This window comes from Castanea sativa, chromosome 3 (genome assembly GCF_040712315.1).
Source record: "Castanea sativa cultivar Marrone di Chiusa Pesio chromosome 3, ASM4071231v1".
Lineage (NCBI taxonomy): Eukaryota > Viridiplantae > Streptophyta > Magnoliopsida > Fagales > Fagaceae > Castanea > Castanea sativa.
The window spans coordinates 31,408,492-31,480,580 of record NC_134015.1 but is presented as its reverse complement, the minus strand read 5'-3'; the positions used below and the strand labels follow the sequence as shown (position 1 = coordinate 31,480,580).

Genomic DNA, 72,089 nt, shown 5'->3' with positions numbered 1-72,089 from the left:
CCAAGGAGAAGAGGATACCGATGGTGTTGGTAGATGATGGAAGTGCATTAAACATGTGTCTTTTAAAGATAGCAAGTTGCTTGGGTCTAAGTGTTGAGGACTTTGTGCCAACTAATCAGCATTTGAGGGCATATGACAATAGTAGAAGAGAGGTCTTCAGAACCTTAACATTAGAGCTCACTATAGGGCTGATGATCAAGATAGTGCAATTTCAAGTCCTTACCATAGCCTCATGCTTTAACATGCTCCTTGGGCGACCATGGATCCATGACACAGAGGCCATACCTTCCTTTCTATACCAAAAGGTTTGGTTTCCACATAAAGGAGCTATTCTGACCATATATGATGATACTTTGACGATGCCTAAGCCTATATTTGGTATCGATTTTGAGAAAGAGCCATTAACCTTGGATGGCTTTGAGATTGAGAGGCCTAGTTTTGAAAGGAAAGAAGAAGAAGTGGAGAAGATCCCAATGAACTTTGCTCCTTACAGTAATAACAATGTGGTAGCAATGATGAGATGAATGAACTACCTTTCGGGGATGAACTTAAGGAGAACTGTAAAGAAGCCTACTATTCAGGTCCCGATGATTCCTACTGCCACACCACCTTTTGGGCTAGGCTATAAGCCTACCGATGATGACTTATTAGAGATGGAAGTGAGAAATATGGCCCGAGAAAAGCTAAAGCAAAGGGACTTCCTTGTCCCGCGTAACCCCTAAGGCCCTATACTCCTACATTAAATGGGAAGTTTGTCAAAGCTGGGGAAAGTCAACTCTATTGGGGATTTCCTGAACCGAGAATTGATCCTGTGATGAAGGCATTGGTGCCTGGGTTCGAATTATTACTTGAGTGCAACAACAAGATTCCAGAACTGAAGAATAAAAACACAACTTGGGTTCCAACTGATTGGGCTAATTACATAGAGCCTGATGCTATGACTACACTCCTTGGAGATGCCATTTGCAATATCGAAGATGAAGAGTATTGGGAGGCTATTCAGCATGCATTGAAGAGCCCGTATGAACTAAGAGCCCATGATGAAGATGAAGATGAAGAAGAGGGAGCAACCCTTAGTGATGATGATGAAGGAAGTGATGATGAGAGTAATAGTAGTAGTGACAACATTAGCAGTGACGGTGGACATGATGATGATGATAGCAACAACAACAGTGAAGACTATGATAGCCAATACAATTGAAATGACTGGGGTGAACCCCCTAGTGATAAAGAAAATGAAGACATAGACCTTTTCTATGAAGAATTTGATGATAATGCGGACTATTATGATTAAGATATTGAAGATGATGCTAAAGCTAATAGGTATAGTGATACTGATAATGACCAATATAGGCTGGTGAATGTGTTGGAGAATGCAAGAGAGGAGAATCAACAAGCCAATAATATGTACTATCACTGATGTCAGTTCAAGATCTGGTCTTCGATATGACAAGCATGGTAGAGAGATTCCAGGGTTGGGGTCATATTACGACTCAGAACCTGACTCACTGACCCTACGAGCCAAAGAAGAGGATGATATAGATGCTAGGTTGGCCGCTCTAGATCAAAAATTGATGGTCCACAGTTTCAGAATCATGACACTTGAGAATGCTAAAGATGACAACGAGAAGATGGAGGAAGGCGAACAACACCATCTCCCTCAACACACTTACTTGGGCAACAAAGGAAAGCATGATTTGTTTGATGAATGGATGGACAACATAGGACGCCTGGATGCTTTTGTGACCGACCAGCCCATAGATGTGACCAAAAATCCCACAGACATGGAGATTGATGATGAAGCCACAGATTATATGGACGAAAACCCCACAGTACTGATGCTGAGGGAAAAAGGAACTAACTGGGAGCCACCTGCCATCGTTGAAGCCACTACTGAGTTGAAGAACTAGGCATGGGAGGGAGCCGGCCACCCTATGGAGGACTCCATGAAGAAGATCAAGACTATCAAGTCAGTCACTTTTGCCAAGAAGATTAAGACCGCCAAGCCAGTCACCCTTGCCAAGAACATTGTTTTTGTCCCTATTGAGTCTATTTCTGCTAGTATTTCTATTCCTGTTGAGACTGTTTGTGATAGTCTTCCAGTTGAGTCTGCTTTAGTTAAGTCTATTGAGCCTATTGAGTTTGTTAATAACTCTTTTCCTTTTAATATGATTTTTTATTCTGCTTATTTATTGGCTTTGAATGTTTTTATTTCTAAAATTGGTAAAGAAACTCTTGATAATAAGGAATTAAAACATGGACACCTAGAACCCATAAAAGAAGAAACCCAATCTATTAACCTAGGAAATGATGATGAACCTAAAATGATACAAGTGGGCAATACCCTAACCACTTCTGAGAGAGATGTATTAGTGGCACTACTAATAGAATTCTAAGAATTCTTTGCATGGTCATATGAAGACATGCTTGGGATTGATACAGATATACTACAACATTGCATTCCAACAGATCTAACCATAAAGCCAGTCAAGCAGAAATTAAGAAGAATGAAGCCAGAGTGGACTCTCAAGATCAAAGAAGAGATTGAGAAACAGTATAATGTAGGATTCTTGAGGGTGGTCAACTTTTTAAAGTAATTAGCTAATGTGGTTTCGGTACCAAAGAAGGATGGGAATATCAAAATGTGTGTAGACTTCCGAGATCTGAATAAGGCTAGCCTAAAAGATGATTTTCCTTTGCCTCACATTGATGTCCTAGTTGACAATACAACAGGTCATGCCTTGCTATCATTCATGGATGGATTTTTAAGGACCAATTAGATCAAAATGACTCTAGAAGATATGGAGAAAATCTCCTTTATTACTCCATGGGGGACATAGTGCTACAAGGTCATGCCATTTGGCCTTAAAAATGCTAGTTCTACTTACAAACATACAGCCACCACTTTGCTGCATGATTTGATCCACAAAGAAGTGGAAGTTTATGTGGATGATATAATAGTCAAGTCCAAAAATCGTGAAGGTCATATGCCAGCTTTGAGGAAGTTCTTCGAAAGAATCTGGTTCTACAAGTTACGATTGAATCCCAAGAAATGCACTTTTGGAGTCAGATCTAGAAAACTGTTAGGGTTTATGGTAAGCCAAAGAGGAATAGAAGTAGATCATAACAAAATCAAGGCAATTGTAGAGATGAAACCTCCAAGAACTGAGAAGGAAATCTGAGGACTTCTAGGAAGGATACAGTACATCAGCAGGTTCATAGCCCTGTTCACCATGACATGCAAACCAATCTTCCAACTACTTAAGAAGGAGGTTCCTATAATGTGGGATGAACAATGCCAAGAAGCTTTTGAAAATATCAAGAATTATCTAATGAAACCACCAATGCTTGTCCCACCAATACTTGAAAAGCCATTGTTGTTGTATCTCACCACTACAGATATGGTAATAGGGGCATTACTTGCTTAATACCTAGAGGAGACCAGAAAGGAAAATGCGATCTACTACATTACCAAGAAAGTGTTTTCCTATGAAAAAAAGTATTTACCCTTAGAGAAGACATGCGTAGCACTTGTATGGGTAACCCGCAAACTCAAACATGATATGCTTGCTTACAAGGTCTTACTCATTGCAAGAATGGATCCTTTGAAGTACTTAATGGAAAAGCCTGTACAAGATGGGAAGACAGCTAAATGGGTCTTGCTTTGCCAGAATTTGATATTAAGTATGTGACCCAAAAATCTATGAAGGGGAGGGCGATTGCTGATCACTTAGCCCATTCACCAAAAGAAGCTGAGGAGATCCAAGGAGATTTCCCAGATGAAGATATCATAGGGATTGAGGTAGAATCCTAGAAGATGTACTTTGATGGAGCAACAAATCAAAATGGGAGTGGTATTGGAGTTCTCTTAATTTCTCTAAAAGGAACACACATCTTATTTTCAGGCAGATTCAACTTTCCTGCCACTAACAATGCAACTGAATATGAAGCCTGCATCATGGGGCTACAAGTAGCCCTAAGCCTAGGAGTGAAAGAATTAGAAGTATATGGTGACTCAGCCTTGATAATCTCCCAGATTCAACATAAATGGAAGATCAAAGAAGAAAGGTTGGTGCCTTATCATGAATGTCTTCGGAAGTGGGCCTCAAAATTCAATAAGGTCCAATACCAATATGTGCCAAGGATGCAGAATCAGATTGCAGATACTTTTGCAACAATGGCATCCACCTAAAGAAGATGAAACAAGACCGATAGTGGTGGAACAAAAAGAGGAACCAGCTTATTACATGACAATAGAAGAAGATGAAGAAAAGAATGTGGGAGGCAAATGGTATTCAGACATCTTACAATACTTCAAGGATAGGACATACCCACCATCTGTAGACAAGAATGACCAATTGACCATTTGAAGGTTGTCCACTAATTACATTATTTGCGGTGAAAGGATTTACAGAAGATCATATGATGTAATTCATCTCCTTTGTGTAACCACTAAGGAGGCACAACAAATAATTGAAGAGGTTCATGAATCAAGCTATGGGCCACATATGAATGCACACATGCTATCAAGGAAGATAATAAGACAAGGCTATTACTAGACCACCATGGAAGTTGACTTTGTGGCTCATGTTCAAAAATGCCATCAATGCCAAGTTCACGGAGACCTGAAGCATATGCCACCCATGCCATTGCATACCCTGACATCACCTTAGCCATTCTCTACATGAGGGATAGATATTATTGGGAACATTCATCCAACTGCATCCAATGACCACGAATTCATACTTGTTGCTATAGACTATTTCATTAAATGGGTAGAAGCTGCCTCATAAAAGGTTCTCAATTCAAAGAAAGTTGCTCAATTCATCCAGACCAATATCACCTGCAGATATGGGGTACCACATGAAATTATCTCTGACAATGGGTTACATTTTAAAGGAGAAACAGAAAAGTGTTAGGATGTGTGCCTTAAATCCTATTGTATGATGCTATGTATAACATTATGTATGACTTAATGTTGTGTTTAATAAAGTTATTTTATTATTATCTAAAATAATGGTAACATGAATATTAGGACATTATCATATAATCCATGAGATGCATAGCATGTGATTTATGTGATTTAGTCACAGAAGATATAAGTCATAAGTTCTTTGTAAACTCAGAATTTATAGTTCATAGTCGGTGATGAAATTGGGCATTTCATCTGCGAAGACTATAATGTATCAACTAAGATGATTTGTCTTGATCATGGAAGTGGAGACTTCTAGTTGATATGTTTTAAGAGTTAAGACATATTAAACTGGGCCGCTGTGAGATTTATTATTCTCCTAACGACTGTCAAATGAATAATAAATCTCACGACTTCTATTTGCATGAACTCTTAATCCTAAGAGAATAATGGACCTGATCATGACATGTAGGTTGCTTTGATATATTAGTGAGATCTAAAGTAAAGGTCAAAACCTCAGTATGTTGGGCAACCACATTTAGTGTTGATGGAACATATATTCTCAAGATGGAATTCATAATATCTTAACGGAGATATAAAATATTCCCTTGAGATAAGTTTAATGGATTCAGTTATTTAGAGAGTTAGGTCTAACCACTTTGGTAAAAAATTACTAAAGTATATATATTTATGAAATTGGATTTCATAAATATATAATGAATAACTTTAAAGGATTAAACCGGGTACTCAATGTTAAGATGTAGTAATTTTCAAAGTGGCAGTCTATATTCATGACTTTGTATTACTACGAATATTTTATGAAGGGGTTGCGTGTATAATAAATTTTTGGGATATAATTTATTAATAAGGCCTAAAGTGCAATTATATTTATATAGTGGTATTAAATATAATTAATAGTAACTTTGGACTTGTCAAGAGTTGATAGAAAAGCCTAAAGCCCATTGGAGCTAGTGTCTTATTGGTCCCTTTTGGTCCCACTCCAAGCCACACACTAAAACCCAATTGGAAAGGCCCAATAGGCCAGTCCAATTAGATAATCAGTTAGTTATAAAGGGAGAAACATACAGAATTTTTTATTAAGAAAAAGAATTAGAGAGAAACATCGTTGTGAAATGGTGTGTATGTGTAAGTGAAGCCACTCGATTATTCTCCCTTGGAAACTGATTGAGAGACCACACATTTTGGGCATAAAGTGGAATTGGAGTGAAGATTAAAAGTGTTCCCAAGTGCTTCTAATCTTTGTTTTGAATTTCTCCACACCAAGGTATGCTATTTTGTTCTTAAATTCTAAAATTTACATAGTGCATGTTATCAATCATGAATGAAATAAATCCTTGTTTGTTGCTTCCGCTATGTGTTTTGTATGAGATACAAAACCAGTTTTTTTCCACAATTGGTATCAGAGCTAGGTTTTCCTATCATGTTTGTATAACATGTGATTGAGTTTTAGAATTTAAAAAAACCGTTATCTTTGTGTTTTCAAATTTATGCATAAAGTTATTGTTGCCAATGATATATAGTTATTCAATTAGTATTGAAATAACTGTTATGTTTTTTGTTTCTATTCGATTCCATATTTACATTGCAAGTCGGCATCATTATAGATGTTTAAAATATGTATATGGAGATTCCGTGTTCTTGATATGGTTATTGAATGAATAACAGTCATGTGCTAATGCTTATGCACCGCTTGGATGGTATTGTATCACTTGGGAACAATAATGCTTCATCCAATCCGTGTATAAGGAAGTGATATAAGGCTTATGCATCATTTGGAAATTATAAAGCTTCATCACTTGGCCTACGGTTGCATTCTTACCTTTAAGGAAGTGATATAAAGATTCTCTTGAATCCTTTTATATATATATATATATATATATATATATATATATATATATATATATATATATATATATATATTAATGCTAGGATTATGAAATTTATTCCTAATGAGATTAGGATTATGTTTTCAAGGTTTTCTAGCATTATTATGGTTCTTGATCTTAAAAACCTTTAATTTAAAATATCTAGTGGGAGATAGATACAAGGGTTGCATCTCACGGCCTCCATTATCGGTTCATAGTAGTGCGGGTAAACACCTCGTCTTGGCGTATATGCCTCACGATCCCAAAGGAGGGTGTTTACTTCATAGTACTACAAGATTGAACTTACCGGTTTAAAGTAGTGTGGACAAACACCTCGTCTTGGCGTATATGCCTCGCGATCCCAAATGAGGGTGTTTTGTTCCATGGTACTACAAGTTTAAACATTATAAGGGAGATGAAATGTGGCTACACAAGATTCTAGATAATGGTGTACACTAGACTAAGTGTAATGTTCACCTCCCAAAGGAGCTATGTCATTATTACATAGAGGCTAAATGTAATACGGCATATTGTTAGTATTTGATAAGAGTTATCATGCTAGCACTAATAATGATAATAGTTCTCAACCAATTAATGTGTTTATAATAAACTTGCTACCAAGGAATTATAGACTTGGATTGGGCTGTCGTTGCATATATTATTTTATGATTTTATTAAGGTTCCATATTATATGCTTATATGTAAAATTGATAATGTCCAGTTTACTTATTATATTCATGTTTATTATTTTCAAATTTAAATCATGGCATCATTTAGCCCACTTGTTGCTATTCTTAACCAAAACAAACTGACTGGATCCAACTATGTTGACTGGAAAAGAAATTTGGACATTGTTCTTACTGCTGAAGAGCACAAATATGTGCTTACTCAACCATGTGCTAGCTTTCCTTCATTAGATGCTCCTCTTGAGGAAAAACGATGATATAATTATTGGCAGAAATCTAATGAGATGGCCAAGTGCTATATCCTAGCATCTATTTCAAATGTTCTACAGCATCAAATGCAGGATGTAAAACTTGCTTCGGACATAATGTTTAGTCTAAAGGAGATCTTTGGAGAGCAAGGTCGTTCTGCAAGGCAAGAAACCATGAGGCAAATTTATAATATCAAAATGGCTGCAGGAAGTTCAGTGAGGGAGAATTGTCTTAGGATGATCGCTAATCTAAACACATTAGAAGTTTTAGGTGTCGACATTGATGGAGAATCCCAAGTGGATATGATACTCCAGTCACTACCGGAATCATTCAAGGAATCCAAACTCAATTATAATATGAACAAAAAGATTTATTCTTTGTCTGAATTAATGAATGAGTTAGTGGCGGCGGAAGGCATCCTTAGAATTTCTAGTGTTGAAGCCAATGTGGGTGAAGCTTCTACTTCTCAACCTAAGTCGAAAGGCAAAGGTAAGAAGAAGAAGAAGAAGAAGGACTTCACTAAGAAAAATGGTAAGCAAATTGCCTTAGGAGTTGCCAACAAAGGAAAGAAAACCAAAGGAAAGTGTTTCCATTGTGGTGAGAAAGGACATTGGAAGAGGAATTGTCCAACATTCAAGGCTGCCAAGAATAAGGGTATGAAAAGTTCATTTCTTCTTGAAATATGTTTGGTACAGAATCCAACAGATTCCTGGTGTGTGGATTCAGGTTGTACTAATCATATCTGCAATTCTTTGCAGGAGTTCCAAGAGACCAGAAAGTTGAATGAGGGAGAACTATTTCTTACTTTGGCTGATGGGAGCAAGATTCCAGTTGAAGCTGTTGGAGTGTTTAATTTATGTTTTAAGTCTAGAGTTTTAATATTGGAAGACTGTTTTTATGTACCTAATGTTCGTAGGAATTTCATTTCTGCAACTTACTTAGGTAAACATGGATATTGTGTTATCCTCAAAGACAATGTTGTAATAAAGAAGGATAAAATGTTTATCTGTTCTGGCAATATTGTGGATGGTCTTTATATTTTAACTCCTGACAAGCATGAATTATACAATTCTGAATTAAATAGTAGCTCTCATGTAAAATCATTAAAGAGAAAGATTCCTTCTACTAGTGATGCATATCTATGGCGCTTGTGTTTGGGTCATATTAATTCAAATAGGATTCAATGACTAATCAAAGATGGACTTTTACAGCCCATGGACTTTGATGGATTTTCAGTTTGCAAATCTTGTTTGGAAGGTAAAATGACCAAACGACCTTTTAATGCAAAATGTAGAAGAGCCCAAGAATTGCTTGAATTAGTTCATACAGATGTATGTGGTCCTATGTCAACCCAAGCAAAAGGAGGTTATGAGTATTTCATCACTTTTACGGATGATTACTCAAGATATGGTTATGTGTACCTAATGAGACGGACGTCCGAAACCTTTGAAAAGTTCAAAGAGTTTAGGGCTGAAGTTGAAAATCAATTGGGTAAACGTATAAAGGTCATTCGATCTGATTGAGGTGGCGAGTACCTTCTTGGGGATTTTAAGGATTACCAAATTCAAAATGGGATTATCTCCCAATTGACTGCACCTGGAACTCCCCAACAAAATGGTGTAGCGGAAAGAAAGAATAGAACTCTTTTGGAAATGGTTAGGTCCATGATGAGTTACTCAACTTTACCAGTTTCTTTTTAGGGATATGCACTAAAAACTGCTATGCATCTTTTGAATTTAGTTCCATCAAAATCTGTTTCCAACACACCCAAGGAATTGTGGAGTGGGCGCAAGCCTAGTATAAAATATCTCCACATTTGGGGATGTCCAGCATATGTGTTGAAAGGGAAGTCTGATAAGTTGGAAGCTAAAATGGAAGTATGCATGTTTTTAGGATATTCAAAAGAAACCAAGGGTTATTTATTCTATAATCATAAGGATAACAAAGTGTTTCTTAGCACCCATGCCAAAATTTTGGAAGATGATTATGTGAATAATTTTAATCCTAGAAGTAAAGTTGTGTTGGCTGAAATAGATGAACCTGTAGTTGAACAACCAATGGATGAAACTAGGAATGATGTGGCTGTATTGAATACACCACAAGATATTACTCATAAGATGACTAGTACACAGGTGCCTCGTCGTAATGGGAGAATTGTTCGGCCTCCTATAAGATTTATAGGTTTGGGAGAAACTTATGAAGCTATCCCAGAAGAGGCTGAATCAGATCCTTTCACTTATGATGAAGCAATGAATGATATAGATGCACATCTTTGGCTCCAAGCTATGAAATCTGAATTGGATTCTATGTATTCTAACCATGTATGGGATCTTGTAAAGGCGCTTAACAGCATTTAACCTGTTGGTTGCAAATGGGTTTACAAGAGGAAGAGAAGGATAGATGGAAAGGTTGAGACCTTTAAAGCAAGGTTAGTGGCGAAAGGGTATACACAAAAAGAAGGTATTGATTATGATTAAACTTTTTCGCCAGTAGCCATGCTTAAGTCTATCAGAATTCTCTTATCCATTGCTACTTATTATGATTATGAGATTTGGAAAATGGATGTCAAGACTGCATTTCTTAATGGCAATCTTGAAGAAGAAATATACATGTTGCAACCGGAAGGTCTCATAGCAAAGAACCAAGAGCATATGGTATACAAGTTGAAAAGGTCCATTTATGGACTTAAACAAGCATCTAGGTCATGGAACATCAGATTTGATCAAGCAATCAAGTCATTTGATTTTGAACAAAATCTTAATGAACCATGTGTGTACAAAAGACATCAAGATAAAGTAGTAATGTTCCTAGTGCTTTATGTTGATGATATTCTACTCATTGGGAATGATGTAGGGGTAATGTCATCAGTTAAAGTTTGGTTGTCAAACCAATTTGATATGAAGAACTTGGGTGAGGCTAACTTTATTCTAGGGATCAAGCTTTGGCGAGATTGCAAGAATAAGATGTTAGGCTTATCACAAGCTGGATATATAGATAAGGTTCTAGAACGGTTTAGCGTGCAAAACTCCAAGAAAGGATTACTTCCTTTCAGACATGGAGTTCCTCTGTCTGATGACCAAAGGCCTAAGACTCAAAAGGAAGAAAATATAATGAGACAAGTTCCTTATGCTTCTACAGTGGGAAGTCTCATGTATGCTATGTTTTATACTAAACCAGATATCTGTTATTCAGTTGGCATGGTCAGCCGATATCAATCAAATCCAGGACCAAAACATTGGCAAGCGGTAAAGCATATTCTCAAGTATCTACGGAGTACGAGAAATTATATGCTTGTTTACCATAGTGAGGATTTGATTCCCATTGGCTATACAGATTCAGATTTTAAATCGGGTCTAGATTTCAAAAAATCCACTTCAGGATGTGTTTTCACCTTGAGAGGTGAAGCCATAAGTTAGAGGAGTGTTAAGCAATCTTGTATTGCGGACTCCACCATGGAAGTTGAGTATGTTACTGCTTGTGAAGCAACAAAGGAAACTGTTTGGCTCAAGAAATTCCTTTCTGATCTTGGTGTTATGAGAATGGAGCAAGTTCCCATCACATTGTTTTGCGACAACAGTGGAGCGGTTGCACAATCCAAAGATCCAAGGAATCACAAGAAAGGAAAGCACATTGAGAGGAAGTACCACATCATTCGAGACATTGTTGCTCGAGGAGATGTTGTGGTAGCAAAAATTGAAAGTGCAAATAATCTAGCAAATCTTTTTACCAAAGTCTTGCCTCAAAGGACTTTCGAGTCACATTTGAAGGGAATGGGAGTTAGATTAATGCATAATAGTCTTTAGGACAAGTGGGAGATTGTTAGGATGTGTGCCCTTAAATCCTATTTTATAATGCTATGTATGACATTATGTATGACTTAATGGTGTGTTTAATAAAGTTATTTTATTATTATTGAAAATAATGGTAACATGAATATTGAGACATTATCATATTGTCCATGAGATGCATAGTATGTGATTTATGTGATTTAGTCACAAAAGATATAAGTCACAAGTTCTTTGTAAACTCAGAATTTATAGTTCATAGTCGGTGATGAAATTAGGCATTTCATCTGCGAAGACTATAACGTATCAACTAAGATGATTTGTCTTGATCATGGAAGTGGAGACTTCTAGTTGATATGTTGATATGTTTTAAGAGTTAAGACACATTGAACTGGGCCGCTATGAGATTTATTATTCTCTTAACGACTGTCAAATGAATAATAAATCTCACGACTTCTATTTGCATGAACTCTTAATCCTGAGAGAATAATGGACCTGATCATGACGTGTAGGTTGCTTTGATATATCAGTGAGATCTAAAGTAAAGGTCAAAACCTCAGTATGTTGGGCAGTCACATTTAGTGTTAATGGAACATATTCTTAAGATAGATTTTATAATCTCTTAACGGAGATATAAAATATTCCCTTGAGATAAGTTTAATGGGTTCAGTTATTCAGAGAGTTAGGCCTAACCACTTTGGTAAGAAATTACTAAAGTATATATATTTCTGAAATTGGATTTCATAAATATATAATGAATAACTTTAAAGGATTAAACTGGGTACTCAAGGTTAAGATGTAGTAATTTTCAAAGTAGCAGTCTATATTCATGACTTTGTATTACTACGAATATTTTATGAAGGGGTTGCATGTATAATAAAGTCTTGGGATATAATTTATTAATAAGGCCTAGAGTGCAATTATATTTATATAGTGGTATTAAATATAATTAATGGTAACTTTGGACTTGTCAAGAGTTGACGAAAAAGCCCAAGGCCCATTGGAGCTAGTGTCTTGGTCCCTTTTGGTCCCACTTCAAGCCACACACTAAAGTCCAATTGGAAAGGCCCAAGAGGCCAGCCCAATTAGATAATCAGTTAGTTATAAAGGGAGAAACATACATAATTTTTTATTAAGAAAAAGAATTAGAGATAAACATCATTGTGAAATGGTGTGTATGTGTGAGTGAAGCCACTCGATTATTCTCCCTTGAAAATTGATTGAGAGACCACACATTTTGGGCGTAAAGTGGAATTGGAGTGAAGATTAAAAGTGTTCCCAAGTGCTTCTAATCTTTGTTTTGAATTTCTCCACACCAAGGTACGCTATTTTGTTCTTAAATTTTGAAATTTACATAGTGCATGTTATCAATCATGAATGAAATAGATCTTTGTTTGTTGCTTCCGCTATGTGTTTTGTATGAAATATAAAACCAGTTTTTTTCTACAAAAAGCTGCTATGACAGTTTAGCATTCAGCACCAGAGATCTTTACCCTATCATCCTCAAGCTAATGGAGCAGTTGAGGCTGCTAACAAAAATGTAGGGCGAATTTTGAAGAAAAGCACAAAAAATTACAAGGACTGGCACCGACAATTACCTTATGCACTTTGGGGGTATAAAACATCAATTTGATCCTCCACAGTCCTTAGTTGCACTCTAGGCCTTATTTATAAATTATATCCCAAGACTTTATTATACATGCAACCCTTTCATAAAATATTCGTAGTAATACAAAGTCATAAATGTAGACTGCCACTCTATATATTACTACATCTTAATTATTGAGTACCCGATTTAATCCTTTAAGTTATTCATCATATATTTATGAAATCCAATTTCATAAATATATACTTTAGTAACTATTTACTAAAGTAGTTAGGCCTAACATTCTAAATAACAAACCCATTAAACTTATCTCAAGGGAATATTTTGTATCTCTGTTAAGAGACTATGAATTCCATTTTGAGAATATGTGTTCCATCAACACTAAATGTGGTTACCCAACATATTGAGGTTTTGACCATAACTTTAGATCTCACACCTGATATATCGAAGTAACCTACAGTTCATGATCAAGTCTATTATTCTCTCAGGATTAAGAGTTCATGTAAATATATAAGTCGTGAGATTTGTTATTCAATTGACAGTCGTTAGGAGAATAATAAATCTCACAGCGGTCCAGTTCAATATGTCTTAACTCTTAAAACATATCAACATACCAACTAGAAGTCTCCACTTCCATGATCAAGACAAATCATCTTAGTTGATATGTTATAGTCTTCGCAGATGAAATGCCCAATTTTATCACCGACTACGAACTACAATTCTAAGTTTACAAAGAACTTGTGATTTATATCTTTCGTGACTTTTCACATAAATCACATACTATGCATCTCATGGACTATATGATAATGTCCAATATTCATGTTACCATTATTTTATATTATAATAAAACAACTTTATTAATACAACATTAAGTCATACATCAAGTCATACATAATTTCATACATAGCATCATACAATAGGATTTCAGGACACTAATTCTAACAAGAAACTGCTAAGTTGAAAACCCAAAAAAGCGTCCTAGGCAAAAACTAAGGCAAATAAAAAAATCAATGAACTACATGATGACCTAATCCTTCTACCAAGAAGGTACATAGGCAACCATGCATTGGTCCGGTCACAATTTCCCAAAACCACAATTTGCCCACTAAACAAAATTTTCCAAAAATTCAACCATTCCATTAAACACAAAATCTAATCCTAAAAGAGTTTCTGCCAAGATCAAAGGAACAGGATTGTCACCATCCTTAGTTTGACTCACAACACTTATGGCTTGAGCATCCACAAATCCGTGTTTTCCAGAGCAAAGTAAAAATTCTCCCACGAAGCATAGGGCCAAGCTGAAATTTTTCTGCATATTATCAGTCACTCCATAAGTGCGTTTGTTAATCAGCCTTGAAACAATTTCACGAAGATTCACCATATGTCCTTCAACCATACTACTAGTGATGGAAGTAGGAAGACCTAGAGCATCAAACAAAGACTCCCTATGCTTGGGATCACAAGAAACTGCTACAAATTTTTTGCTTGGATCATAGCCCAGGATAGCAGAAATTTCTTCTATTGTGGGACAAAGTTCAGCAGCTTTAAACCGAAACATGTGATCTTCAGGATCCCAGAATTTCACAGCAACACAAAGGAAGTCCCACTTGATTTTGACATTCCTTAGAGCATTAATTCCCTCTAATTTGTAGGCTGTAAAATTGGTTTTGGCACTGAAATCAAAGCTACGAACCCATTTGTTGATATCAGGAATTGTTGAATGAGAAAAACTGTGATTGCTAGCCATGGATGACTTTTGTGTGCGAATATTGTGTTTTGCTAACCTTTATGCAGAGAGTTCTTCTAGGGAAGATTGCTAAAATAAGCTACATCAATTGTTTATCAAGTTTAAATAGGTTTCACAGAGTTTGTAGCTAAGTAGGAGAGTGTTTCATGATCATAAGCGAAGAAAATATTTTTCAAAAATCCCGAAAACGCAAAACACGCGTCTAAAAGGTGTGAGGAGTCAGTCCAACACAGCGCAAGCGTGAAGGCATAACCATGTGCCATTTGGCACTCCAAAAGTGCCGAATGGCACTCCTCAAATGGCAAATGGCACCTAGTTTCGTCATCACTTATTCACACAATTCCATGTAATTTTGCGTTCTCAAGCATTTTCTTTTAGACCGTTAAACACTCAAAAATATTTTTTTATTTAATTGGGGCATTCTGATATGCCTACCCATTTGGTTAAAAGAAATCATCACTTGCATCATTGTTTAAAAAAAAAAAAAGATTTAAAAAAAAATTCAAGACCATTGGTTCAAGTCCCAAACTAGGGGCATTGGACCATGCCTTATTCATTTAAAAATAAAATAAAATAAAATAAACATCACCATCTTTTCAAAAAAAAAAAATCATCACCTTCAAGATTTCAAAAAAAAAAAACCATGCATTCATTTTTTAAACTAGGGGCATTCGGCTCCGCCTCATTCAAGTAAGTGCAGATTCCATCAGAGTCAATCAAGATAAGTTTAAATTGGTACCACAAGACCTCATCAGGTGAATTCTAAACTTGTCTCAGTTTAAGTTTCTACATGGTCAAGGCCATTCCAAGGACAATGAGCTAAACATGGAAATTAATATAAGATTGTCTAAGGAACACTTCCTTTTGTTTTGCAGGAAAAATAAAAATACAACTCAAACATCATTGGGACTCCAGGTCTGCTTGCGAAAAGACCTCCTCGATCTAACTCTAGAGGAGCCGCCTTCAGTATTTCCCTCTTGACTTGCATAAAATCGAGGATCATACTTGACGGTTCTTGAGTTCAAGATTTTTTTATCCTTTCCTCCAAATTTATCCTGGCAGAATCAGCAGCTTCCATTTGATGTGCCTAAAAAGTCAGCAAAATCAAGTGATAATTCCATCATCAAGAAAGGTCTAAGCAAAAGACACTCAAAGAGCATCATTGCATACCTAGCACGCCAACACATATTCGGAAGACTGGGTACAAGCCAATGATTGCAAGCCTCCAATCATTCGCATACTTTCCATGACAAGATCAACATCAACCTAAAGCACAACTCTACTAGATCATAAGACATTCAATAAACCAAGAAGAAATAAGGATAAAGAACTAACATCCAAGAACATATTGGGTCGGGCCAAGGGACATTTGGAGTACGCTCTGGCCTATTCAAAGGCATGGAACTATACGTTCCATCGGGACTCATCACATCATATTGCCATGCCAAAAAATGAGGATAAGTCTCCATGAAAGAACCAGAAGAACTACTAGCATGGTAAGGAGAGGGAATCTCTTCCTCTTCATCTCCCCCTTCTTTCCCTTCAGAAGATAGAGCCTGAAAATCCAACATGTGAATATTGTCACCAAGCATAAATATGGAAAAGGAGTATACAAAATGAGAATTTGACTTTAGAAAGGGAAAAGAAGTACCGATATGCAGGTCAAGCAACCTTACAAATAAGTTCAAACAAATTCAGAATAAGTCCCTACTATTCCTTGAACAATGTAGCCTGTACGGGCCTGAGCAATCTCTTCATCAGTCAAAAGGTTAGCCAACTGGATGGAGGGACAAGGAGGAACTGGAATTTTTGTAGGAGGATACGCATGTTGAACTTGGGGTAACACCCGATCACCAAGATACCAATACCTTCCATGCCCACACTCAAACAATACCTGACAGCCATTCAGCTCCAAAGCCCGCTCACACTCCGCATACTCCTCACATCCAGCCCAAGGATCCAAACACATCTGAAAAATCATAAAAGAACCCAGAATGAGAAAAGACCAAACCATATCCAAACACCAAAGATCCACCGCACAAGAAAAAAGGGGGAAAAGGACTCACATCATCAGTAGTCAAATTGTCAATCACTAAGTGCCAAATTTCCAAGGAACGCCTAGAGGGCGCTGACAAACGGTATTTGAGCAACCACCGGAGGAACCTAGAAAAAATGCCGTTAACCTTTTCCCGTATTGCAAGACCAACTCAAGTACTCATACATCCAGACCTGAAAAAAGTTTCGCAACACCATTAGCACATAGCCAAAATAATTTTCCGAAATCCACACATAACCAAAAATTCCAAACCTTACCTACCATACAAATGGAGCCCCACCCAAGCTTGAAAGGCTGCACCTGGAAAGTTGAGTCATGCAATGAAAAAGGGTAGCATAAGCCATACCACCCCAGTCATAATTCTTGATTTGATCAATGTTTCTCAAGCTCCATAAATAATGCAAATTCACTGTACTACCTAGGTCTGGGCGTAAGAAAGTCCCAATGAAAAGAAGCATGAACATGTGGGTACCCCTGGCCACAGTATCGCATTTTGAAATGTTCTCACACAGCCATGACAAAGGAACATTTTTACTCTTCATTTTGGAAGGCACTACGCCTAGGAGTTTCTTGATTTCATTTGAAGTAAGGGAGTCATGGACACAGATTCTCTCACCACCTAATTTCAAGCCAGTGATGATGGAGAAGTCGTAAGGTGTCAACATTACCTCACCAATGCCCAGTAAATGGAAGGTAGATGTGGTGTCTCAGAAGCGTTTTGCCAAGGCAAGGAGTAACTGAAGGTCCTTGTATTTATGAGTCTCTTGATTTAGTAAAGCTTCAAAGAAGGTGCCAAAGCCCTCATCATTAATGATATTTTTTTATGTCAGGAGACAATGCTTCCCACATGCTTTTCAAACTACCTCGACTCTTGAGGCTCTGCAACACAAAAATTTAGCTCCTCAGTCCATGACCAAAATCACATGCCCAAAAATTTCCATGACCAAACATCACATGTCCAAAAATTTCTCATGACCAAAATAACATGTCTAAAAATTTCTCACAACAAAAATCACTTGTTCAAAAATGTCCCGCAACAAAAAATCAATGCCCCACCAAAATTTTACCACAAACAAAATTTTTCACATGTCCATGCACAACTACCAAATTTTTCCCATAGCCATGCACAATAAAAAAAAATATTTCTCACATGTCCCAAAATAATCCCAAAAAAAAAAGCTTTTCCACATGTTCATGCCCATGCACAAAACAAATCCCCACATATCCAAAAGCATAACCACAAAGTTTTCCATCACTAAACATCAAAAAAATTTTCCATAGCCAAAATCTCATGCCCATTAAAAATCCTTCCATATCCACAAATATTTGTCCATACATATGCCTATAAAATTGTGTCATGTACATGAAACAAAATTTACGCATGCCAACAAAATTTTCCACATGCATCATGAATATGTTCATGCAAGCTTACAACACAAATTTTTCACAATGCCAAGGCCCCCAAAACCCAAACAAAATTCCTTCAACTACATCACAAATTGCCAATGTTCCATAATCCACCAACATTGTCCAAATTACACCACAAAAAAAACCACTTCAAAAATCCTCCAAAGCCAACATTACAACATGATCAATTATACAATGCCCCAAATTCTAGCAAGAACACACAACAAAATGACAATTTCTCACCGTCAAACTTTCAATGAGGCATGAAACAACATTTTTCCAAGCAAAGAAACCAAAGGAAAACTCACCTTGATATCCATGTGAGAATATGGAGCATGGGTCTTGGGGTCTTGAAAAAGCCTTTCCCCATCATTCCAATCAAATGTGGGATCACATTTGTTGCCATGAAAAGTAAGAAAATAGGGTCCATTTGTAGAGGAAGACATTTTGGTGCAAAGAAAAATGGGTTTGAAAATGGGTTTCACCAAAAATGGGTGTGTAGCAAAAGTGCTCAAGAACACAAGGATCTAAAGAAATATTGAGGGAGATGGATAAAGGAAGCTTAGAAAAGTGTTTTTCTTGAAAAAAAATGGTGAGGTGAAGAAGAAAAATCAAGTGGAAGAAGATGACGAATAGTGTTAATGGAGGAAGGAGGAAGGAGGAAGGAGGAAGAGAGAAGAGAGAAGAGTAAAAAAAAAAAAGAAGAAGAAGAAGGAAAAAAAAAAAGACAAGGGGAATGGGGGACCAAAATTCAGCCCCCACTCTTAAGTGGCTGAGTTACTGAATCAACTCAATCAAACTGAGTTGACTCAGTCAACTCCCAAAAAAAATAACACTTCATTTTCTTTTTCTTTTTCTTTTTCTTTTTCTTTTCCTTCTAAGAAAAAATCATGAAAAATAGATTCCAAAGAATAAAAAAATTCTTTAAGCGGATTAAGGATAAAAGATTCAGTTTCAAATTCCAAATTTTCAAATCTCAAATCCCGGATATTCAATTCAAAATTTTCATTCCGAAGTCTAAAATTCCACATTCAATGTTTTCAAATCCCTCAAAATCTCAAGCTTCAAAATTTCAAATTTCAAATTTCAAATTTCAAAATCCCAAGTTTCCAAATTTCAAATCCTAAATTTCAAGTTTCAATTTTTCAAAATTTCAAGTTTCAAATCTTCCAAAAATTCAAATTTCAAATTTCAAATTTCAAATTTTCAAATTTCAAATTTTCAAATTTCAAATTTTCAAATTTCAAATTTTCAAATTTCAAATTTTCAAAATTTCAAGTTTCAAGTCTTCCAAAATTTCAAGTTTCAATTCTTCCAAAAATTCAAATTTCAATTTTTCAGATTTCAATTTTTCAAATTTTCCAAAAATTCAAATTTCAGAATTTCAAATTTCAATCTTTCAAAATTACAAGTTTCAAAATTTCAAATTTCAATCTTTCAAAATTACAAGTTTCAAAATTTCAAATTTCAATCTTTCAAAATCTCATGTTTAAAATTTCAAGTCACAATTTTTCAAAATTCCAAAATTTCAATTCTCAAAGTCCCAAAATTCAAAATTTCAAGTTTCCAATTCCAAGCTTTCTAGCTTCAAAAATCAAATCTTTCTTGAAAAATAAAATCTTTTCAAAGAACTACAAAAATCAAAGTTTTCTTGATAAAAAAAATTCAAGTCAAGCAAATGAAAAAATCACACATTCCAAAAAAGGCAAGGGAACAACAAAACGCTCATCGGCTAAAGACTAATTCAAAATTTTGACTTTTACAGGCAGTAACTCGGTTTCAAGGATGAGAAGCCCCTTGATTACCTTCGTCAAGATCGAGATCGCAGATAGCTCCTTTGTCAAGATTGAGGGTCGCAGACAAATTCTTTTGTCAAGATCAAGATCACAGACAGCTCCTTTGTCAAGATTGAGGTCGTAGACAATTCTTTCGTCAAGATCAAGGTCTCTTGGTCATAGACATTTCCTTCGTCAAGATCAAGATCGTAGACATTTCCTTAGTCCAGATCGAGGTCACAGACATTTCCTTAGTCTAGATCAAGATCGCAGTCATTTCCTTCATTCAGATCGAGGTTCAAAAGCCCCTTGGTCACAGACAGCTCTAGTTTCAAGATCAAGATTGAAAAGCCACTTGATCAACTCCATGCTCAGAATCAAGATTGATAAGTCTCTTGGTCACATCAAATTTCAAGAATCATTTCCAGACTCATCGGCTATCAAATAGGTCAAGTGCTCACAATTTTCATTTTTTGTCAAAAAGGTAAAGCACTAGTTCTATGCTCCAAAGTTTTAGGTTCGAGGGCTAGGTAATCTTTAAAAATTCAACCTCAATTAAATCATGGCCACTAAAATCAGTGCCTTTGTTTTACATTGACAATCATTTTTTGAGCTCTGTCAATGAGGGGCATTCTATAAACACTCGATTTTGCACCTATGATTTAATCAAGGAAGATGATTGGAGTGACCATCCATGTACCATTGCATATCATAAAAATGATCTTGATATTCTAATGGTCACGACGGTATGTCCGGTTCCCAAATCGGACCATCGGATCGAAAGATATCACATGATTAAGTTTGCACGGTCAGCATGCACTGTGTCTAGGTAGAGTCGACCACGCATGATTAATTTAAATTAATTTTGATTGGTTAAACAATTAAAATTTAATAAATAATTTTGTGATTGGTTGATAATTAGTATTTAAAATAGGATTGCTTGCATAGGAATAAAGGGGATAATTGGATAAGAATAAAGTTATGGATAACCTGAACTTTATCAAGATTTATTTTAAGGTATTTATCTACAAGATAATTGTTGATGAAAAGACCTAAATTATCCAGAAAAGAGTTCAAAAATTAGAATATGGATTGAGAACGCGTCTAAGTCACTGTTTTAAAAATCGGACCGGACCGGCCGGTCCGACCGGTTCAACCGGAAAAACCGGTGCAGTCCGGTCCGGTTATATGTCTCAAAACCGGTCAAAACCGAAAATTTTGAAAAAAAAATAGTTTTATTTACGGTTCGGTTTTTAAAACCATGGTCTAAGTGCATGTCCCGACGCAGGAAAACCCTAAAAAAGGAGTCCAAAAGGCACCCAAACACGAAAGTGTGATCAACATTCAAGAGTGCCATTTGGCACTTTTGGAGTGCTGAATTGCACTCTTTTGGGCTTTGGCCCAACTCTCTTAGGGTGACGATAAGGCACATCCTTTTCGACCTTTTCGTAGAAGGATGCATCCTGATTCGCATTTTAAGCATCGTTGCTTATTTTTTAAGCATTCCAACCTCTATAAATAGGGACTAGATCTCAAAATTCAACACACTCTTTTATGCTCTTAAGGGAGACACGTTTTTACACTCTCAAATTACTCATATTTCTGACTCCCCTTTCTGATATTCTCTCTCTTAAAGCTAGGGTTTTTAGGTTTCAAAGATAATTGCATAAATTTCTTTGAACCCTAAAATATCCTCTCAAGAAGAAGAGTGCTTCATGCAAGAGGTTGTTTTCTATTAACCCTTTCTTCTTATGTTTCTATTTTTGTCATGATGCATGTTTATATATATTTTTAGTTTATTAGTTTCAAATATTTATACCATGAGTTGTTGATTTGTTTGGTTGAAGCATGTTCTCAATACTTTTTATTATTGTACAATCCCTTTCTTAGTTTCAAAAATCTGCATGTTACCACTTCTTTTTCTCAAATTAAAATGGATCTACATCTTCATTAGGTGTAAATGTAAATTTTTCTCAAAACAAAAATGGATCTACATCTTCATTAGATGTATATCTGTATTTTTCTCAAGTAAAAAACGGATCTACATCTTCATTAGGTGTAGATCTAAATTTTTCTCAAATAATAAAATGAATCTACATCTTCATTAGATGTTGATCTGAATTTTTCTCAAATAAAAATGGATCTACATCTTCATTAGATGTAGATCTGAATTTTTTTTAAAGTAAAAACTTATTTGTATCTTCATTAGATATAGATCTGATTTTTTTAACATGGCAGATTTAGGAAGTAAAAAACGATCATGAATGGTTGTGTTAGTTGTGTTTGTTTTATTTAATACATGTCGCATGAATTTTTTTCATGAATGCAATTCTCTTCTTAAGAAATTTTTTTCGTATTTTTTTTTAACATATAAAAACAAATCTAATTTTTTTTTTAAAACATACAAATCTAGTTTTTCTTTGTTATCATAAAATAGATTTGGATTTTTTACAAATTCAAAATAATCTTTTTAAGTTCTCAAAAATAGATCTAATTTTGCTAAATCTGATTCAATTTTTTTTAATCACAAAAACAGATCTGAATTTTTTTTGCAAAGAAGATGATGCATTCATAAATAAATTCACGTGATTTCATTTTGTTCATATGCACAACATGTCATTCATAGCATGCATAAAAATGGAACATTGGTCACAAGAGTCTAAAAGATCAAACTCTGTCTAGGTGGAATGGGTGTCTAACACCTTCCCATTCCGTAACCTAGCCTCCGAATCTAGTTCTTTTGGATAGGTAGATCTATGCCTTGTCTTTATTTTATTTTGGGTAGATTGTAACTAGGACCCAAAGCCATGTAATTTTCAATTTTTCAAATATGTATTCTTTTTACTCAATCAATGAAACGAAATAATTCAATCATGTATTTTGTATTTAGTTTTTCTTATTTTTTGTATATAAAAAATAAGTGGCAACTCCACACCACTTACCCAAAAAGAGAGGTGCCTTGAAAAAGCGCTCCACAAAATTTCTCTCTTTTTTGAGAGGCACTTTTGGTGAAGTCTCTCACAAAAAGGTCGGGTTATATCTGAAGCAATGAGAGTAGCGAGATCCTAGTCTCGAGAAGCAAGAAGGGGCTGACCCGCCTATGAAGGCTAGTTAACCTACAATGACACAAGGTTAGAGGAAGGGTATTCTAAGGGAAATGCATGAAGAAATGTGAAAAACTATAACTCTTGAACTTACCTCATCAGAAGTCAACCCAGCAAGGTGGGCCCTCACTCAAGGAAAATCCTTTAAAACTAGGTTGGTGCTCGAGGTTATAAGGGCATACATAACCACCCACCGCTACAAAGAGAAGCACATACCATAGGTTAGATGCAAGATGACAATTTGTAAGACGACAGATGCAAGATGATAGTTTTCAAGACAATATGGTTTGCAAGACTACTAGCTACAAGTGAAAGTCCAAGGAAAGGAAAGAAAAATAACCTCAAGGAGCTTCCAAGGCCCTTAAGCTGCTGCAAGTGCCCCAGCTGAGAGTATCAAGGGTGGAGTAAAGATAGGCAAGACATGCTTGCCCCCAGTTGGCCTTTAGTGCCTCTTTAGAGTCCTGGAAAAGGGTCAACCACCTCTAAGACACTGTTTTCCCACCATTGGCAAAGAGGTAAGTCCCCAAGAAATGAAGAAGGAAGGCCCTAACCATCCAAATGCGCTCCTCTGTGGTCCTCTATGGGAGATGCATGTAGTTCGATACCAAGTCGAAGTAACTGGTGGTCTTAGTGGAGTATTTCCTCCCTAACATGTCGAGACCTAGCTGGATGCCCGACACACCATCCAAGTTGATAATGGCCCTTCGAAGCTGAGGTCGATCATGCAGTAGAAGTCATAAGGAGTCACTGTCATCTCCTACCCAGCAATATGAAATGTGTGAATGGTGTCCCACCACCTCTCAATGAGGTACTGCACCAAAATGGCACTCATAGACCTCTTTGGAAGAAGACCAATGTTGGGCTCGAAGCCCACCTCTCAGATGTAGGCCCTGGTATCAGGGTGAGAAGGTTTTACCATTCCACCACCTTATTAGTACTTCCCCTACAAGCATAAGGGATTGATGATTGCAAAAAAGGGGAAGATGATGCTAGATTCCTAATTCAAGAATAAATAATGGACGATGATGTTTTCTATGCAAGAATGAAGATGAAAAGAATGATATAGTGATATTCAGGTGCAAAAATGACAAAAAAGTGTGTTAGGATTGCATATGTAAGTAAAACGGTTGAAAAAGGAGTGAAAATGGGCATAGTAGGGCTTCTGCCAAGCACCTCATGTACGCGGGTAAAAGCCCATGTACGATGACAAGACCATGCATACGTGGGCTTTAGTTCATACTCTGCTTTCTGCCTTATTTTTTTTCTAGGTTAGGGTTTTGAGTAAGTCCCACACACGCATGCCATGAGCATGCATACGCAGGTTAAATCTTGCGTACGTAGGCTTTTGGCTACGTACACATGTGCTTGCCTAAAAACCCTAATCCAGATTTCTTGTTTGTTTGATTTGTTTGTTTCACAAGTTTTGTCCAATTTTCTTTAAAGTCTTTGTTCATATGTTTATACGTTTGTGCCTCTATCTATATGCTTGTTGTTTTCAACATGTTTAGACTAGGGTTTTTATGTTTGTTTCTTGCTTTGATGCCACGCCATTTATTCATATGTCCATGCATTAATGTCATAGGTGTTGTGTTGCTGCAAGGTAAGTAAAGGGTAAGTCATGCATTAAAAATGACCATGCATTTGTTTTACTTTGATGATATGATGTATGATTAGGGTTTGTAATATGTTAGTGCCTTGCTGCCATGATTAAGTTGTTACCTTGTTTTAGATGTATGATAGAGTTTTTTACATGCTAGATGAATTTTAGGGTTTCTTTAGTATGGTTGGTTCTCTTTTGCTTGATGGATAGATAAGTATGCTTGTTTATGGATAAAACATGTCATGTTGTATGTTAGATGCATATTAGTATGTGTGTGAGTCTAGAATATAAGTGTTGAGTTAGTTTTTAATAGGATTAAGACATAAGGCACAATGATGGGAGGCTAACCTTAGGGTTGGGCGATCTTGGGTTCCTAACACCTTTCCAAGAGCGTACCTAAACTCCGAACTCATATTTTGGTAGTAAGATCAAAAGGTTATTCTCAAAGGGACGCTATATATATGGTTCCTAGACCATTGCAAAAACTAGGTGGCGACTCCTTCCTTGTGTCCACAAAAATATTATTTAATGTGTTGTGTAAGAAAATAAAAGTTAGGATGTTGAGTGTGATGTAAAACAATGTGGTATAATAGATAAAGTAACTTTTAAGATGTAAAATAAATTTTTTTTTTTTTTAAATCAAATACAAATGCTTAAAAAGCTAAAAATTCTAGCCCTACTATAAAAGCTCTAAAATGCTTAGTAGCAATAACATGTTTATGTTAGGCTGGATAGCACCACCAATATACACTTAAGTTCATTTCATGCATTTGCACCGAAAAAAATGAACCAATACATGTTTTAAATATGGATTTTACTAATATATACACTAAGGGCACACATTAGTATACCATTTTTGGAAGAAAAAAAAATTATTAAGAATTGAAAAAATTTCAATTCTCAATAAATTTGTTTCAAAAATGAATTTGTTAGTGTATACTCTAAGGGCATACATTAACCTGACCCTTTAAATATTATGATAGTCAAAATCCAAGAAAATAAATGAAGTGACTTCCCACTAAAAAGTAGCAAACAAGACAGTTCGGAGGGTCTGTCCGCCTTATCTCTTTCTCATATGTGCGAAGGGTCTGTCTGCCTTACTTAACAGTTCCATCCAAGGGAAACGGCTAACGGGTGTGGCTGCTTTGAGAGGGGGTCCAAGAGTGTCACATCTTTTTTTTCGCAGATGATAGCCTCATTTTTGGGAGGGCCTCGCTGGGGGAATGTGCTGAAATTCTCAGGGTGCTTCAAGTCTATAAACGGTCGTCCGGCCAACAATTAAACAGGACGAAAACCTCCCTATATTTTAGTCCTAACACTACTGGGGAGTTAAGGGAGTCCATTAAGACAATGTTTGGTGCCAATGAGATCCGACCTCATGAATCATACCTCGGACTACCATCATTGGCGAGCCGATCAAGAAATAATACTTTTACCAATTTAAAACAGAAGGTGGCAAACAAAGTTTCCGGTTGGAAGGAGAAAATCCTGACGGCAGCGGGCAAGGAAATATTGATCAAAGCTATGGTACAAGCCATACCATCCTACTCTATGTCTTGTTTTCTGCTGCCCAAGAAATTATGTGATGAGCTTACGGGTATGATCCGACGGTTCTGGTGGGGCCAGGTGGGAGACGAGAAAAAACTAGCTTGGCTGAGCTGGGACAAAATGTGCATGCCAAAGGAAATGGGAGGAATGGGGTTCAGAGACTTGCGTATGTTCAACCTGGCACTCGTGGCGAAGCAGGGGTGGAGGCTACTGACTTCTCCCAATTCTCTTTTCGCCCGAGTTTTTAAGGCAAAGTATTTCCCGCACTGCTCCTTCATCGAGGCTGATTTGGGTCGCCGCCCCTCCTATGCGTGGAGAAGCATAATGGCGGCCCAGGTTGTGGTTCATAAAGGCACAAGGTGGCAAATAGGCTCAGGGGAGGGGGTAAGAGTTTGGTGTGACAATGGATTCCTAAACCAAGCTCATATAGAGTTGTTACAAGCGAAGACTCCTGTCCGAATGTTGCTTTGGTCTGTGATCTCATAAACAGAGCATCTATGGAGTGGAAAGCAGGTCTGATCAAAAGTTGCTTCAACGAGGAGGATGCTGATGCCATCTTAAGCATCCCATTAAGCTTGCTTCGCTCCAAAGACAGGATGATATGGGCGGTCACTCCAAGTGGAAAATTCACGGTGAAAAGTGCATATAGATTAGCTCTTGATGAAAACAGGGAAGGCGGTAGTACGGATTGTTCGAACCCAGCGATGAGGAAAAATGTTTGGAGGGGTCTCTAGAGAATGAACCTTCCCAAGAAAGTAATACATTTCGCGTGGAAGGCGGCCAAGGACATGCTGGCTTCTAAAGAGGCTTTAAGACAGAGACATATTGTGGTGGAAGATGGTTGTGCTCTGTGTGGAGCGCCGACGGAAAACATCCTTCACATTTTATGGTTCTGTGCTCACGCCAAGGAAGTGTGGAGCTCGAGTAAGTTTTCTCTTCCTTTCGAAGTTGGTCCCAACTGGAGCTTCTTGGACGTTATGGTGAAGCTTCAAAGATCTGAGGAGTTGCGGCCTGGCCTGATGGAGCGTTTTGTGTTTGTGTGTTGGGGAATTTGGAAAGAAAGGAATGTCATTCGCACTAGGGGAAGGTGCAAACTTGGAAGAATCACGCTGAAGAACGCTATCGGATTAATGGATGAGTACCAGATGACCAATGAGGGGCCGGCGCGGCCAGCCACGGTGGGCCCGGAACTGGTAAGGTGGTTACCACCGGTGCAAGGTTAATACAAGGTAAATACAGATGGGGCTATATTTTCAAAACAGAGGAAGGTGGGTCTGGGTGTTTTAATCCGTGATAGTGCTGGCAACGTGATTACTGCCATGAGCTGGCCTTTGGTGGGCCCCCTTGGTGCACTCGAGATGGAAGCCAAAGCCGTGGAGATTGGAATGCGTTTTGCTCTTGATGTGGGCATCCAAGATGCAGTGTTTGAGTCGGATGCGCTGGAGATTGTCAATGCAATCCAGGGGATTGTGGCGCCATGTTCCTCGATCTTGCTCATTGTGGAGGGCATTCATCAGCTCGCTTGCCTGTTCAGATCTTGTTGTTTCTCCCACACTAAAAGACAGGGAAATATCCCTGCTCATATATTAGCTCAGTTCTCAAGCTCTCTAGTCAGCTACGTTGCATGGCTTGAAACATGCCCGAGCCATATTGAACAAGCTTGTTTTCAAGATATCTCTGTAGCTCCTATTTCCTAATGCTTGAATAATATTTCAGTGTTTCCCATCAAAAAAAAAAACAAGACAGTTCGGTACAAAGCAATGAATGAGTCACTTATTATGGTACTAGAGCTTGAATTTAGATTTGAAATAAGCTGGAAACCACTATGACAAAGGAACAATTTATGGTTGCTTGAGGATACTTCAATCAATCATAAGTTTTGCAGGCATGTTGATTACATTAATCAAACTCTTTAAATATTATGGAAGTCAGAATCCAAGAAAAGAAATGAAGTGACTTCCCCACTAAAAAGTAGCAAACAAGACAGTCCGGTACAAAGCAGTGAATGAGTCACTTATTATGGTACTAGAGCTTGAATTTAGATGAAATAAGCTGGAAACCACTATGACAAAGGAACAATTTATGGTTGCTTGAGAATGCTTCAATCAATCGTAGGTTTTGCGGGCATGTTGGTTAAACCTCACTTCCATAAATGCAGACATGGTATCTCTTTTAAAGAACATTTGGCATCTTCTTCAGGAAAGGAAGACTGTGAAATAGAATGCAGGAACAAGCGTACGGATTCAGGACATCAGATTCCATTTAAGGTGGGGGTGCAAACGTATCCACTCCATGATGGATTTGTGTGACAATTTGTATGGTAACTTCTTGCTTGCAAGTATGGATAGGGATTTGACGTTATTTCAGTTGGTATTATTTATTTATAGGACCTAGGACTTCACATGGAGTCAGACTAGGGGTGGCAAACTGTCAACTCAGCTAGCCTCGGCTATAGGTTTCTGTTTTTGAGAAAATTTGAATTTAAACTAATAGTCGTGCACTGTATGCTATACTGCTATGCCTACAAATTCTGACTAGTATGCAGGTTTCTTTTAGCTTTATCACGTGAGACCATGATACACTACCGAATTGGTAGCGCTATAGAGTATATATCAAGAACAACAGAGGTCCTCAGAAATTGTTTTCCAAATAACTTTAAATATAAAAAAATTTAATTAGTTATCACGTTTTAAAATAATGTGAGAAACTAGGATCTTGAGTTTTTAAAACTCGAGTTTAATGGTAGAACTCGAGTTTTTAAGATTCGAGATGCAAGCGGTAGAAACTTCGGTGGAAAAAATTCCATGCAGAACTCGAGTTTTAGAAACTCGAGTTCCACAATTTTTCTCCTTCACATAGAACTCGAGTTTTAGATACTCGAGTTCTACCATTTTTTCCTTTCAAATCATCCTTCGTCTTCTTCCACTTAATACTTCATTTTCCTCACATTCTTCTTAGTCAGACTTTGTGCATATCTGAATCGTCCAATCGGAGCTCCAGCGTCGTCCAATCGTTCAATCTGTTCTTCGTCGTCAGATCATTCCTCCTTCGTCGTCAGATCGTTCTTCCTGTCGTCAAATCATTCTGGGTTTCTTCTTTTCTTCATCATCTTCGTTCCTGGGTTTCTTCTTCTTTTCTTCATCATCTTCGTTCTGGGTTTCTTCTTTTCTTCTTCGTTCCGTTCTTCCTGGGTTCGGATCTTCAGCTGGGTTTCTCTCTTCTTCTTGTTCTACTGGGTTTCTCTCTTCTTCAACGAAGAATGTTCTGCTGGGTTCTCTTCGTAGATCCTCTGTCTGTGGAACTTGAGTCTGTAAGACTCGTCTTTGATTTGCTAGAACTCAAGTCTTACAAACTCGAGATCTATGTGGCATTTTTTGGAATTTGTTGTCCACGTCATAAGTACAAAGTGAGTGTTTGGGACTCGAGTTTTAAAATGGAACTCGAGTTTCTAAAACTCGAGATTTTATTTTGTTAATACATTTCATATGTGTGTTAACTTACTATCTTACCCTCCCTCACACTGCTACCCTGAAAATTGCCTTGAGGTCCTCATCTCATCCCTGAAACAGGGTATTGAATTGATATGCCAGCTCAATGCTCATTATAGTTCTTGTGTAGTTGAGAGAATAGTTATGGCTCATCGGTTCTTCTGTAATTGTAGACTCGAATCCAACAAAAAAGATATTACTATGATAACATCCAAATAAGAAAAGTCCTTATGGCCTCTCTGCTCTTTTTTCCCAACAAGAAAAAATAAATAAAATAAAATAAAATTGATGAGCTAGTTAAACAACTCACAACAAATTAAATGTCATTACAAACACCTCAAACAAGAGATTATTACATATGTTACTGTTTACTTTTTGATAAGGTGGACTTGTTGATGAAAAGATTAGGAGAGTCGTTTGAGATGAGAAGGATCACTAATTAATGAAAATATTTGAGTTGATTCAAATTGAGGAAACAAAAACAGGGTAGATAAATACCAAAAATATTAATATAAGTAATAAAAATTTGGTATCAATTAATGAAGTAACAAAAAATATAATTACAGATAAAATAGAATGACAAAACAAAATACATGTGATCAATTCTAACTAATCTATTGAGGATCAATAGTTAGCTCTAAAAATTTTGGAACTAAAATTTGGTTGTTGTCAATGCAGCCTTTACAAATCTAAGCACTATTTTAACATGCCTGTCAATGTAATTGCAAACCATATAAGTGCGTGGTTGAAAAGTGCAATCCAACTAGCCAGCCACACTTTTAAATTCCTATGTGCATTGATTGTGCAACATACTGCTTTTACACTTCATATTACATCAGCTGATATATGCCCTAGTTTCTTACTTTCTTCTCACCCCCTTTGCCTTTGGCATAGACAGCAAAGTAAATGGCTGATATGACCGACACTACAATACACAATACGTACTGAGCCTCCATTATCTTCATCAGGTGGGGGAAAGAGAAGAGAAAGGAAGAAAGAAAACGAAAAGAATGACAAAACATCCACTGACTTGTATGTAAGCAGAGTATATACTACTTATGGAAGAGTTATAAGAAGGCTTCAGCTAATAATATTATTCATACGCTCATTTTTATTCTATCTTGATATCCACTATGTCGGAAATAGATTGAATTTTCAACCCCTTCTTTCCAAAGATAGCAAGACCATTAAAAAAAAGTGTTAAATATGCTAAACTAAATGTGAAAGTAGATGAGATTTACTAGGTTAGGTCTAATATCCTATATCCATTGAGAAAATTCTTAGAGCATTCGTAGCAGGTGTGCCAAATGCCAAATATTTGGCATTTAGCACACCAAACACCAAAAACAAACTTTTATGAGATGTGTTAAATGCCAAAAAATTATGAGATATGCTACAGTACACTGCTATGTTTGGCATGGTACAGACAAATGTGGTATAAGTTTTTAATATTTTTTTATTCTTACTTTTCTCTCTCCTTTCTCACCTGTCTTTTCTCTCTCCCATCTGCACTGAGTCTTTCTTCCTTGTTCATTCTCACTCTCAAGTCTCAGCTTCTCCTCTCTTCCTTTCTCTAGAGCACACCGCCGTCCGCATCTACAACCGATCTCACTGAGTAGCAGACTTCACCAAGCCGCCGCCTAGCCATGACTCGTATCGGCCGCCATCGCTCAACTTGAGGCCGATCTCGCCAACAGTGGCCAATCATGCCCTGAGGCCGATCTCACCAAGCTGGCTCTTGCACAGCTGCAGGTTCATCTCAACATTTTTTGTTTTTGTGTGTGTGTGTATATATATATATATATATATATATATATAGGTTTTGGGTTGATTTGAGGCTTCAATTTGAAAGTTTTGGGTGGTGGTGGTTGCAAGTGGGTTGTGGGTGGTGATGGTGGTAGTGTTGCTAGTAAGCTGTGTGTGGTGGTGGGTTGATTTTGGGGTTTTATTTTGGTAGTTTTGGGTGGTGGCTGCTGGTTGTGGCAGTGGTGTTTGGTTGGTGGCAACTGGTTGTAGCAGTGGTGTTTGGATTGGTATTGTGTTAATATTATTTTAATGTATTGTATATATTATTTTAATGTATTGAATTGTAGAATAGAACATCTGATAAATGATGTATTGTAAAGTGACGTGTTAAAATTTAAAAAAAAAAAAAAGTTTTTTGACGTGTGAAATGACATTTTTTAACAACACCTGCTACGAAGGCTCTTAGGGTCTATATCTTTATAATAAGAGTGAAGTACAAATCATATGTTATAATGAACCCAACATGGGTATGTATAGTAGGTAAACCCAAGATTAGCCATATAGTAATTATGGTTAATATACTTGTAGTATAGGTATATAACTTGTCTTATACACAAAGTAAAGTAGGGCTTAAGCCTACTATAGGGCTAATATGTTTTTAACAAAAAGTAAGGTAAAATGTTTGAAAGATTATCAATAAGCTTAGAGCATTCTTATTAAGGATTGTATATCCTAAAAGATGCTCTTTTTTAACATTTATAACATAAACACCTGCTCCATCAAACCGTATATATGCTATTAAATTTACAATCTTGCTACAGTGCACTCTCATTTTTGAGAGCGCACTGTAGCAAGATTGTATAATATTTTATTAATTTCTTTATTCTCTCTCCAGCTCTCTGTCTCTCACATCTCTCTCCTTTCTGATTTCTCTGGTTCTCTCTCCGTCTCCCACATCTCTCTCATTTCCTCACTCCCTCTCTCTTTCTCATTTCCTCACTGCCTCACAACAAGATCGTACGTTTGAGATCGGCTTGGTGGCGAGGAGAACAGCGTGGAGGAGATCGACGTGGAGACCGGGGTGGAGATCGGCGTGTTGTGTGTTTTCTTGTGGCGATTTTTTGTGGTTCTTGTGGTGGTGGTTTCTTGGGTTCAGATCGGGGTTCTTGGTGGTTCTTGTAATGTTTGGTGGGTGTTTGGTCCATCTGGGTTGAAGTTGGTTGTGGTGGTCATCGGAGAGGTTGGGGTGGGTTTGGCTGCGACGTATTGTGGTGGGTTCAGATTGGGGTTGAGGTTCGGGTTGAGGTTGCTGGGGTGGTGGGTTTTGTGGCGGGTTTTTGCTGCGGTTTGTGCCGTGGTTTTTTTTTTTTTTTTTTGGTTGTTTGGGGTTGGGGGTTGAGGGGTTGGTGGTGGTGGTCGTAGCTGTGGCCGTGGTTAGAGGTGATGGGCTTGAAAAGCTCAGGCCATGGAGGTTTTGAGAACAAATATCAGAGAGAGGGAGAAGCTTCTATACCAAGTTGAGAAAGATGGAGAGACAGTGGGCGAGAGAGACAGAGGGAGAGAGAGATAATAAAAAAAATGAATAAAAAAATAATATTTAAATGAAGTGTTAAAAAATAGAAGTTTTGATATTAGGTGTATTGTAAAATGATGTGTTAAATGCTATAAATTTAGGTTTTTAGATACTATATGCTAAAATTTTAAAAATACTTGATAAGAATACTCTTAGAAAAACATTTGTGAACTTTATACAGTAGTCATTCGATGAAGAAAGTTTACTTGTCCTTGTATTTTAAACTTAATATGGTGAGTTTTAAACACTTAAGGCCATATTGCTTGGGTCAATGTTTGTTTCATACAGCTAGTTACACACATTTATACACAGTCCTTGAAGTTGGTTTTGAAAATATAATTTTAACTAATGTGGCGCACACATTCCGTACACATCAGTGTAATAATCAATACTTTATTGTTTGTACGACTAATTAATTTTTTACACTATTACTTGATGTACATTAGTTTACACAGTGTCCACATTTTGCAACTTACCATTAGTGGGTTAAAGAGCAGAGTACGTAGTAGCATTTATTAGGTGGTAGTGTACACGGTAGTGTTTACCCCCATATGGAATTTACTTGACATAGCCGACCCCTACAATTACAGCAGTTAAAAGAGCAGCCTTGACATACTTAGATAAGAGAGATATTCTGTGAACCTTGGCAGACTTTCAAAATTCGAGCACTCACGTCAACCAATCTAAAATAGAAAAAGTGGTCAAATTTTACATATCCAATCCCAAAAATCACTAATATGAGTTAAGTTAAAAATGAAAAATTTCCATTGTTACTACATTAATTATGTAAATATATGCAAGACTATTTTAGCTATGTAAATGAATAAAGAAATAATAAAGAATAAGATAGTGAGAAATGATTTGAAAGAATAATAAAAAATTGATAAATAAATAATACTGCAATAAATTTAATAGAAAAAATAAACTCTATGCTAAAATAAAGAGAAATTTTTGTTCAGGCTGATACAGATGCTCTATAGTGGCTCTCTTTTGCCTTCCTCTTCTTCGTCTTTTTACCCTCTCACATTTTGTTTTATTGAAAAATTACTAAGACTTGTATATGTACGGAAACTCCATAAAATTCTTAGCAAAAAGCTTTGGCACTCAAACTCCTAAGCAAAATAAAAGTTTGACTGCATGGTACATTTTCACAGCTTAATTTTGCATCACGATGAAACAATTAGACCCAGCACTGCCCAACAATCTTATATTGTGAACCTATACGTACTACTCCTACACTGTTTCAGCATTGCTATATATAAACATAATAATATCATAATACAAACAAATGTACTTATACAATCATGCCTATATCCCAAATCTGCAGCCACGTCTCATTTGGTGGTCAGTGGAGTTATTATACCATATTTACTAATATTAAGGCAAACAAAATCCCATTCACAAGGATGACACCAACAAAATCAAAACAACATCTAGCATAATCCAGAGTAAACTCATTGCAAGAGATAATAACACCTTTCACCAATAAAGTGACCAAATTCAGTGTAAATTCAGCAAAAGCTAATCACAAATACCGATATGATGCCTATTTAATTCTGCCATCAAATAACAGACTCTTTCAGATATAAACGATATACGAAAAAGGTGAAAGTGTTTCAGTTGACTAGTTGTATATCCAAGAGCTTGAGAGAGGCCTTGTTTAACCTGTGTTCCTCATCCCTGCTGCAATTCCATTTATAGTGATAAGCAATGCATCTCTTAGTTTATGATTAGCATCATCACATCTCAACCTTTTTAGTATCTCCACCTGCAGCATGTTTATGGGATTGAGATAGGGAAGTCTGCTCTCTATCAGCCTCCTCAAGATCCGATTATTCTCAGACAGTTTTTCATGCCCACTAATCACCAGCACGTACTTCCCTGCCGCCAAAAGCTCCCTCCTTAGTTTGGAACCGAGTTCTTGCCTGCTCTCCGACACAAGGACTTCATCATAGTGCTTGGCTATAGGAATGTCTGCTTTCCCTAAAACCATCTCTATAAGGTCTATGGTAGATTGAAAGAAAGGCCATTCTTTGTACATTTCTTTTAGGTCATCAGTATGCCCTTTCTCACAAACACACTGCAGCCCTGCACCAACTCCAAGCCAAGCCGGAAGAACGAATCTGGTTTGGGTCCATGCAAAAACCCAAGGTATGGCACGAAGTTGTCCAATTCCTGTAGAGCTCTTTCTTCTTGTTGGACGGCTTCCTATGTTTAGGAAACCAAGCTCAGCTTGAGGTGTAGCCTCGTGGAAATAGGCAAGGAATTCTGGATTTTCATACACTACACTTCGATAATTCTGGCAACTAATTTTTGACATCTCCTCCATCAGATTTCTCCATTTTTCTTCTCGAGGTGGCTGTGGGGGCCGTAGGGTTGCAAGCAGCACAGCTGTTGTGTATATCTCCAGCTGTCTAACAGCTGTCTGTGGCAGCCCAAACTTAGCCTGTACCATTTCTCCTTGCTCAGTTGACCGAAGACTACCCTGCAGATCATTCAACAATGCCATTAGATATTATTCTCAAATATAAATCAATAGCTAATAATATAAGCACTCAATTTGTAAAAAACTGATTACTGAAACTTCATGGAAAAATTCACAAAAACGGAATACCATATCAAACTTGTATATTTTTATTTCAAATACATTCGTGGTAATTAAATAGCAGCTTGTAATAACTTAAAATCCAAAACAACATTTACACAGGTTCCAATTTGGACAATTAAATGATATATAAAACACTTGGAATAAAAAATCAAGTTTGAAATAGAATCCAAAGAAATTAATTAAGCAAACTGGAGTACAGACTTTTGTATTTTGCATCTTTTTCTTATCAATTAAATCATGATTTCATGTTTTTTATTTGTTTGTAAAGATTAAAATTCAAGATATATACTACTGATTGGAGAACAAGAATGGAAAATTTTGAAGCACCACCAAGATCTAAATTTAATAGATGACTCACCATTACAGAGCCAGGTGGTTGGGATTGAATGGCAAGATATGTTGGGCCACCACCACGACCAATACTCCCTCCACGCCCATGAAACAGAGTAACTTTAATACCAAACTCATTGCATGCCGCCACAACATCTTCTTGGGCTTTGTAAAGTTCCCATGCCGCAGTGAAACGCCCAGCATCTTTACCAGAATCAGAGTAACCAACCATAACCTGTCCACAATAACTTCCTGTTCTCCTCAAAGATTCATGGGAACTTTATTATAACTTAATCGTTATATGCATTTTGGGAATGAATACCTCTTGATGACCGTAATGATTCTTTATGATGTGTTCCCGGTACCAATCAATTGATAATAATTTCCTAATAACCGATCCAGCAGCTCTCAAGTCCTTCACAGTTTCAAATAAAGGAACCACCCGCAGCCTATTCCAGGATGTATACAAATATTTTGAGAATAAATGCGGCTAGTGCAATATGAACAGCAATTGTGTCGTGCCAAAGAGATGATGCTTGAATCGACATGCAATATGAGTTCAGTGCTTATCATACGTTTTCAACCACTCGTCATGAAACGATCAACTTTCGGGTGTTTAGACACACATATCTTTGTTGCGTGTTTATATACATAAATCACTAAGAATGATAAAACGAATGGAAATGACATCATTTCTGCGAAACTCTGATCAATGGTTCCATAATACAAATTAGACTGACTTTCACAGTGGAAAGTAAAACAAATGGTAGAATTATGTTTCATGTGCATCCAAACATTCCAATAAAAATGTGATTAGACAAATTTAATTGGAGTTGAATCAACATTGAGGGGTGCAAACTTACGTTCCACCAGGACAAGGTCTTCCCAATTCCCCACTTACAGCAAGTCTTGCATCTTTCTGCAGCAGCTCAATGGCAAGGACATCGCTTGCCTGCCAATTACGAAACATTTTTATTAATTTTATATTGACTGATATATTAAAAAAATAAAAAATTGTTGAAGAAGTCTTTTTAGCTGTGGTTTTGATTAATCAGCTTCAATATCTAATTATAAAAGTTGAAGCACTTAATCATACATTTGAAGCCATAGAAATCACATAGGCTCCAAGTGAATCACTCCCTAGCTCAGCAGCTACACGGAATGTGTCCAGGACTTCTTTAACATCTGGAGCAACCTGGAAAAGACCCAAGTGAGAACAGGTCTACAAATCAACCAAACGCAAATAACAGAAAAGCAACAATTGCTTTGCATTCATCATAAAAACTCCCAAGATCTCAAAAGGTTGCAATAACTAGAGCAGAGAGTCAATACACAAAGTGCATAATTTATCAATGACAGTAAATTCTCTATTGGTGTGCATTGGGATGAGTTTATTTTCATAAACTTATTTTGTTTACTGTGTAAAGTACAGTTGTACCTTGAAAAACTGTGATGCTTTAAAAAGCTTTACATTCCCTTTTAATATGAAAATAAGCCCAACTAAACAGGTCCCCGCCACATTCTCTATTTCTTTGAGGCAGAAAACTCATAATCCAATATCCCACAGTTGAAAATTGGAGAAATTAAAAATTATTCAGGCCAAATTAATTGAACAGATCATGCATAGCTTCAATATTTTATGGTCCTTAACACAGATTATGACCTCTGTCAGTATTAGTAATACAGTCTGAAAGTCGTAAAGATACTCAGGTTCAGCCTCCAATTTAGATTTTTCACAAACCAGTCCAAAGAAACTAATATTAATTTGTCTTAAAGGTAACTGGTTATAAGTCACTCATATGCCCATCAAAGTACCCTGAATGTAATATTAAGAGCAGAATATTATGACCTGTATCAGTATAAAAGAAAATCAATTAATATGAATTGTTGACGAAATACAAGATATACATCTAGTCACACCTTGGCCATATTGTACCTCAATGAGTTTTTTATGAGCATGACCAGCAAGGCATATCTACAGTCATGAAGAAACTGCTTTATGTGGTCACACGTACTAAGGACCAACAGAGGTGTAATGGCATTTTATGAACTAACAACTTCATATAAAATTCAGGATAGGTTCAAGTTAAACTTGATGTAACTTTTCAATGTTCCACCATTTTAATACTATTGGTATGCACTAAATCCAAAGGTTGAGAAATACAGGGGTCCACATCAATTTTTTTTCAATACCAAGTTCTCCTCTATTTTTTTCCCTCTGTCCCTCTCCACCCTCTGTTCCTTCAGGTCTGATGTTCTTAACACCGCCACAATGAAAACGATGCTCAATTCGTTCCTATTAGTGGCAAAAACAAAACTTGTGATATTTATGTAGTTCTAAGCCAAAGGGTACCGAGGGAAAAATTAGTTCTACAGGGCCCACTAAATCCCTTACCAACACACCCCCATTCCTCACTCTTCATTCAAAATAGGTGGTGGTGGTTATGTTGCTCCATTAGGAAGGTCACCAATGCCAATGCCATTTTCACAGTGTGAATTCTGCCTTAATTTCATCTAAATCTTTGAATGGTGGATGAGGTGATTTTGGGTGATTAGGAGTTGAGGGTATGGTGTTGGAAGTGACCTTTGGTTTTTGGGTGATTTTGGAGGATTCTTTATAAGGATTAGTTGTGATTACTTTTGCTATAGGAAATGGAAGAACAGATATAGAAGTAAAATTTTCTCAAAGCAATGGAGATTTCAAGCTTTGGAAATCACCCTTGGGATGGCAACATGTGGGAAGGCCTCCTGCTAAATAAAACCAAATTTGTCTCTCTATGTCAATCTCTTCCAATGTCATCCCATTGGGAAGCTTCCATTCAAAATGGTGAATGAGAGAAGGTAACAACAAGCTGTTCTAACACCAAGTGCCATTCCTGGACAACTTCTACAGTCATGGATATTTGAGTTTTGATGGCATTGGAAAGCCTTCAGACCAGAACACAGAAAAAATGTGTGAGCTGATTTCTCGCTTATTACGGGAGTGAAGATTTTCAAGATGGAAACAGCTTATATTTCTCGATGACTGGACTGCAGGAAGTGGACCAAGGACCATAACTATATGAATACGAGTCACTTGTTCACTTTTTGCACATTTTTTGTCATTTTCCTAAAATGGAGGAGAATATTATTTTTGAATAGGGTGAGACAGAGAGAAAGAGAGGGTAGAGAGAGATGAAGAGCAAAAATATCATTGAATAAAGTTCAAAGGGTGTAATATTTGACAAGTTACATTAGGAGTAACTTGAACTTGAACCCATCTCATTATATTCACATAAACCAAGTTCTACAAATGTGGTCACACATGTGGCCGTACTCAATTAGTCTGTTACAGATTCCATAAACGACTCAAAACTTTTTGGGACTAAAGCTTTGTTATTATGGTTTTATTTATACACCATTGTCAACTGAAGTCAACACACTTTGATAAATATTAGTTTTGATGTCCCATAACTATTCCCTTACTGCTAGCTCATAGGACTTTTTTTTTTTTGGATAAGTAAAATGCTAGGTTATAGGTATTATTGCAAATGATATATCTTTGACCAGAAATTATCATGAAAACTACATAAATCATAGACTAACTTAGTTCAGGATTTTAATAACATAAGGTTTTGGAATCCCTAGTAAGGCATTACATGATGCATATAATCATGGCATAAGGCTTTCACAAACTTATTACTAGAGAATCAAGACATACCCCCAAACTATTCTTTCACTCATACAATGATGAACTAACTTTAAAAATTATACGGAACAGTGAAAAAGAAAGTTGTTCTTAAACAATAATTCATACAATTATTTTTCTTTTTTCTCTTTTTTTTTTCCTAACCAAGAGGAGCCTGGCTTTTTTTTTCATCCCATATAGATTTTCTTCTGCAAAACCAGTGAACAGATCAGTGAAGTACAATCTAAACACCATACCTCAATACTTTGGGGAACTAGTGGCCTCTTTCCTTTCAGCTCTTTTGTTAAAAATTCCAGTTTCTTTTCTTCATCCCACTCACTATATGTGCCCATATCCAAATATCTGGTAATTGCATCTAATGTATCAGCATGTCTACCAGATTCCTGATACATTGCAAAACTCAGTTAAAGCAGATAACAAAGCAAATAGCAACCAGAACCACACACACACACACAAACACCTGACGCAAGTCGAGCTTCATCAATCCCATCCCAAAAGTAGTAACTCTTCGGATTAGGTCAGCAAGCCGACCATCAGCTAGCATCCCAGATCCACATGATTGCTGGAAATTGATAATAATATACATATCCATATTAATAAAACCACCATCAAAAGATTATTTATAAATTTTTGAGAGACAGAGATTACCAAAGAGTCATAACACAGAAGCAGAGGTTCCAAAATTTGATCTGATGTTTCATAGTAGTCCCATGGATCATATTCACAAGGAAGATCCTCAAGAAGAAGCTCCAAACGTCTTTGTGTCTTCATAAGCTGAACAATGGGACATAATTAAATACTTTCACATATTACATAAATTTTAAATTTTACTAAAAAGTAGGAAGCCTTATCCAATGAATAAGCAATACCTTATCTTTTACATTTCCAAGAACAACTCTATAAGGAGCAATTCCAGGACTTTGAAAGGCTCTTGGTTCTAAAAGCTTCTGGAAGCTGGACCTGCCCATCTGTGATTCTGCAAATATTTTCCTCTGAGCAAGGAGTTGGCTAGAGTTGAAAGAGGTGGACCGTGGTGTCACAGCAGAATGTGCACTGCTAGAATTAGCAGGATTTCCATTTGGTAATGACATGCGCAGATTAGGACGCGAATTCTGAAACGAAGAATCCAAACTAGAACCCTGACCATCCTACAAAAAGAGAAACAAATATCAGAGAGCATGCAAGTAATAGCTAGCTACAATGCAGAGTGCGGAAAAAGAATCTACATAGCCGAACAAATAACATGCATGGATGTGAGCATCCTAGAATTTGCTTCACCTGACGATTTAGCAGCTTGTAATCGGTACCAGGCAATTCTAGTCTAGGATACTGAGATCCACCATCACTGCATTCTACACAAAGAAATTCAAAGATGAAATTATTGAATATTTGTTCACAATTATAAGCGATGCTAATTCAAACAAACAATTTACAAAAACAAGGATGTTACAGATATCAAGAGAAAAAAGAATCATGAGTACCAATAGAGTGAATAAAGAGAAGATTTAGCAGATACTATTAATCATAATCTTTTGAGCAAAATTTAAATTGGGCTGATATCATTTCATAAATTATACTTTCTGTAGGTGCATTTCATAAGCATCATGGAAAGCATTACGTTTTGGATTGAGTTGGCATGCTACTCATAACAGACTTTACAACTTGCTGTACGTTGAGTGAGGATGGTCACCAAGTGACCAAAACAATAATAACAACAACAGAACTAGAAAAGAATCAACCTTAAGGATGGCGATTGAATTATATGCATAAATAACGAAATAAAATAATATTAAGCAGATAATCAAATATTTACCGGTGCAAGAGGGTAGATCAGCTCTAGGTGGAAGTTGAGTTGGAAGGGCTGGAGCTTGTTGGCTATGAAGCTTCATTTGACTTCTGCTCAGAGATTGATTCCAACTCTCATGCCGATCATCAGATGAAGTTTCTAAAGAGAACTTTGAATTAGAGTCAAAAGGAACAAATTGATTACTATATCCATATGTATAACATCAGAGCTTCAAAAGAACTTAGACATGCAAAACCTTCTTCTAGAATTTCATTTGCCAGTTTTGACAATCGATCACTACACCGATTCATGGATAGTTCAAATCTGAGGCTGTCAACTTCACGAATGTAGAGGTCAATAGCCATCCACCGAGATAAAAGAGATACATCTCTCGTGACCTGAAGAAACAGAAAGAAATGCATTTGAGGTCATCATGTACTCATTAGAACAGCACCAAATGAAATTTGAGGCAATTACAGTTAGATATTAAGCATAAAAGCACTACAGATTTTTTATAGAAGTACTTCTTTACAGACAAAGTACTCTTAAAAAATGGAGTAGCAAAGATAGCTTGTGCTACCTGATGTGGTTTTCCAAGAAATCACAAACTTCATAAATTGATGAAGAAACTTAGATCTTGCAATGGGTGTTCACTTTAAGTTCACCAACAATCAAATTTAAATAAGACCAAACAAATACGCACACATTAATCAGAGCAATGACTTCTGAAGTAGTCGATGAAACAGAGCTGATGTGATATGAGGGGGAAAAATTAATCAGGACTGAAGTGCAGACTCCTAGGAAAGACACAAGAACTAAAAAGTTCAGAACTACATAAAACCATTAGACAGAATTATATGCCAAAGGTCGAAGGAAAAATAATAGGTTTGTTCAATATGTTCCTGACCTAAGACTCTTCCTCAATGAAGATAGATTGTTTGCCATTGACCTAAGACTCTTCCTTAATCATGGGGAAGATATTATCTCATACAAGCAGGAGAATTTATTTCACGGATGAACGCCTCACCTTTGCAGTTACATTTGGATTTCCATCTCTATCACCCCCCATCCAAGACCCAAACTTTATAGGGGTGCAAGTTAATGGAAGAGGCCTTCCGGTATGCTGTAAGTGAAAAAGAGAAGAGAACAAATAAGAAAGAAATCTGTATGGAAGAAAATATGTGCCTAAAAAGAATCCAGTAGCTACCAAATATAATTTGAAGACAAACCTTCTTTAGAGCATTGCTGACACGACGTAAATAATGAGGTACAGCTTTCCAAAGGGATTGCTCCACAATGTTCAGGCCTAAGATAAATACAATCAATAAGTGCAGCTTGTAGATGCACACAATTTTTCCGAGAAACAAAAAATGAAATATCAAAAAGTTGTTAGCTTGGAGTAGTTTACCAGCCCTAGCTTCATCAACCGGTGTAGGTTTGTGGCGCCTAAGCTCGTCTGTCTGCCAGATTGATGTTATCTCTCTCATCTACACAAAAGCAAAATTGAATCCATACTATATAACTCACATGCTATATTTATTTTGATAGCTCACATGATGCCACATTTATTGATTTTTCACTCTTTATCTACAAACAAAAAGATTGAATCTATAAATGGCACAAAGACAAAGACAAAGAAAGCATACCAGATCTTCAATCAGCATTTCTCTATCTTCAACACCCAGATCAGGTCGGTCGTTGTAGTCTAAAAGATGCTGAAATTGAGCAAAAGGGCATGTTAGAATTAAGACTTAAGAGACAAGGAAGGAACTTAAACAGTGATTACAATTTAACATAAATATATGAACAACAAAAACAACTTACAGCAATTCTAATGTGCTTGTATTGTAAAGTACGACGATTAATTTGTGTGGGATGTGCAGTAAGAACAATTTCCACCTCCTGCATTGAACAACAATAACAATAAAGCCTTAAACCGAACTCGTCACATGTATTCTTTTCCTCCGTTGTATTCTATCAAAAGTCATTACTTCCTTAATTAACATAGCTTTTTTCACTGCTTCAATATTTTTGATATTTCTCTAACATTATTGTTCCCTAAACTTGGATCAATAAACAGCTTTTTTTTTTTTTTGGGGGGGTTTTGGTTTTTCAGAAAACATGTACAGCAATACAGAACAATAACACTGAGAGAATCAACCGGAACAAAAACAAAAAACAAAATAAGGCATTGCAAAACCTGTTTGCAAACAGTTTGATAAAGCTCATCTGGGGTCACTCCACCCTGCACAAGCTGATTAAAAATGTCGTCACAAGATTTAGACAAAGGCGCGACGTTTCGAGCCTTACGAACTCTATGATGGGTTTCGGCAATACCCATGAGATTAAGATAATGACTGAAAGCACGAGCAAGTGTGAAAGCTTCTTCTAAAGTCATATTGGAAATCTCAGAAGCCAACTGGTTTTCCAAAAGCTGAGCAGTGTCTTCAACACCAGCCATCCTCAAGTTACAGGCACTCTGAGCAAGAGTACGGTTCCTCTCAAGCTTGTCCATGAATTTAGTACCAACCTCTCTCTGTAACACGTCGTTTAGCAGACTACCTAGTAATCTGCAGTCATCGTCGAAGCTCTGGAACGATATCTCCTCCGCTATGTCATCTGTGGTGTCTGTCATTCTTCTTCTTCGAAATCTTTCTTTGTTCACAATTCCCAAAAGAAAGAAATGCACAGAATATGAATATGGAGTGTGTGTGTGAATGTGAATGTACGGAAGGTGAGGGAATTTTGTGGGGTCCAGCTGGTTCTTCTTCTTTCTATTAATAATGGGTTAATGACAAGTGGCAGTCAAGCGAGAGAGTTGGGTTTAGTTTTGGTCTTGCTTTCTTTTTACCACTCAAACTTTTCATAGCCAATTTATGCCTTTAATAGAGTATTTTACTCTCTCGTCATTTCATTCATTTCCCGAAAAAACTGTTAGACTTTCCACCAGATATTTTTCGGATTATTCCTTTTTAGATTCTTCGTTTTTTTTTTTTTTTTTTTTCAAACCAATATTACTCCTATTTATGAGATAAAAGGGATTGGAAATTAGTTTTAGTGTTAATCTTGAGCTAATTAAAATGAATAATGTTTGTTTTCAAAGGATTCTGCACAAAAATGTGTTCAAAAAAGTTTAAACTTTAAAGGCCGTTTGGTAATATTATTCTAGTAACGTTCTTTATATATTTTAGAAATATGTATGGATGAAAAAGTGTGTAAAAATACTTGTAATGCTATTTAAAAAATGAAAAATATATATTTAAACACATGTACCAAACGGCCCCTAATTGAGGTTAAATTTTTTACTTTTTTTTCTTTTCTTTTCTTTGTTGTTTATGTTTTAAAAATCTTTCTTTTTTATGTTTCTCATGATTTTTATTATTTAGTCATGTCGATCCTTAAGCCAATTACAACATACATGCATAAATAACTCTTGTGAACATGATACTTTTGTTTACCCAATTACACAACATTACAAACACACTGCAAATTGCAGGTGCAGCACCCTCAGTAATCACGGAAGTGTATAAAGCGAAAACTATAAAAGAGGAAATATTGTCCAATTTGAAAGACAAACTTAAAACACTTCAAAGTTAATATTGTTGGAATTTATGTTTTAAAATCTAATTTATTAGCATGTCGTAAATAATTAAATTATTTAATTATATGAGACTATTTATAAATGAACTAATGAGATATTATCTTAGTCCATAAGATGTATAGTATATGATTTATATGATTTAGTCATAGAAGATAAAAAAATCACAAATTCTTTGTAAACTCATAATTTAAATTCATAGTTGGTGATAAAATTGGGCATTTCATTTACGAAGACTATAACTTATCAACTAAGATGATTTGTCTTGATCATGAAAGTGGAGACTTCTAGTTGATATATTGATATGTTTTAAGAGTTAAAGACATATTGAACTGGACCGTTGTGAGATTTGTTATTCTCCTAACGGTTGTCAAATAAATAATAAATCTCACGACTTCTATTTAGATTAACTCTAAATCCTGAGAGAATAATGAACCTGATCATATGGTGTAGGTTGCTTTGAGATAGCAGGAGTGAGATCTAAAGTCACGAATAAAACCTCAGTATGTTGGGCAGCCGCATTTTATGTTGATGGAATATATATTCTCAAGATGGAGCTAATAATCTCTTAACAGAGATATAAAATATTCCCTAGAGATAAGTTTAATGCGTTTGGTTATTCAGAATGTTGGGTCCAACCACTTTAGCAAGGAGTTACTAAAGTATATATATTTATGAAATTGGATTTCATAAATACATGATGAATAACTTAAAGGATTAAACCGAGTACTCAAGGATTAAAATATAGCGCAGTCAACATTCATGACTTTATATTACTACGAATATTTTAATAAAGGGGTTGCATGTATAATAAAGTCTTGTGATATAATTTATTAATAAGGCCTAGAGTGAAATTATATTTATATAGTGGTATTAAATATAATTAATGGTAACTTTGGACTCGTCAAGAGTTGACAGAAAAGCCCAAGGCCTATTGGAGCTAGAGTCTTATTTGTTCCCTTTTGTTCCTACTCCAAGCCACATACTAAAACCCAATTGAAATGGCTAGCCCAATTGATAATCAGTTATATATATAAGGCGAGAAACATACAGATTTTCATAAGATCATATATGAGATGAAATTGTATGTATGTGAGTGTAAGCTATTCTCTTATTCTCCCTTGGAAATTGGTTGAGAGACCACACTTTTTGGGCGTAAAGTGGAATTGGAGTGAAGATTAAAAAGTGTTCACAAGTACATCTAATCTTTGGTTTTTGAATTGTACCGCACCAAGGTACGCTCTCTCATTCTTTGTTTTCAAAACTCGGATATTACATGCTATCTCACATGAATGAAGTAGATCCATTCATATTCTGCTGCGTATATTTGTATGAGATACAAATTTGTTATGTCATGTGTTTTTCCAACAAATATTACAAAAGTAGGTTTTAATTACGGTTGTCGATGGGATTAATTAGAATGGATTTGAAGGTTTTTTCAACCTAATCTGAGCCTGTTAGACTGCGAAATTTTCAAACCAACCCAACCTAACACACTGTTAGGAGCTTTACTTGTTGCTGATGATGGCATGAGGAATGAGGGCACTTGGCTTCATGTTTTCTTAACACACCCATGACTCCTTATGCCAGACTAGTAATGCTCCTAAAGGTTCTTTGAGGGGGACCTACCTAGCCTCCCTACTCGAGTTGGATCGATGAGTAGGATGAGGGGGCAGCATGTGGAGGCATCTTACTCCATATGATACCCCAAGGCCATGGCAGAGGAAGGTCATTGTAGGCAAAGATGGATTTTGATAATGGGTAACAGTAGGTGGTGTTGACCCTATGTGGTGGTGCATGACATCGGTGGCTTAGTTGCTTGTTTCTTGTGTGGGCTTGGTGGCTTGAGTGCAAGGCAAGGTTGGGCTACTCTGATGATCAAATGCTATGTGCAAAGTGGCTAGTGAGTGCTAGCTGAATGCATAGACAAGTGCTAGAGGGCTGATAGCAGTTACTTTGGGTGTTGCATGTGGGCATGCTATATGGGTTGTATTGCTAATAGGGAGGCCTTGAGCATGGGCCAAGCCTCCTAAAACGTATGAGAACATGTTGTGTGGGCTACTGGATGGTGGATAGAAGCCCCATGATTTACTGAGACATAGGTTTGTGCATGTGTAGTGCCAGTTACCAAGCAATTCCTGACTTTTCTGATGATTAAACCTATTGTGTAGGGGCTGGAAACATGGAGAGCAGGCCAAGACAACATCAATTTAAGGTTTCCTAAGTCAAAACATAAGTGACAGGTTGTCCAAGACCCAGATAGTTACTAAGCAGTAACTGCCATACTAGAATTTTGTGTATTTAACCCTAAGGCTATTGGGGGTGTCAATAGCAAAGTGTATTTGGTCTTGGGAAAATACTGTGTAATTCTCTAGGCTTGTAAAAGGGTTTCCTTTGAACTTGAAATTAAGTAATAAAGGTTGGGGGTGGGTTTCTTGTAAATATTGTGTGCTTGTGTATGTATACGTCCCTATATATTTGTTCTAAGTGTTACTATAGTGTGTGTGTGGTGTTGACTGAGACTAAGTTAGGGACTTAGGGCCATCATAGGCAAAAATTTTGAGTGAAAGATTGACCCTATGACACACATATTGGCTAATTAATTCTTACACCATGGTTCTTCTTATAAATGAGACTATATAGTGCCATTGGATTACAATGCTCTTCATTTTTTCTCTATGATTGAAATAATAAGATATATAGATAAAAATCATAATTATAAGCCTCAATTTACTCCCCTAAAAAGAGATTATTATAGGTATTTAGTTTGATTATTATAGTAAGAATTCTAATCAAGAACATCAAGGAACTTAACTATACATATGAGTGTGCAAATCCAGTGTTATGAAGAAAAATTGATTGTCCCAATTTATTAATATATTATTTTTCTCATTCATTTTATTCATCTATTTACATTTTCTTATCATATATGTTAATTAATTTAAATAGTATGTAATATAAGTTTGATCGCAATTTATTTGTAAAATCAACAACTTCACAATATTGATTCTTCTCCAAAATAAAAAATAAAAAATAAAAAACTTCACAAGATTGATAAACTATAATAGGATGGTACTCTGGACTCAAAATTAAGCAAACTTATAACAAAACTATAATAAAATAGTATGTAATATGATCGAATACAACAGAAACTACTATAAGATGGCTACTAGATAAATTGATAAGTAATTGGCGATTCTTTAAATAGTATGGTAGGCTTTTCGAACAATTTAAACTATTTGATAACTGAAGGAAAACACATATGTGACAAAATAAATGATAACATATAAAATCAATGGCTATGTTATCAATAAATTGTTTAAATTGTAAGTTTTTGTAACTTAAAATTATCCATAAAATATAAACTTATAAATCATATAGTAAATAATATTCGATTAACACAAAATTTGGCATGTGTATTAGGAGCGTAAAAAACAAGAAATTCAATGATTAGATTTTCAAAATATGTAGTGATGTTTATTTTGCTGAGTGAGGTTGTAGCTTTATCCTTTCAAATATAAGGGAAGATTTTAACCATTTAGCTTTAATAATTCATGCGAAAGATATAGTACTTTAATGTTTTTTTCTTCCTTTTTTTTAGATAAATGTAAATGGTTTATACACATTTCAAATATAAGCAAAGATTTTAATTGATGATGTTGAAAATCGTTAGTGAGTTGAATAGTCCTCAGGTGCCCCTTGGTAACTTGTGCGACACAAATAAAGAGAAGACCTTGCATAGAGCACCAGTGTGGTACCGGCCAAAGGCCCTCCGAAGATTAAGTTAAAAAAGAGAATTATTTATCACTCTAGAGTGCCAGAGCTAGGGTATATTATGCGTACTTTGATTTGTGAGGGCTTTGGGGATTTTATAGTAGTGTAGCGCTAACCTCCGTTTTGTGGTGAAGAAGGTATTTCCTTGTAGGGAAGATTCTCATCAATACACGTATTTTGCGAGATCCTTTCCTTGTAGAGATTCCTCTGACTAGGGTTATTTGTGGGATACAAGATATTTTTTTGCATAAATGTTCGTGGACATCAAGCTAAGCCATGCTGGACCTGTCGACCTCTTCACCTCGTCGGTTAATTGCCTCATCCGAAGTATTCCCGTCGTCTTTGTGGAGACGCCTGTCGGGTACCGTGGGGTTGTTAGCTCCTTGGTGGCGTCTCTTCAGATCTCCTTTTGCTTATGGGAAGCGAAAGGGTCCATAGGAACCGTTGGCTTCCTTGTGTGTCACGACTTGAAGAGAACACCCTTATCAGCTGCCCCCTGCTCCATGGCTCCATCAAGTCCAACTGACGGATCATGGAGTGCAATCATTAACTACAATTTATTTAATATATTTTTTTGAAAAAAGGGGTGTCATTAATTGCCCTTGAGCGGCTTTAATGCTAGGAGACACATGGCACTGGCCAGTTGGCCTCGTTTCTAACCAAAAGTGTCACTTCGTTTCTTGTGCTTCTTCGTCCTATAAATAGTCCCTTACCTACTTCCATTTCTTCTTATTTCATCTTTGAGAGCCTAAAGAGAAACAAAGCTATCATGCCGTCGTCCAAGCCACCTGTTACTTGTCATTGTCACTCCACAGAGGGACCGTTGCTTTCAATCCATTCGTCTTTTTGTAAGTTCTCTTCTCTTTGCTTTTATTTATACTTTTGCAACCAGTCCCCTTTTTATGTTTTGAGACCCGTTAAGATAGGTTCTTAGAAAAATGCCTACGTAACACAAATAAAGAGAAGACCTTGCAGAGAGCACTGGTGTGGTACCGACCAAAGACCATCCGAAGGTTAAGTTAGAATAGAGAATTCTCTATCACTCTAGAGTGCTAGAGTTAGGGTATATTATGCGTACCTTGATTTGTGAGGGCTTTAGGGTTTTCATAGTAGTGTAGAGTTGACCGTAATTTCATGGTGAAGGTCTTTCCTTGTAGGGAAGATTCTCATTAATACACGTATTTTGCAGGATCCTTTCCTAGTAGAGATTTTTTTTACTAGGGTTATTCATGGGATACAAGATATTTCTTTGCATAAATGTTCGTGGACATCAAGCTAAGCCACGCTGGACCCGTCGGCCTCTTCACCTCTTCGGTTAATTGCCTCGTCCAAAGTATTCCAGTCGTCTTTGTGGAGACGCCCGTCAAGTACCGTGGGGTCTTTAGCTCCATGGTGGTGTCGCTTTGGATCTTCGTCTGCTTATGGGAAGCTGATGGGTCCATAGGAACCGTCGGCTTCCTTGTGTGTCACGCCTTGAAGAGAACACCCTTATCAACTGCCCCCTGCTCCATGGCTCTGTCAGCTCCAACTGACGGATTATGGAGAGCAACCATTAACTGCAATTTATTTATTTATTTATTTTTGGAAAAAGGGGGTGTCATTAATTGCTCTTGAGCGGCCTTTATTAAATGCTAGGAGACATATGGCACTAGCCGGTTGGCCTCGTTTCTAATCAAAAGCGTCGCTTCATTTCTTGCGCTTCTTCATCCTATAAATAGTCCCTTACCTCCTTCCATTTCTCCTTATTTCATCTTTAAGAGCTTGGAGAGAAGTAGAGCTGTCGCATCGTCATCCAAGCCACCTGCTGCTTGTCACCGTCACTTCACAGAGGGACCGTTGCTTTCAATCTGTCCATCTTTTTGTAAGTTCTCTTCCCTTTGCTTTTATTTATACTTTCGTAAGTCGTCCCCTTTTTATGTTTTGAGACCCGTCAAGATAGGTTCTTAGAAAAATACCTTCGTCACTTGTAGGTGGATAGATGTCAGATAGGGAAGCAATGAGTAAACTATCATCGTCAGTCCGTAAGGGTGCGAGTTACGATGAGGTCTTTCCATCAGGGCATGAGCTTGGGGAAGATTATCCTCGGTCCCCAGAAAGGGAGCCGTCCACCCAATCCTTGAGTGATGAAAATGAGGAAGAGGATGATGGAGACGTTGAGGGAGATGATGAGGGAGAAGAGGATGAAGAGGACAGGGAGGATGGTGAGGATGATGAGGATGATGAGGGAACCCATTCTAAAGGAGGAGATCCAGGGGGTCAAGAGGACGGTGGTGCCCATCCCTTCATTCATCCTGCAACAAGGTGTTCAACTTCCTTCGGGACCGTTATCAAATCCTAGAGCACATCCTTATCCGTCTACCCAGGTTGTTTGAAAAGTGTTATTCCGGGAAGACCATGGACGTGGGCATGTACAATGCCATGTTTTCCACAGGACTGAGGCTACCACTGATGGACTTACACCGTCAACTGGCCAATTATTTGGGTTTATCTGTCAGCCAAATAGCCCCTAATGCTTGAAGAGTTGTCATTGGGGCTGAAGTAATCTGGGGTCAGCTTAGTGGCGGGAACCATCGGCTTACCCTTGACGAGTTCTTCTACTACTACAAGCCCCATCACAATACCTCGTCTCAAGGGGTTTATCATTCCCTAGCAAGGAAGACGTCGCTTAGGTTAGTGTCAGACATGCCTGACTTAAATAGAAATTGGAAAGACCTTATCACATTAGATACCCTTCACGTATATTGCGGTGGTCCTGAACTGTCGACTGAAGCCTGTCCTCTACACACTTATTCTCGTCAGCGTAAGTTGTGAATTCCATATCTTTCTCCTGCCGTCTGTCTTTTCCTTTTCTAACATCCGCCCTTTTTCTAAATAGAGATGGAAGCCGGGAGACAAAGGGCGTTGGTGAGGCAAGCTGCTGCAATGTGCAAGCCAAAAGAGAAAGGTGGGTCCTCGGCATTGGCTTAGAAGGTCATCGCTAAGAGGGCCTTGAAAAGAAAAGAAGAAGGCAAAGACAACCGTCTGCATAAGAAAGGGTCAGGCACCCCCGTTGGTGACAAGCAATCGAAACAGCTGTCGCCTCCTAAACCTAGCCATGGAGTTGGCAAAGTGCTAATGACAATGAGGGGTCTTGTTGCTCAAGGAGCTGTCTTCCGTCTGCTTACACACAAGGGATACGCCATGGGGATGGTTGATTCAATCATCAAGGAGACGGATTTGGACCCCTATGCAGATCAAATGACGAAGGACTTAGGGGCATCGGGTTTCTTTGATTTTTCTAGGGTATGTCTCTCTCAAACCACATTTTTATGTGCTACTTGTACATTCTTTTACTGACGGGTGTCTTGATCTTAGGCATTGGTGTGTATGAAGGCTCTGCAAGACAGGTGCATTACCCAAGAAGGGGTGATCAGTCGATATCGAAAGCATCCAGAGATTGAAAACAAGGAGCAGGAACAGTATAAGGAGGCCCTCCATACTTTCAATGAAGAGCTGACATCCATAAACGCCAAGCTAAAGGAGGAGTCTAGCCTTTGAAAAGAAGCAAAGAAGGTGAAGGCAGGTTTAGTGACGGAACTGTCAATCCTCCATGATCAGATGGATATGGCCAAGGCTTCCCAAACCTTTATCGATGCATGCAACGTCTATTATGGTGACAGATTCGAGGACTGCTTAAAGTAAGTTGGGTCTGTCTACCAAGACCTTGACTTATCCAAGATCTCTCTTGACGATCCAGTGCCGACGACTCCTGGGGGTGGTGACACCATCAATGAAGAGTCTGATGATTCTAGTACCGACGACTACTTTGGTCCCTTCTGCTGAGGACCTTTTTGCCCAGAGTGCTATAGACCCATCTGCTCCTTTGATCTCGTCTGCTAAGGACCCTTTGGCCTAGAACGCTGTGAACCCGTCTGCTTTGGATGCTCCATCTTAGTCTCTTTTTTTTTTTTCCTAATTTTTATGTATTCCTTCTTATTTTTAGACAATGGCAAGTGCCAAACTCTTTTTTGAGCTTTACTGTAAACACGTTTCCTTTTATGGGCTTTTATTTATTGTCTTTTTACTATATCCGTCGCTTTCATTTAGTTTTGTTGTTTGAAGATGCTTTTGCAGTGTGTCATTTTCTAATCTATCCGTCTGTCCTGATACTCATTGGTATGTGTGATTGCTCGTTCACCTTAGGGGTCGGACCCGGTAGAAACCTCGAGACTAAGCACCCGTCAGTGTCCTTGGTCATCTGTCACTTAGTAGGCCAAGAGTTGTATTTTTTACAGACCAGGTACCTCGTCGATATCTATAGTTATTTGTTTTAACCCATAAGCAATGCTAAGGCTATCTCCAAAGATCAGATACCCGTCGGTATTTATGGCAGTCTATGTACCTCGTAGGTAAGGATGTGTATGGGCCATCCATCTAGGGAATTACGTAACCCACTTATATGCAATTTAAGCTATCTCTTGGGGGTTTCTCGTATCAGTCCTCTTGTGGACTTGAACCCGTCCACTTAGGGACTTGTATTTGTCCACTTAGGGACTTGTATTTTTCCACTAAGGGACTTGTATCCATCCACTTAGGGACTTGTATACATTTCAAGATATCCTCTGGGATACGTCCATCCACTTAAGGATGTGTCCGTGCATTCCCTTGGGATGTGTTCGTCCACTTAAGGATGTGTCCGTCTACTTTCAGACTTTATAAATTTCAATGCATCCCTTTGGGATGCATCCGTCCAGTTAAGGACTAATAAATCACAAGGAATCCCTTGGGATGTGTCCTTCCATTTATGTACTTGTATAAATTTTAAGGCATTCCTTTAGGATGTATCTATCCACACATGGATGTTAATAAGTTTTGAGGCGTCCCTTGGGATGCATCTGTCCAGTTAAGGACTTAATAAGTCTCAATGCATCCCTTGGGATGTGCCCGTCCACTTGAGGACTTAGTCATAGATGTGGTTTTGTAGAGATGTATATATACACACGACATATTTGAATAACTCCTCTTATTATGATAAATACGTGCGTAAGCCAAAAATTGTTCTTGAAAAAATGAAAAGCTGCCATTTGGGCTTAAAAAGTACTGTAGATAATAAAAAATTAGAAAGAAATAAACTGGAAATGAGGAGTGGTGGTCTGTATGCCATCGTCTACTGGTAGTACTTCTTTAGGTGCTCAGTGTTCCATGGGTGATGCAACTTCTGTCTGTCAAGTGTCTCCAGGTGATAGGTGCCTTTCCTCTGCCATGAAGCGATTCTATAGGGTCCTTCCCAATTAGGTTCTAGCTTTCCTTGGGAGGGCTCTCTTGTGGCACCGATCACCTTCCTCAAGATAAGGTCTCAAACTTGAAAATCCCTGTGTCTGACTCTAGAATTGTAGTGCTTGGTCATGAGGTCCTGGTACGGTGCTAACCTTTGTTCAGTTGTTGCTCTGACATCGTCCACTAGGTCAAGCTGTAGGCGCATGGCTTCGTCATTTCTACCTTCATCATCTTTCTCCACTTTGTAGCTCGTGAGTCCAACCTCAACAAGGATAACGGCTTCGCCCCCGTATGCTAGTCGAAATGGTGTTTCTCTTATAGGTGTTTTGGTCATTGTCTTGTATGCCCATAGTCCACTAATTAGCTCATTCGGCCATATACCAATTGCCCCCTCGAGCTGAGTCTTGATGATTTTGAGTAAGGATCTATTCGTGACCTCAACTTGTCCGTTGGCCTGTGGGTGGGCGAGTGAGGAGTAGTGATTCTTGATCCCCAGCTGTGAACAAAAATCCCTGAATGACTCATTGTTGAACTGCTTTCCATCGTCCGATACTAATACTCTAGGGATCCCCGTACCTACAGATGATGTTTCTCTAGATGAAACTTAGTATGTTTTTTTCTATGATGGTGGCCAGCGCTTTAGCTTCTACCCATTTGGTAAAGTAATCTATACCAACCACTAGGAACTTCAGTTGTCTTGCCACCGTCTGAAATGGACCCATGATGTCTAACCCCCATTGAGCAAAAGGCCATAGAGCTGTCATCGGAGTGAGCTCTTCTGTTGGCATTCTAATGATGTTGCTAATAGGCTTGACATAGGCTTGGGCATCCTTCTGCATGGTAAGCCAATAGTATCCTTCCTGAATCAGCTTGTGCACTAGTGACCGTGACTCTGAATGGTTCCCACAAATCCCTTCGTGAACTTCCCTCATGACATAATCTGCTTTCTCGGGGCTTAGGCATCTTAGGTACGGTTGGGAGAAGCCTTTTTTGTACAAGACATCCTTTATTAGGACGAATCGTGCCACCTAAACCTTCAGCTTCCTTGCGGTCTCCTTACTATCAAGTAGTTTGCTGTCTTTCAAGTACGAAACTATTGGTGTGGTCCAGTTGCTTTTCAAACCTATTTCCTGCACATTGGCGCCGTCTATCAAAAGTGAAAGTTGAACAAAAGAAAGTACCTTATTGGGTATAAACATGTGTTCTACTGACACAGCCTTGGAAAGGCAATCGGCATATGTTCAATCTCGTCCCCTTATGGAGAGTGGAGTGCTATACCTACCCTGCCAGTCTGCCCGTTGGACGATACGTTCATATGGATACTCCATTGGAGATGCGGTTACTAAGGTGAAGACTAGCTTCTCCATTGGAGGGTACTTTTCTATGCCTCAGAGTGCTCGGCTAGTGTAGTATACAGGCTTCTGCACCTTGTCTTCTTCTCTGACTAAGGCCGCACTAACGATAGCTAAGGAGACAGCTAGGTAGAGAAATAGCTCCTCCCTAGGTTTGGAAGGACTCAGCAACGGCGGGGAAGAGAGGTTCGCTTTTAAGTTCTCGAATGCTTGTTAACACTTGGCCATCCACTTAAAGGACTTCTCCAACGTATGAAAGAAAGGCATGCATTTGTCCATTGCCCTTGACACAAACCTGTTCAGAGCCACTACCTTGCCGTTGAGGCTTTGCACTTCTTTTACATTCCTAGGTGGTGCCATCTCTACTAGGGCCCGGATCTTGTCTAGGTTGACTTCAATGCCCCTCTGAGACACCATGAACCCTAGGAGATTTTCAGTCGTTACCCCAAATGCACATTTGCTTGAATTGAGCTTCATGTTATAGGAGCGGAGGGTATCGAAGGTCTCCTTGAGGTCATCCAAATGGTTGTCCTCCTGTTGACTTTTCACTAGCATGTCGTCCACGTAGACTTGGACATTCCTCCCAATCTGATGTGCAAACGTTTTGTTCTTGAGCCTCTGATACATTGCACCCACGTTCTTAAGGCCGAACGACATCACTTTGTAACAAAAAAGGCCTTGGCTAGTGACAAATGAAGTTTTCTCCTGATCAGCCTCGTCCAGCTTGATTTGGTTGTAACAAAAAAAAAAATCCATAAAACTCAACAACTGGTGTCTTGCCGTTAAGTCTACCAGGACGTCGATCCACGGGAGTGGGTAGCTATCTTTAGGGCACGCCTTGTTTAAGTTCGTAAAGTTTACACACATCCTCCACTTTCAATTGGCTTTCTTGACCATCACTACATTTGCTAACCAGTCGGGATAGCATACTTCCCTGATGAACTTTCCATCCTGTAACTTGCAGACCTCTTTCGCTATAACCTTGTCTCGCTCCTGGGTGACCACTCGCTTCTTTTGACGGATAGGGGGAAAAGAGGGTGATACGTTCAACTTTTGAACCATGATTGAAGGGTCGATGCCGGGCATGTCTTCGTGGCTCCAAGTGAAGACATCCTAGTTCTCTCTCAGGAATGTCATGAATGCTTGACGGACTGTCAAACTAGTGAGGGTGCCGATCCTTGTCGTTCGCTCAGGTTTGGAGTTATCGAGAAGTATCTCCTCCAACCCTTCAACGGGCTCCACAATCATCCGTTGTTCTTCTATACTCATGGTCTGTAAGTGGTCATCCATCTCTAACATCGCTATGTAGCATTCTCGTGCTGCCACTTGGTCTCCACGTACCTCTCCTACTCCGTACCCGGTGGGGAACTTGATCATCAAGTGATAGGTCGAAGTCACAGCCTTCCACAAATTGAGGGTAGGCCGGCCCAGTATGGCATTGTAAGCCGACGAACAATCGACGACAAGGAATGTAACATCCTTAGTAATTTGTTGAAGGGCAATCATTAACTGTCATGGGCAATGTAACTGCACCGAGGGGGTACACTTTCGTTCCTCCAAACCCAACCAGTGGTGCATTGGTCAGTACGAGCTGTTCTCTCTTGATTCTCATTAGCTGGAACGCCGAGTAATAAAGGATATCAGCAAAGTTCCCATTATCAAATAGTACCCAGTGAGTGTTGTAGTCCCCTACCCGTATGCTAACAACGAGTGAATCGTCGTTGGAGTGGTGGAGACGTCGAGCATCTTCCTTTGAGAACCCAAATATAGGGTTGTCGATCCGTGCCATCTTTGGAACGAACCGTCGGCTTCCTTGTGTGTCACGCCTTGAAGAGAACACCCTTATTATTAATCATTTAGCTTTAATAATTCATGCAAAATATAGAATATTTCATTCTTTTTTTTTTATATGTTTGTACCTTGTAGATAAGTGTAAATGGCTTGAATCAATAAGAAATTTGACCAATACATGTAAAAATAGCTAATACCCTATTAATGTTGATGAGCAATGCTACTTTGTCATTGTTCATTTCTCTTAACATACTCATTAGTCACTACTAACCAATGGCTCTTGTAGCCTAATTTCTTCTTAATGCATGCCCATATTAGAAGTGTGTAAATTTCTTAAACCATGTAATAGGCACATATGACACAGGATTAATTGTTCAATACTTCAAAAGCATAATATATATATATATATATATATATATACTCTTTGTTTGAGATGAATAGTAGATCCCACTATCAACTATTCATTTGAGAGAGTTTAAGCATTTGCTGTATTTCAAAAGTACTAAATAATTACACAACACACAGGTTCAAACAATAATTTCACATTAATTGATTGGTCTGTACAAACAAAAGTAGATTATGTCCGTAACCCCGTTCAGGCCACCTTTTTCTCACTTTTTGCTAAGAAAATGAAGGCATATGAACAAGTAGCTATCAATATGGTATCCAAATAAATTTTTAAGAGAGGTAGAGCCACTTGACAATGGTCCCATGCTTTTGTATATTGCAAAATCTAACAAAACATCTTTGTCTCAATCAAGACTAAAGAAGCACATATCGCCACCTTTCACTCAATTTGTTGCTATATTGAAAGTAATGGTGCCGGGTAATTCGACGGACATCATATTAATGTGACTAGAAATAGACAATAATGCAATCGTCCTTGGTCCCCACGTCAGCTAGCACTTATCTTATACTGGGATCCACGTACTTCACGATGTATTATAGACTTTTTTTATTCTTCTTTTGAGAAATTGATGTATTATAGACTCTTACTCTACCTCGAAGGTCATGGTTCTACCTCAAAATTACATTTAATTAGTGGTTAATTCATGTGTGACAGGGTAAAATGTTGACATGATTTTGTTGGAAAAATTGGTTTTGCATCTCATATAAAACACACAGCAGAAGCAACACAAGGATCTATTTCATTCATAAGAGATAACATATAACCTTAAATTCTAGAACAAATAACAAAAAGCGTACCTTGATGCAATAAAATTTAAAAACAAGACTTGAGAGTACCTTCAATTTTCATCTCAATTCTACATGGTGCCAAAAAAGAGTGGTCTCTCAATCAGTTCTTAAGTGTGTTGATTTTCCAAAAGAAAAGTGTATTCAAAACATACTCGAGAGAGAAAAATGTTTTCTCTTCTTTTAATCATACATATGTTTTAACTACCTTAACAGTTACTTTATTTAATAACTCTTATTAAATAAAAATTGATTATCTAATTGGGTTAGCCTTTTGAGCCAGTCCAATTGGGCTTAAGTGTGTGGCTTGTGATGAGACCAAAGGGACTAATAAGGTCTAGCTCCAATGGGCTTTAGACTTATCTGTCAACTCTTGACAAGCCTAAAATTACCATTAATTATATAACAACTACCATTATGGAAATATAATTGCACTCTAGGCCTTATTAATCAATTATATCCCAAAACTCTAATATGATATCATTTTACCCCTTCATGAAATATCCACAATGAACAAAGTCATAATAAACTGTCACTTTATAAACAATCCTTGAGTCCCTGTTTTAAACTTATCTCAAGAGGATATTTCGTGTCTCTATAGAAAGAGATTATGGATTCCATCTTGAGAATGTGTTCCCTCAACACTACGTGCGGTTACCCAACATATTGAGGTTTTGACCGTTAAATTAGATCTTACTCTTGATATATATCAAAGTAACCTACATTTTATGATCAGGTTCACTCTCCTCTCAGGATTGAGAGTTTATGAAATTAGAAGTCGTGAGATTTATTATTTAGGTGACAGTTATAAACTGAATAATTAATCACATAGCAGTCCAGTTCAATATGTCTTACACACTTAAGACACATCAACACATCAACTAGAAGTCTCCACTTCCATGATCACGACAAACCATCTTAGTTGATGTATTATAGTCGTTGCATATGAAACGCCCAATTTCATCACTGACTACGAACTACATTTTGAGTTTACAAGGAACTTGCAATTTATATCTTCTGTAACTAAATCACATAAATCAAATGTAATGAATGTCAAGGACTATGATAATATCCAATTAGTTCAATTACAAATAGTCTCATATAATTAAACAATTTAATTATTTATAACATACCAATAAATTGGATTTTAGGACATAAACCCTAACATATTTTTCATTCAAGAAAATTCAATAGTGCTAGATCTATTTATTATGAGTATTGTTAAAGGTCACACTTAGGTAAACATGGTAAATTGGATCTGATCTGAACTCAAAGGAAAATAACCAACTCAAATCCAAAATTCGTAACCTAGAGCAAAAAAAGTTTGAACCATGACTCGATCCCTTTTTTATGAGTTGACCCAACCTAACCCAACAAACCCATTGCCCAAGCTGTTTTTTAAAACTGTTTTTTGAAAATAAAATAAAATAAAGACTTTGAAATGTCATTAACGTTGTTTGTGAAGAAGAAAGTGAATAGTTTTGAAATCTAGCAAATAATTTCACAAATACTTTACTTCCTAGAAATGAAAAAGGGTCCTCAAACAAAAGAGGCCTATTGTTGTTGTTGTTGTTGTTGTCATCATCATCATCGTCCTTTTGAGTTAATAATGTAGTATGGGGTGTAACCTATAAAAGTTTAGTTTATTAATTGACATGTTTTTAATTAAAATGTAATTAAATTTAACCTCCAGAAAATTAGAGGCTTTTCTAGGCATGTATTATCTCCTGATATGATGATAGAATGTTTTGGAAACTAATGTCAAACTAATATTTCATTAGGGCTCATACTTATCTAGATAAGGGATATCCATGAATCAATGTCCATGAAATTAATGAGAAATAAACAACTTTTTGGCTCATTGATTTATTTTTCATTGAATTTAATAGCAACATAAAATTCAAGAATGAGATTTCGTAAATGCTAATAAAAAATGCAGCATTATTATTGGGGGCGGGGGTGGACATAAATCTGCCACGAGGACCTAATCCCGAGAAGGAGATGGAATGGACTTGGCCTAGAGTCCAACAAGAGGTAGGAGGGACCTCTAATTGAAAGAGGACTTTTGGGCCCATACTTTCTGAGATAACCTGTAGTACCCACTATCCCCTGGGGACCATTAGGGCTCATTACTGAGGTGTTCCCAAGAATCCTCCTTTACCAAGGACTCAAAGATTATTTGAGGAGTGACCTTCTTTTTAGCCTAGGGCTACCCATTGTTCATTTCTCTCCTATGGGACACATTGAAGAAAATGCAGAGCCCAATGTAATAGTCACCTTTGCATTAATGAGCTCCCCCACCTAATGTCAGTCACGTTAAATGTTGAATGATTGACCTGAATAGTAGAAACACCCTTAAAAGTCTTCCTTGATGATCAAGAAGTGGTAGGGCAAGAGGCTGATGGGATAAGTATCCTCCCAAATCCAGGTAAGATCAAGACAACTTGAGGATGAAGGGGTATGGCTATAAAAGGAGGAAGAGAGCAACAAGAAAGGGGATCTAGAAAAGTGAGGGAGGACAATAGTAAGAACAAGAGAGAGAAAGAGAGCTAGAATTTTTCAGTTGTGTTCTTCCTTTAGAAGGCTATTTTGTACCATGGGAACACTATTTCTTCATATATAAACACATGATTCATTCTTTTTCTTGTCTTAAGATATCTACTTAATCTTCCCGTTATGGACTTCCCCTTCTCACATCTTAGATATTAGTTTTGTTTGATCAAGAACTTTTGTTTAGTTTCTCTTTCAAGTGTATTTGACCCCCACAATTATTATAAGTTGTAACCATATACAAACAAGATTGTCTAACTCAAATCAATTGAGACAAGTATAATTTTGGTTAGCAATATTGATATTTGTATAATTTTATTATTAATAAACAACTATCAATTTGTTGATTTGAGCTCTTGTTTAACATGAGTGAATCCAAATTAATTCACTTCACAACAAGTAATTTGTTAAATGACTTACCAAGTAGTAAATGCATGCTTTCAAAAAAAAAAAAAAAAGATCAACCTGAACCCGACACAACCTAATCTGTTTCGAATTCATTTAATATGACTTGTTTTTTACTGAACACATTTGCCACGCATACAATTAGGTGATTGGAAGCTTATTTTGAAAGAGTGTGGAAGTTGTAATATATATTTGTTATGTATGCTACAAATAATAGTGAATTTTTGCAAAATTGAAATAGAAAAATAGAAAAGACAATTGTATAAGGAACACAAAAATTATATGGTTCGACTTGAGGCCTAAGTCTATATGCAACTTCAAGGAGAAAGTTTCACTAAGAAAATAGATAGATTACAAATGTGGCACCAGAGCACTCTCATAAAAACTAAACCCCAAAATACTCCCAATTAGTTCATATTCTTACTTATAAGTTGTGGCACTCCACAATTTAGAGAACTCATACATTTTTTGATACATTGATAGTTGGGGTGAGAGGATTTGAACCCCAGATGTCTATGTTGGAAATACCATCAAGTACCAACTAGTTGAGTTACAAATCTCTTAGTAGAGAACTTATACATTTTTATGACCTAAATTTAGTTGGTGGGGTTTAGGATTGCTGCAACACCAACTAAGGTTGGCAAGGGTATTATGTGGGATATTATCTCATGTGGCACACCCTTGTTGTAACCAAATTCAAGTCATAAATAACAAATCTCTACTTTTGTTTAAAATTATATGGCCCCACAAAAAAAACTATAGCCTCCACCAATGTACCTATGGGCGATCACAAACTACAAACATCAATCAAGTCTAAGCAATGCTTAAACCTATGCAACCTTTTTGATTATTTGGTGCCACGAGATATAGTCTCATGAATGAAGTGATATCTAACATCAATGTTTTTGGTTGTTCTAATGCATATAATTTTTAGTCAAATGTATAGAACTCTAGCTATCCAAAAACACAATAGCCACCAAAATACCAATTTTATATTGATAGGCCAAAAATGTATTGACCCCTTGTGATGAATTAACCAATTAATTATCCAAGTGAATTAATTAGGTTCAATTACATGCAATGAGCGTGGTAGCACAAAAAAATCACCAAATAACTAAATGCAGCGAAAATTAAATTTGACACGGTGATTTGTTTACGAATGGGGGAAACCTCCGAGGCTAATAACCCACCGGGTGATTTTAAGGTCACCACTCCCGAGAATCCACTATTATCAATACAAACGGTTATAAGTAAAGGAATCCTAGTACCTTATACCAACCTACAGCTGAACCCTTACCCCAATACCCAATTGGACTTGTTCTATAGTGACAATCTCTCTTTGTATTGCACGGCTCCCAATACGTGACTAACCAATTGCACGGATCCTAATACGCGACTTTAATCACCAACTTGAAAATAAATGTTGGCTATAAAGTTCTTCTGCTCATCAGCAAATGAAGATCGTCAAGTTTCTTGGTCACAAAACCCTATGGTGTACAAACACAGTAGCTTCTTCAAAAACTAGGGCAAACTAGGTTTCCGATCACACTTATGGGAAAAGAAAGCCTAAACACATAATCACGGATTGGATGAAAAACAGTCCAGAAAAATAGTCCAAAAAACTGAGTTTCATAAACCTCGACAGATACCCTAGCTGTCAAGCTGCTGTCGAGCTACGGGCTAGAACAACTCTTTAAATCTCGATAGATGCTAGCTATCAAGCTTTAATGAACAACACTTTTCACACTTCAATCTTGGACAGACTTGCATGGCTTCAATACTTGGACTGAACTCTTGTTCCTTGAAGTATTAGACACATCCTAGATCTACCCAATTACAAGTAAAGTGCGTTTTGTCAAAGGCTTAGCCAATTACATAAAATGTTGACATAAGTTCCTAACATCCAATCACATATGTCCTAACAATCTCCCCCTTTGGCAATCCGTGACAAAACCACAACAACAAATGAACATATGAGAGAAGTCATAAATCACTCAACTCATACTTACTTATTAAGTACAACAAAATCTATCCTAACACAAACTCTTAAAAAAACTTTGCAAAAAGAGAGTTCATGGCAGGTAGACTTTGACAAACTGTATTTTTGAAACACTTAAACAAAACTCATCAAAGCATCTTTGTGTGAAATAGAAATAATAGATTGCATACAAAATATAAGAAACATGTGCATAAAGAGAGAAAAGAAACAACACATGTAAGGGTAGGTGAAAAACATACATCAACATGTAGATAAAGCAAATATAAGTACAATGTATGTCAAATGCTTACAAGACCTAAGGTACAAGAATAATGTATCTAAAGAAGAAAGAAAAGAAAAAGATACATCAAAATCCTCACTACATTCCTCAAAATCAACACTCCCCCTAACAAAAATCTCTTATTCTAACTCTCCCCCTAACTATGACTACTCTCATAACCAAAACTACTCCCCCTTTTTGTCACAAGTGACAAAGGGTAAGAGTGTCAAGTAGACATCTCGTCAGTATTGGAAGAGCTAGCATCATCCTCGTCACCACCAGATGCATCAGCATCAGCATCAGCATCATCATCCTCATCCGCAGAAGTTTCTAGAGTAGGAGGAGGTGAAGAAACAAAGCCACCTATGACTACTTGCCGTCATGCAACACAACCAACACGGGTGTTCACCTGACATAACTTATCACTAAGTGAGTCAAGGCGAGCATCCATGCGCATAAGCTGTGCCATGATATCCTCAAGAGTTACACTACTCGTAGAAGAAGAGGGAGCGGATGTGGATAGTGCTGTAGAAGCTAGAGGAACCATTGAGCTAGACTGCCTCGAACGTAGCTACGCCTTGCTCCGTTTAACAGTAGCGGCGTCTATGGCATAAGAGACATGGAAGGGGTCAAACACAAGAGAGGGAACAAAGAAGTGGCGCAAGATCCTCGTGATAGTAGAAGGGAAAATGAGCTTATCACGGGCCGCCGTATCCTTATACACATCTACGATGGAAATGATAAAATGAGAGAGAAAATCAATGGTAAGATGCTCAATGAGGGATAACAAAAATTGAGCACGAGGCTCTGTAATAGAGTTATAGTGAGAAAGATGATGCAAAACAAAAGTCATAACTATGTTAATAAACCGAGGACCTTTAGCAAAACGAGAGCAAGAAGTGAACAGGCAATCACCCCACTCTGAAGGTTGCTCACAGAAAGTGGAAATAAGCTCGTCTTTAAACACAGTCTTAAGACGCTCACAACCAGGGTAGTCAGGATACGCTACCCTAGGGACATGGAGCACGTTGGCTACAAGAGCCGGAGTAACCACAAAGCGCGTACCTCGAAATTGTTGGGGTTTATGCTTTAAAATTCAATTTATTGGCATGTCATAAATAATTAAATTGTTTAATTATATGAGACTATTTATAAATGAACTAATGGGACATTATCTTAGTCCATGAGATGCATTGTATGTAATTTATGTGATTTAGTCACAGAAGATGTAAATCACAAGTTCCTTGTAAACTCAAAATGTAGTTCGTAGTCGGTGATGAAAATTGGGCGTTTCATCTGCAAAGACTATAATATATCAACTAAGATGATTTGTCTTGATCATGGAAATGGAGATTTCTAGTTGGTATGTTGATATGTTTTAAAAGTTAAGACATATTGAACTGGACTACTATGAGATTTATTATTCTCCTAACAACTGTCAAATGAATAATAAATCTCATGACTTCTATTTACATCAACTCTTAATCCTGAGAGAATAATGGACCTCATCATGAGATGTAGGTTGCTTTGATATATCAGAAGTGAAATCTATTAGTCACGGTCAAAACCTTAGTATGTTAGGCAATCACATTTAGTGTTGATGGAACATATATTCTCAAGATGGAATTCATATTCTCTTAACAGAGATACAAAATATTCCCTTGAGATAAGTTTAATGGGTTTGGTTATTCAGAGAGTTGGGCCCAACCACTTTAGTAAGGAGTTACTAAAGTATATATTTATGGAATTGGATTTTATAAATATATAATGATTAACTTAAAGGATTAAATCGAATACTCAAGGATTAAAATGTAGTAATCTCCAAAGTGGCAGTCTACATCCATGACTTTGTATTACTACGAATATTTTATGAAGGGGTTGCATGTACAATAAAGTCTTGGGATATAATTTATAGATAAGGCCTACAGTGCAACTATATTTATATAGTAGTATTAAATATAGTTAATGGTAGCTTTGGACTTGTCAAAAGTTGACAGAAAAGCCCAAGGCCCATTGGAGCTAGTGTCTTATTGGTCCCTTTTGGTCTCACTCCAAGCCACACACCTAAGCCCAATTGGAAAGGCCCAAAAGGCTAGCCCAATTAGATAATCAGTTATATATAAGGAGAGAAACATACAGAATTTTATAATGGGTTTTTCATGAGACCTTGTACTAGTGTTTTCATACAAGGAATGAAATGGTTTGTATGTGAGTGTTGGACACTCTCCTATTCTCTCCTTGGAAACTGATTGAGAGACCACATATCTTGGGCATTAAGTGGAATTGGAGTGAAGATTAAAAGTGTTACCAAGTGCTTCTGATCTTCGGTTTTGAATTTCACTACACCAAGGTACGCTTTCTTATACTCTAATTCTGAAACTTACATAGTACATGTTATCAATTACGATTGAAGTAGATCCGTTAATTTTCCGCTGCGCATGTTTTGCATGAGATACAAACAAGTATTTTCCATGCATTTTTCCAACAAATGGTATCAGAGCGGTCTTCAATTCAAATTGTATAACATGTTTTGTGAGTTTTTGGAATTAGAGATAATAGTTTCATGATGTTAGAAATTAATTTTTTGCATGGTTGTTGAAACTATGATTTGATGAAAACTAATTTTGATGTTATGATGTTGTTTAAATTTTGAATTTAAGTATGTTAAATTGAATTTTAAGGCTATAGCATCAATGATATTCTGTTTAGATATCAATCTTTGTCCATTATGTTCAAATGATGGTTGTTTTGTTCATGAAAACGTTAAAAAACTATCTTAGAAAAATTCTGAAAAATTTGAAATTCGCAACACTCAATCGATCGAGCATCTGTCGAGCATCGATCGAGCTGGCAGAAGTTTTCTTGATCAATCGAGGATCTGTCGAGAATCGATCAAGCTTTGCGGAATTGTTTCTCAATCGATCAAGAATCTGTCGAGGATCGATCGAGCATCCAGAACTTTCTCGATCGATCAAGCAGTTGTCGAGGATCGATCAAGGACTGATGATTCAAAAAAAAAATTTCTAAGTGTTTTTCACCTATATAAAGAACAAAGATGTGTGTGATGAGATTACACATGATTCTAACTAAAAGACCTAATGAAATCAAAGATATTAGTTAAATAGAACTCTTAGTCCTAAGTTGTTTGAGACTTGTCTTTTAAGAAACATTCTAATGAGATTAGAATTGTTGTATGATTGAAAGTCCTTAATTCATTTTAATTAGAAGTTTTAATGAGATTAAAGCTTAATTAAAAGGTATATAGTTTCTAAAGAGACTAGAACTTTTCTTTTCATAGATTAAGGATAGAGTTCTATATAACTAATTTTTGATTCATTAGTGTTTAAGGAATCCTAAATCGTTTAGGACTTCTATTTTAGTTAGTGATTCTAATAAGATTAGAGTCTTCAACAAATACAAGGTTATGAGTTGTGATGGGATCACAATTATTTAAGAAAAATCCAAATAACAAGTGGGAGTGCTTAAATAACCCTTTTGTTAAGTTTATTGTAATGTGAATAGATACCTTGTCTTGACTTCGAGTCTTGCATTCCATGTAGAGGATATTTATTTCACGGATTACAACGTTAAACTTCTTTGTGATTGCGCCAATGTTCGTTATGCTATAGTGGCGTGACTTAGTAACATCACATCGAATTTAAACAATTAAACACATTTGATGTGTAGGGTTAACATTGTGATGAGTCAATGGTTTCAAGACAATCCACTTGTTTTAAAATTTCTAGTGGGAGAGAGATACAAGGGTTAGATCTCACAGCCCCCATTATCGGTTCATAGTAGTGTGGGGTAAGTACCTCGTTTTGGCGTATATGCCTCACGATCCCAAAGGAGGGTGTTTATTTCATGGTACTACAAGTTTGAACTTACCCGTTTAAAGTAGTGTGAACAAGCACCTCATCTTGGCGTATATGCCTCGCGATCCCAAAGGAGGGTGTTTTGCTTCATGGCACTACAAGTTTAAACACTATAAAGGGAAATGAAATATGGCTACACATGATTCTAGATAATGGTGTACACTAGACTAAGTGTAATATTAACCTCCCAAAGGAGCTATATCATTATTACTTAGAGGCTAAAGGAAAAGCGGCAAATTATTTTTGTTTGGTAAGAGTTACCATGATAGCATTAATAATGAGAATAATTCTTGTCAGATCATAGTGATTGGTATGACCTCACTCCCGAGGAATATTAATTGTGGGATTAGGTTGTCGTTGCACCTAGTAGAGTATGTTTTTCGGGTTCCATACTATATGGTTATGGATGCAAAATATAATGTCTTGGTAATTATGTTCATTGTCTCAAAATAAAGTTGTCATAAATTTTGTTCACTAGCTACTATTTTAAATGAATCATATTAACTAAGAAATAATTTTGGACATAGTGCTTAAAGGAGCTGAAGTATATAAATATGTTATGATTCAGCATTGTCATAATTTCCTATACATGATGCATTGATGGAAGATAGCTTATGATATGATCATAGTCTCCATTGAAATGCTAATATGTTACATTGGCTTCTACCTCATTGTACTACAGCATGAGATGCAAGAATTAGTACTAGACTTAGACTTTATATTAAGTCTAAATGAGATGTTTGGTATGAAATATCGTACTATTAGACGATATTCAATATAAGTCATATTGAGTGCCAAGAAAGGCTTAAGGAGTTCCAATTCTATATAATTTTATGAAAATGTTTTAATTTTAAAATGAATTGGAATTCTTGGATGTAGAGATTAAATGTTAATCTCATATGGATATGATCCACAAGTCCTTTTTAGAATCATTTGATCAATTCAGATTGTTTTGAAAATTATTTTCTTTTATACTATCTGAATTGTTGAGTGGGTTCTATGCAAAGGAAAACATCCTAAAAGCTAAGGCTAGGATCAATATGATTTAATTCAAATTCTTAGCCTAGACCGAAAGGTAAGGGTGATAAGAAAAGGAATTATAATACCAAACAGTTGGACAAGATAGTTGTCCTAGTAGTTACCAAAAAGGAGATTAGACTCAAAAGCATGACCAAAAAGAAAGCATTTCTGGTTTTGGTAAAGCTAAGCATTGTCCATGATTATTTTATAGATGGAAATTTACATGTTTTACTTTTAAAGAGAAAGTTTTCATCCTTTAGCAATGTATGTTTCGACACTTATGTCTAGATCTTATTAATCTAAATGATATTCAAGATTGGTGAAAGATGAGCTTTTAGAACTAGTATCTTGTTATATTCCAAGTCTATGAATTCAATTTAGAGGATAATATGATCTAGGGCTCCTTTTGTAAAGGAATGTAGTTTCAATGACTTCTTTAAGTGAGTGCATACATGAAGGAGGAATAAGACTCTTTTAGACATAGTAAAGTACATGATAAGTATTTCCATTTGCTTATTTCTTTTGGAGATATACTGCAATTATTACTATACATATTCTAAACCTGATTTCAAAAGTTTGTTCCTAGGACATTTGTCAAATTGTGGATTTGGTGAAAACCTAGTATATGATACTTCCACTTTTGGGGATGTCCAGCACTTGTGCTAGAAAGGAAGTCTAACACATTGAAATCAAAAGATAGAAAAATGTGTGTTTATGTTGGATATTCAAAAGGAATTGCAGAAGATTGTTTTTGTAGTCATAAAGAAGAAAACGTGTTTGTAGAGTACAAATACAAATTTTCTTTAAGATGACTATGTGAATAATCTTAAAGAAAAACATAGAATTGTTCTAGAAGGAAGATGTTAGAATTTGTTGTAGGCCAACTATGAAATACATTTAGAAATGAGATAGTTGTATTAGATATATCACAAGAGATTATTCTAAATATATAGCTAGTGCACCGGTATAATATCGTAGTGGGAGGATTACCAAATAAATTCGTACTTTTGAAATAAACTTTTGAAGTAATTCCACAAGGATATGAATTTGATCCTCAATCCTACGTAGAGACAATAGATGATATGACTATGAATTATTGGATCAAGGTTATGTAAATAAAATTAGATTCTATTTAAAGTCTAGAACTTGTAGAGGTTCCTAATGACATTAAGCCTATTGTTCTCAAATAGGCCTATAAGAAAATGAGATTGATAGAATTGAAGGTGCAAACCTACAAAATCAAGACTAGTGGCGAAAAGATTTGTTCAGAAAGAAATGGTTCAATTATGAAAAAAAAATTTCACCAATAGTTAAGTTTGACACTATCTAGATTCTCTTATCCATTATATTTCATTTGGATGAAATATGGCAATGGATGTCAAGAAAGCTTCTTTTAGTAGCAATCTTGAGAAAGACATCTATATGATGTAACTAGACTTATACATAACAAAGAACCAGTAGTGTTTAGTATGCAAGTTGCTTAAATTCTATTTATGGACTAAAGCAAGCATCTAAATCGTAAAATATCATCTTTGATCAAGAAATCAAATTGTTTGATTTTGATCAAGTATTAAAAGGCCTTATGTGTGTAAAAGCTATATAGAATAATAAATTTCTTAATGTATGTTGATGACATTCTAATCATTTAGAATGATGTAGAGTTATTGTCATCAATGGAATTTTTTGGTTGTCTAATCCAATTTGATGTAAAGTACTTGGGAAAGACTTGGCACATCCTAAGAATTAAACTTTGTTAAAATTCAGAATATAGGATGTTGGGTCTATCTCAAACTGCTTAAAATAGATTAGATTCTAGCCAAGTATAGCATGTAATACTTTAAGAAATGATTCTTCCCTTTTAAGTTTGAAGTTACTTTATATAGGACTGTGGTCCTAAGACATATAAAAGGAAGAGTATATTAAGATAGTTCATTATACTAAATCGATAGGAAGTCTTTATGCTATGCTAAATACTAGGCTAAATATCTATTTTGCGGTGGGCATGGTAAGCAAATATCAATTAAATCAAAGATCACTTAATTTAGTGGGAGTAAAGCATATACTCAAATATCTTAGGAGAATGAGGGATTATATGCTTATCCACAAAAGTGAGGTTTTGATTATTACTGGATGTACAAATACTGACTTATGGTTTGATTGTGATTCATGAAGTTGGACTTCAAGGTATGTGTTCATCCCAGGTGTTGAAGATATACATCATGAAGTTGGACTTCAAGGTATGTGTTCATCCTAGGTGTTGATGATACACATTATGAAGTTGGACTTCAAGATATGTGTTCATCTTAGGTGATGAAGATACACATCATGAAATTGGACTTCAAGATATGTGTTCATCTTAGGTGATGAAGATACACATCATGAAATTGGACTTCAAGATATGTGTTCATCCTGGGTGGTGAAGATACACATTAAACGTAAATAGTATCATCTCATTAGAGAGTTATGAGTACATGAGAAATAATTTATGCAATAAATTTGGCTGTAACTTGTTTCCAAGCCTTACCTTAGAGTAACTTTGAATTACTCTAAAGAGAGATAAGTGTCAAATATATGATAAATTGTCTTTGAGGGCAAGTGGGAGATTGTTGGGGTTTATGCCCAAAAATCCAATTTATTGGCATGTCATAAATAATTAAATTGTTTAATTATATGAGACTATTTATAAATGAACTAATGAGACATTATCTTAGTCCATGAGATGCATTATATGTGATTTATGTGATTTAGTCACAGAAAATGTAAATCACAAGTTCCTTGTAAACTCAAAATGTAGTTCGTAATCGGTGATGAAAATTGGGCGTTTCATCTGCGAAGACTATAACATATCAACTAAGATGATTTGTCTTGATCATGAAAATTGAGATTTCTAGTTGATATGTTGATATATTTTAAGAGTTAAGACATATTGAACTGGATCGCTCTGAGATTTATTATTCTCCTAACGACTGTCAAATGAATAATAAATCTCACGACTTCTATTTACATCAACTCTTAACCTTGAGAGAATAATGGACCTGATCATGAGATGTAAGTTACTTTGATATATCAAGAGTGAGATCTATTAGTCATAGTCAAAACCTTAGTATGTTGGGCAATCACATTTAGTGTTGATGGAACATATATTCTCAAGATGGAATTCATATTCTCTTGACGGAGATACAAAATATTCCCTTGAGATAAGTTTAATGGGTTTGGTTATTCAGAGAGATGGGCCCAACCACTTCAGTAAGGAGTTACTAAAGTATATATTTATGGAATTGGATTTCATAAATATATAATGATTAACTTAAAGGATTAAACCGGGTACTCAAGGATTAAGATGTAGTAATCTTCAAAGCGGTAGTCTACATCCATGACTTTGTATTACTACGAATATTTTATGAAGGGGTTGCATGTACAATAAAGTCTTGGGATA

General features: G+C 36.7%; 3 protein-coding genes and 1 long non-coding RNA gene across 5 annotated transcripts; 1 reads left to right on the top strand and 3 right to left on the bottom strand.

The window, feature by feature from the left end:
- Positions 1-15,592: 15,592 nt before the first annotated feature.
- Positions 15,593-17,795, bottom strand: LOC142626718 (uncharacterized). Of its 2 annotated transcripts, none has more exons than XR_012842601.1 (6): positions 17,185-17,795; positions 16,938-17,100; positions 16,523-16,840; positions 16,207-16,427; positions 16,042-16,137; positions 15,593-15,958 (listed from the first exon to the last, which is right to left on the bottom strand). It is a non-coding gene; the product is annotated as an uncharacterized LOC142626718 (long non-coding RNA). The 2 variants fall into 2 exon arrangements; XR_012842602.1 differs by having other exon boundaries at positions 17,189-17,795.
- Positions 17,796-27,098: 9,303 nt separating this feature from the next.
- Positions 27,099-28,058, top strand: LOC142628823 (uncharacterized). Its single transcript, XM_075802859.1, has 2 exons — positions 27,099-27,554; positions 27,624-28,058. Exons 1-2 carry the CDS (start codon positions 27,099-27,101, stop codon positions 28,056-28,058), a joined length of 891 nt encoding a protein of 296 aa, XP_075658974.1.
- A 6,528-nt stretch (positions 28,059-34,586) lies between these two features.
- On the bottom strand, positions 34,587-44,320 carry LOC142628318 (phosphoenolpyruvate carboxylase 4). The gene is made up of 18 exons (XM_075802416.1): positions 43,781-44,320; positions 43,405-43,482; positions 43,227-43,295; positions 42,989-43,067; positions 42,810-42,886; positions 42,608-42,703; positions 41,837-41,978; positions 41,608-41,739; positions 41,073-41,146; positions 40,664-40,942; positions 40,443-40,568; positions 40,255-40,356; positions 40,031-40,177; positions 37,203-37,301; positions 36,970-37,058; positions 36,429-36,555; positions 36,135-36,341; positions 34,587-35,653 (listed from the first exon to the last, which is right to left on the bottom strand). Exons 1-18 carry the CDS (start codon positions 44,213-44,215, stop codon positions 34,829-34,831), a joined length of 3,183 nt encoding a protein of 1,060 aa, XP_075658531.1. The 5' UTR covers positions 44,216-44,320; the 3' UTR covers positions 34,587-34,828.
- Positions 44,321-54,287: 9,967 nt separating this feature from the next.
- Positions 54,288-55,140, bottom strand: LOC142628822 (uncharacterized). The gene is made up of 2 exons (XM_075802858.1): positions 54,886-55,140; positions 54,288-54,611 (listed from the first exon to the last, which is right to left on the bottom strand). The coding sequence occupies exons 1-2, from the start codon at positions 55,138-55,140 to the stop codon at positions 54,288-54,290; spliced, it is 579 nt and encodes a 192-aa protein (XP_075658973.1).
- Positions 55,141-72,089: the final 16,949 nt, after the last annotated feature.

What these genes read in the sequence shown, in the direction of transcription:
- LOC142628823 (XM_075802859.1), top strand. Translation starts at nt 27,099, where the DNA reads ATGAACCTTCCCAAGAAAGTAATACATTTCGCGTGGAAGGCGGCCAAG. An exon ending in CCACGGTGGGCCCGGAACTG is followed by an intron (nt 27,555 to 27,623) that starts GTAAGGTGGTTA and finishes TTTTCAAAACAG; the next exon opens with AGGAAGGTGGGTCTGGGTGT.
- LOC142628318 (XM_075802416.1), bottom strand. Translation starts at nt 44,215, where the DNA reads ATGACAGACACCACAGATGACATAGCGGAGGAGATATCGTTCCAGAGC. An exon ending in ATCCAAATGTAACTGCAAAG is followed by an intron (nt 41,979 to 42,607) that starts GTGAGGCGTTCA and finishes CTGTTTCTTCAG; the next exon opens with GTCACGAGAGATGTATCTCT. An exon ending in AACCACCTGGCTCTGTAATG is followed by an intron (nt 35,654 to 36,134) that starts GTGAGTCATCTA and finishes AATGATCTGCAG; the next exon opens with GGTAGTCTTCGGTCAACTGA.
- LOC142628822 (XM_075802858.1), bottom strand. Translation starts at nt 55,140, where the DNA reads ATGAGGGAAGTTCACGAAGGGATTTGTGGGAACCATTCAGAGTCACGG. An exon ending in GACAACTGAAGTTCCTAGTG is followed by an intron (nt 54,612 to 54,885) that starts GTTGGTATAGAT and finishes AAAATCATCAAG; the next exon opens with ACTCAGCTCGAGGGGGCAAT.